The sequence below is a fragment of the Microtus pennsylvanicus genome, chromosome X, assembly GCF_037038515.1.
Source record: "Microtus pennsylvanicus isolate mMicPen1 chromosome X, mMicPen1.hap1, whole genome shotgun sequence".
NCBI lineage: Eukaryota > Metazoa > Chordata > Mammalia > Rodentia > Cricetidae > Microtus > Microtus pennsylvanicus.
Window position 1 is genome coordinate 131,440,109 of NC_134601.1, and position 72,089 is coordinate 131,512,197.

Genomic DNA, 72,089 nt, shown 5'->3' on the forward strand with positions numbered 1-72,089 from the left:
GATTTATACAATTAACTACTATAGACTTTAGCTATTCAATCATTCTGTGGGGTACTACAGCTACTTCCTCATAATTGTGTTTGGCACCCACTGTTCACCCTCTTACTTCCCATCTTCCATTTGCCTTTCTAATTTCTAGTTGCTTCTGGTCTTTTCTCTAGTCCTATGTAATCAACATTTATTGGCTTCCACAAATGAGAGAAATCATGCAATATTTATCTTTATGCTTGACTTATTTTATAGGACATGTTTTCCAGTTGTGTCCATTCTGTTGCATGTGACAAAAAGCCATCCTTTAAACCGCTAAATCATAGTTCATTGTTTATATGTACCACATTTTTGAGTAGTTGGAGTACAGCAAAGAGTGACCATGGCATTAATGTCAGGGTCTGGAAGCTTATCCTTTAAGCTTCCTGTTTTCCTTGTCTATTGCCAGGGTCTTCAAGGCCTTAGCAAGCCCTTCAGTCCCAGGCTGAATCATCTTTCCTGCTCCAAACACATTGCTATTCTGCCTTGAGGAACAAAACAAAGAGCCACTTCGGGGTTCATAAGGCTCTTCTCCATCTGGTATTGACTCTCAGCTGGATTCCATGACTGATTAGAGCCAGTGAGCAATTAAATTTACAAAAACAGTTTTATTAGAAACCTTGCATTTTTTCCAGATTTAGAACTTACAGAGGTGGGGAGAGAGAGGTAGCTAATCAGGAGGAAGTATCTTCATAGTGAAACATGAAAACCATGATCAGAAGAATGAAAAGTGTGATATTGAGGTTAGTCATGTGTGGTAGTTTCAATGTAATTGGCTCCCATAAGCTCATAGAGAGTGGCACTATTAGGAGGTATGGCTTTGTTAAACTAGGTGTGCCTTGTTGGAGGAAATGTGTCACTGTGGGGACAAGCTTTGAGGTCTTGTATATGCTCAAGTTTTGCTCGGTGTGACTCACAGTCTACTTCCTGTAGCTTTCTAATTGCGATGTAGCCAGCAGCATGCCTACCTGCATACTGCCATGTTCCACACCATGATGATTGATGTGGGATTCCCCTATGTATGCTGTGAATATCATTGGTTAATAAAGGAACTGCTTTGGGCCTATAGCAGAGCTATAAGGGAACAGAGCTAGGTGGGAAAAACTAAACTGAATGCTGGGAGAAAGAAGAGTGAAGTCAGGGAGAAGCCATGTAGCTCCACTGCTGGAGACAGATGCTGAAACTTTGCCAGTAAGCCACTGTCATGTGGTGATACACAGATGAATAGAAACGGGTTAAATTAATATGTAAGAGCTATCCAATAAGAAGCTAGAGCTAATGGGCCAAGCAGTGATTTAAATAATATAGTTTATGTGATTATTTCGGTTCCTGGCAGCTGGGACAAACAAGCAGCCTCCTCCAACAGATGATAGTCAACTAAACCTCTGAACTGAAAGCTGCCATCTCAATTAAATATTTTCCTTTATAAAAGTTACTGTGGTCATAATGTCTCTTCACAGCAATAAAAACCATAACCAATATGTCATGTAAATGAGGAGGGTGCAACTCACAGTATGTTTCCCAAGGAAGTACAGTCCAGCTTCTCTGCACAGCCCAGGGAACATTCTAAAATCTTTTCTCTGCACAGTTATAACACAAAACCTATTCCTTTGCTATTGCTAAATTAGCCTCATGGTCATGGTAATCTCATTCTCAAATCACCAAAATTCATTCCGACCTTGTTGAGACAACTGCTCTATTGCATGAAGAATGCGGATTTATGGAAAATTCAATTACTGGTTTTTTTTCCACTCCTGCATCTGCACTCCCTGCTCATTTCTATATTAAATCATGCCACTCAGAGAATGCCAGTCTGTAAATTCCCTGAGCACTTCTCTCAGCATTGAGAAGAAAGCCTACCAGAAATAAAGAGCGTGGCCCTAGGCTACGAGATCACAGAACAGTGGGGGGGGCAAGTACATTCCTGTGCTCCTCCATCTACAAAACACACTCCAGATCTCCTTGGTCACATCCACTCAGTCTCAAACACACATTCTTTTGGAATGTATGATAAAATATATGAAGCCAGAAGCATTTTCTGTGAGTACATAGAAGGAACCTGGAGGGCAGGTGATTGAAGTGTAGATGGCTTTATTCCCTTCCAGTTGTTCTTTAACCTGTGCCCCAGTCCTAGAAGGTGAAAGTTTCTAGAGAACCCAATCAGAAAGCAGAGGACAAACTAAGCCGTAGACAATTTGGGAGTTCAAAGGCCTGGGTATGTCCCTTGCTTCCTCAAAGAGAAATGGGTGACAGTGCTCACCTCAAGCATGTGGTGACAAATGTGTGAAATCTCTGAAGCACAATGATTTAGACACAGTCATGACATAAAGACTCAGCTCACACGCTTGCCATGCTCAGTTCTTTGTGGAGTCTGCCATGCCCACTGAGAAGGTACGGTAACAAGGTGACATTACCGCTCAGAGGTACAGTTCTCGTCTTCAAAGAGGAGGACAAAGATTTCTAGCGTATCCTCATTGGGCAAGTCTAGTAAATCAGCCTTTGTGGGAAAGAAGCGGTGACATCTCCAGGGAAGGTAGGTCATGATTTAGGAATACACGATGAGCAGAGGACTTCCTAACAGCTACCAACTGAGATCCCTCTATTTAGCATAGAAGCTAAAGAGCCACAAAGGCTTTTCTACATCTGCCTTTGTTAGACTACATAAAGAATCCTGACCAAAAGTTGGTGCAAGTCTTGGAGATGTGGCTCAGCTGTACCTTGTGTGCCTGGCATGTATGGGACCCTCGGTTCCATCCCCACCACTACAAAGAAAGGTTGCTCCATTATGGATGTGTGATGGAATCTCTGTTCCCACTTCTCTGAATTTCTCCTGATATTTCTTTTTTCTAGTGTTTCTTTTCTGATGGTCTTTCAGCTGTATCTGAAATGTCAAACTTGGGGTCATGGTTCAGTTTGCTGAGTGCTAGAGGAATAGTAAGAATAATGACAGTGACTCACCAAGCTGAAGAAATAGCATTGCAAATGCTTTCAGTTCATTTTACTGAGGTAAAGCTGACATTGGTGTACACACATACAGTAGCCCCCATGGTTTGAAGAAAACATCAAAGCAAACAATTTCATATGGCTGTTACAAGATGTTTACTGTACAATGTGAGTTTTCTATATACCTGCAACTTTGTATAAAATGTATATAATACATATGTATGTACATATATATGTATATATGTCAGGAAATAGCACCTCAGGTCCTTCTAGATGCTGCTTTTGTTCTCTTGTACTGGCTGTTCCATCCAATTTTAAGCCTTTGCTTTTAATTAAGATACAATTAAAAATGTATCAGTAATTTGTAATATAGGATAGAAAACACAGACATTTTTGTGTAGGTTGAGGCGGCATAGTAATGTGTGTGACCCCCACCCAGCACAGACTTGTGTAAGCAGCTCTTGTTTGATAGAACACTTTGTGTAACTTACACACCTTTCCTGTGTCGCTTTCCAAACACAGAGCATGCCATAAAATCCTTTATTGGTTTTTGTAAAAATCTATACATATGCTACCTTTATAACCCCTCTATGCTGCCGCTTTCCTTCTCCTTAAATGTGTCATAGGAGGCCATACTCGGTTCCTTTATGATATGCTACTTTAGCTCAAGCTAGTGAAAGTCATTCATCTTGGTGCGAACAGCAGTAATTTCTTTGATTCTATGGCTGCATAATTTCCATTTCATGAATATTTCAAAACAATTGCATTCTAATGACATGTATTATTGCACTCATTGTCACAGTACACTGACTGAACACTGACCCTAGTAACATCCTGAAGAAAGCTTAACATTTAAGGGTGAATTTGCACTTTGAATTTTCCTATACACAAATTACTGGATAAGTTTGACAAAAATAATTGAGAGTCACAGAATAATTATGAGTTCATCTCTATCATTCAGCTCTTTTGTATAGGTTGAGGTGTGTGTAGTAATGTGTGTGACCCTCCACCCAGTGCTAAGCAATGTGATGGCTGAGATATCCACAGTGCAATTCAAGGCTGGTTAGTACATATGATATAAGTACATTGGACAAGGGGATGGTTCGCATCTGGGTATGAGGAACCATAGTGCAAGTTTTCATTATGATACTGAGAATGGCACCCAATGTAACACTTAATGGCTTGTATTTTTTATAGGAAACTCCATTTATTATTTTCAGTTGACTGCAGGTTACTGAAACTATGAAAGGCAAAACTATGGATAGAAAAATTACTATATCATATTTAGAACCACTTTGTCAAAGGCTGCATTAGATGGATAGATTTTATCTTGAAGATAATTCATAGGTAAATGACTTTTTTATGGTATTGTTGCCTGAGGATAACTCTCTACTTATGGCAATAAACATTGGTGTCCATGTTAGCTTTCTAGGGGCTGGATGGTTTAAACAGAATTGTGTTACCTCATAGCTTTGGAGGCTACAAGTACAAGATCAAGGTGTGCCTGGGGTCAGTTTCGTCACAATGCTGTGGAAGGGAAACATCTTCTACCCTAGGCCTAAATTTTGTCACTCCTCACCTGTGTCCAAATGTCCCAAGCTGCATTGGGAGTTTGGCATACTTCTAGCTTTACCTAACCCGGAAGCTGCATCTATTTTTTAAGGCTTTGTGTTTTTTGTTGTTGGTTTGTTTGTTTTATCACCACCCAACTTTTAAGTACCAAATTTGGTTTTAGTTTGCTTGGTTTGCAGGAACAAAGCTCTGTCACTAGGTAGGAAAAAGATATGAACTGATTGTCTGGGAGGCCGCAAAGCTGAGATGGTAGCAGTGGTGGTTCCTTCCAGGTTGTGGATGAGAACCGGAAGTGGTTCTTGCCCTTTGCCTTGTGCATGGAAGGTGGTTTCTCCTTATGATCCTTCTTTCAAATGTGTTTGTCTCTGTGTCTAGATCCTCTCATTTATAAAGACACTAAGATCAGTTCTAATTAGACTCCCCTAAGTAATTATACCTGTAATAGTCTTATCTCAAAAAGGCTCCATTGTGAGGAAGTAAGACAGACCCTTGATATAAGCAGAAATGCTTATACTAGTTCAACCTATACTAGTAGAATCTGTGAACAGTTTTACCATCTTTTAGATGTAAGTCTTTATTATATTTATTTTGTGCTTTTGCATCAATTTTCAATTGCTTGCCTCCCATCTCTGACTGCATATTCTGTGAAAACACTATTAAATTGTTTCCCTTTTTATTGAAGCAAGATGTTAAACTGTCCCAGCAGAGGGCAGTGAAAGGACACAGAAAGAGGGTGAGATTTTTCTTCCATTTCTAGCAGTAATGAGGTGACTCCATGATGAAGATTTGCAGCCATTTGATCCCCCACAAGCACGGGTCCAGTACCCAGGATCCTTCATGGCAACACTGTGATGTCTTTAAAGGTAATCAGCATTCCTCTCAATAGAAAAGAGATTTCAAGGCATCCTCATTTCTGATACTATGGTTAGAATATGTTTCCACTGTCCATTACTTTATATAATTATTATATTGAGTGAAAAACACTGTGTTGAATCTTCAGTGTATGCCTGATTAGAGCCATCCTCCTTTCTGATACTATGGTTAGAATACATTTTCAATATTCAATAGTTTTAAAAATACAGATATGTAAATATTTATGTATTCATATATATTTATCTATTTGTTCATATTTATATATTCATATATATACATATAGATGTATATATATATATATATTCCAGGCACCATGTATTATTTTTATTACAATGCTTGGATTTGAACCCAGGACCTTGTACATAGTAGGCAAACACTGTACTACTGAGATACATTCCCAATTGAGTAAATGTACTTTAGTAACTTACATGTAGATTATCTTTTTTTACCATAATCAAGCCGTAATGACAGTATGAGTAATGATTTTTTTTTTCTTCCAATACAGTGGTTCTCAACCTTCCTAATGCTGTGACCCTTTAATACAGTTCCTCATGCTGTGGTGACCCCCAGCCATAAAATTATTTGGTTGATACTTCATAACTGTAATTGTTCTACTATTATGAATAACAATATAAATAATCTGTGTTTTCTGATGGTCTTAGGCAACCCTTGTGAGCCATTCACCTCCTCCAAATAACCCACATGTTCAAAACTGCTGTTTGATAACTATATAGTTCAATTATTATTCTCACTTAGTGAATTAAGCTGTATTCATATATACAAAAGAAATGTCAAAAGGAACTATTGCTCGGTTTCACAAGGAAAGCTCTTATTACTTCCTATTGTGGATGATGTCGCCATTTCTGCTTGTTGATTTGTTGTGATGTTGGTGTTGGGACCCAGAGCATGCAGGCAGAGCTCTCCTGCTGAGCTGCATGTCAGTCCTTTTATGGTTTTAACTATATATAGAGAAAAGAAAGTTCCTTTCCCCTTTCAGAGATAAGAAAGGCTTCATTGTGAAGGTAGCTTGAGATTTATTACCTTTATTATTTATTATTGATAGAGACAATTTCCATATTATATTTTGTTAAAACCATGAGTTGGCATACATTTTTGTTAATAGGACTTTGGTCCTGACATATCCTAGGATTTACATATTACTGAGTTTACCTAACAATGATTTCTCTTCTTCAGTTTTCATCTATTACCCTGAGTATGTTCAGCCTGGTTTCTTACTGTTCTTTATTTGTCTGGAATGATGCCTATAGACATGTTACTACATGCTACAAATGTAGAATGACTGTCCTTTCCTGTGTCCCTTTGGTTTTCTCTAAGAGTTGATGAGCTTGGGATTTAGTGCTCATTTTAGTATTGAATTCTTTGGGAAAATTCTTCTTATTGTTCATTTATTCTGATTGTTCTTGTTCAGTTTATAGTTCTGTATTTTCCTGAGTCATCTAAGCTGTATTTCTAAAATATTGGCCATTCCGATTAAATGTTTAAATACTTGGATAAATATTGCACACATTCTCATCTTTAGCACAGTGAAAGACTCAACATATAGAATGTAAATGAAATATAAGTATGCACATGAAAATAGACACAAATCGTCCTCTGTCACCTTTGAAAAGACACAGCTTTTTCTTTTAAAATCCAGGGTCACTCAGAATGGGGACTCACAGCAGGAACCCTGTTTTCCCTGACTACCTTTGGAAAGGCAGTTTCCCCTGGCCAGCAGGAGAACAATCATGACAAATTGAGTGTTTCACATGCAAATGTGCCTGCATCCACAGTGCACGTCAACTTCACAGCTTGCTTTTGCACTTTTTTCAAGTGAATAGTCCCTTGATTGGACAGTTGACTTTTCTTTAAAAATGTAGACCATGCATTAACTAAAAATAGACTTTTTAATGGATTGTGTTGATAATAGAGACCAACTCATGAGGAATGGCATTTAATCCTGTAGTCTTCCAGTTTGCAGATTTTTTCTTCTTATTTAATTTTATAACTTTCTACTTAAAGACAACTTTTATGTTTTATTGATTTAGAAAGAAATGTTCATTTTAACACTATATTAACTTGATTTGTTATTTTCCTTGAAGTGTAATTTTAAATCCATACATCTTACTCTTCTGCATACAGTGCCTGAGTGTATGTAACAGCAAGACCCCCACAATCAAGAAAGAACAGTTCTTCTACCTGCCCCCAAATTTCTCTGTATGGGGCCACATCAACTGACCTTGCTTTATCTCATTGTGTTTTGTTGTTTATTGGCTATGGTTTGATTTTTGCAGTGGCCTAACCTTAGTGACCTCATTCTCAGAAATCTCCATTTCATCTTGATTGTCCTGATGGAAAAGCTTAGGCAGAATGTAGAGTATGTGTTTCCTCTGCTGCGAAATCATCCCTGAGTGCTCAGCTTCTGTCCAAAGGATGAACAGAAAGCATTTCCGTATAGGAGGGTCTGTGATACTGCCCCAGCTCTGGGTTCCTAATGTGCAAAAGGCATTGCCAATGCCCCAGACCTGAGATCCTCCCGGGGTGTGTAGAGCAGTACTTGCCGTCTATTGCAGATTTGACTGGTCTGTGCACACCTTTCATTCACAGCTTGTTAATGACAATCAATACCCAGATCCTAAAGACAAAACTGCCAGAGTTCCTTGTGGAGCACGATGTGCCCACTGACATCTACAGAATTCACTACATGAGTCACTCTTCTCCTGATAGAAAGCAATCTCACGGTAACCATGGTGACAGCTCTGCAGGGGCCAGCATTCTGGCTACTGCTCAGAACAATAGCATGCATGATTTCCTTAATACCCTCTCCTTATACTGTGTCGGGGATCAGCAGCAAGCCTGTTCCAGTAAGAATGGGGGAGCCACTGAAGCCAGAAGGAGCTTGGGGGTGTGGTCTGCTGCCCCACAGTATCTGAAGAGACACCTGTCCCTCAGCACTTGCTTCTCAGTCACAGAGGAGGCTTGTCACATGCTGCTCCCTCTAGCTGTCTGCCTCAGGCAGCTTCTCTGCTGCCACTGCTCCCTGGAATTGTGGGCCTTCCTCAGGTGTCTGTGTCTCCTTAGTCACCAATCCCCTCCACATACCCTCAGCCTCAGAATCCAGAATGCTAGTAGTCGAGACACTTTTTGTTCCATGTAAAGGAGTATTATAATGTATTGGTGTTTTTTAAAGTTCAGAGTTGATTCCCAACTCACTGATGAGATGGCATTAAAAGGTACCCCCAAGTGTGTGGTATAGCTCACCTCTAATCCCCCAGCACTCCTGAGTCAAAGGTAAGAGGAGTTTATTAATTCAAGGCAGTCAGCTTTTTCTTTATAGTGAGGTCTAGGCCAGCAAGGCTTCATAATGAAATTCTGTCTTTATAATAAAATAAATGATGTAACAAACAAATAAATAAATTGTAGATCCTTCAGAGGTAATTAGGATTCTGTAGGCTTATAAATGTAATTTTTGTACTTCTTTTTCATATTATTTGCATATTTGGTCTAGACCCTCTATCTTTGAGTCCTTATAGTCTATATCTGCTGATTCAATATACTTGTAAAGCTTTTCTTTGAATTTTCTAGATCATCTATTGGGCTTTTCAATTCCATCTTCATTTCAGCTTGAGTCTTTATGCTTCTACATACTTATTGGATTCTGTTCTCTAGTCTTGGATTGTCCTTGTCATCCACAACTGTGTTATGTTTGTGTTTTCTTGGGCACCACTCAGGTGTTTAGTCTCCTTACTTTCATTGAGCTGTATCTTTGTGTTTTCCTTGAATTATTTAATGAAGATTATGGTTGTTCTTTAACTTCTGTGTTGGAGTTCATTTATGTAATTCTTGCTGCCATGCATTTCTGCAGGACTGGTATGATTTGGAGAGGAGATGCTGGCTTGATCCCTCATACTGTTGGTGTTTGTGAGAAGATGAGGGCTTGGAAATTTCTTTTATCTCGCTTAGGCACAGAAGAGTTTGGGGAAAAGAGATGATCGTCTGACCATGACCACATGTGTGTCAGATAAACTGTGGGATTCAGCCAGCATGACCCTCCCTTTAACTCCATTCATGGCTGTTTTGCATCATTTCCATCATTCTTTTGGTACCCTGACTTCACATATCTTCTTCCAGGTTCTAATGTAGTGAACAGTCCTAACTTCAACAATCCAAGCCTTTTTTCTAACCTGCAAGATCTTGCCTTGCTCAGAAAACCAGGGCCATGTATTAATCTTTAAAAGAACTAATGAACCAATGAACTAATCTTTTACATTAGTTCTTTCTGGGCAACTTGTGATCTTTAGGATTTGCATCGTCCACATACTTGCCCCTTGGTATTCTGACCAATACTGCCTGAGCTTGGCAAACCCTAGTCTTTTGACAGGAAGTTAGCAGGCACCTTATGCCATGCTTCCCTCATGCCACTCAGTAGCCAGATTTCCAACATCGCTTCCAGGATATAGCCTGATCATATCAATGTGGCCTTGCCAACCCAAACAGAACCCAAACTCTTCATTTCTCCCTTCAATGTCTAGCAAGAGTCCCACATCCTTTCCCTGCCTAGTCTGTTGCATGCACTACTATTCTGAAGTTTTATGCTTCTACCAGGACTGCAACCACCCACAAGCTGCATCTGAGCCGTATCCAACATGCTACTAGGTCCTCAGACTTCACAATTCCCCCTGTAGGGTCTAGCATAATCCCTTATATGTGACCTCCATCAGTATAAGTGGTAATCAAGTCACCATATCCTCCTCAGCTATGTAGAACTGATGCCATACCCTGTCACAGCCCAGGCCAATCACCTTTGTCTGTACTTCAGTCAAGTGCCATGTTTCTGCAAGGAAACCCTATCTGCAACCATCTATATGTATCCCTTCTGTGTGGCCTCTATCAAACCAGGTAGTTATCATGCTCACCACATTCGCCTCCAGGGACTAACATGAATCCCACATGCCCTTCCACAGCCGAGCTGAACATCCACCCCCAGTGCTACATTTATAATCTGGAATTCTACCTGAAGACCCTCATGTGCCTTCCTCACTGCTTCCACCAACCCATTACTTATACAGATTCCCCACGCCTTCCACCATGGTCCTTGCCTGGGCCTTGTCTGTTAAGACCGTATTACCAGCCCTTACTGCAACCATCCACAGGTCCCTTCTGGGATACTCCACTAAGTACTCAGAATTCCCAAGGCCTCCATAGTTGATCCTGATTGGTTCCCTTGACTTCCCCACTGAAGACTTTCTTTAACCTTCTAGGTCTAGCCTGGATCTGTAGATGGAAGATTCTCTGCTCCCACAGCCATTCAGTCCCAAAGAAACACACAAAGGCTTACATTAAGTATAAACTGGTGTAGGAGGTCCTTCTGTCTATGTATTGTTTTCATTGATTGAATAAAGAAACTACCTTGGCCTTTTAATAGGGCAACACTTAGGTAGGCAGAGTAGACAGAACTGAATGCTGGAAAAAGGGCAGATGGAGAGCTGCCATGGAGCTGCCACGTCAGACAAGCTGAATCTTTCCCAGTAAGCCATGACCTCGTGGTAACATACAGATTTTTTGAAATGGGTTGAATCAATTTGTGAGAGTTAGCCAATAAGAGGCTAGAACTAATGGGCCAGGCAGTGTTTAAATGAATACAGTTTCTGTGTAATTAGTTTGGGTATAAGCTAGCCAGGCGGGACAGAACAAAGGGCCCACTCTCCCTGTAACAATAAACGGATTGACCTATTTCTCAGGCTTATTACTAACTAGCTCTTACCCATAATTAATGTATGGGTTAACGAAAATTAACCCATAATTTTTTATCTATGTTTAGCCATGTGAGTTGGTACCTTTTCTCAGTAAGGCATTCTCATTTTGCCTTCTCTGTGTTTGACTGGTGATTGACTTTCTGCCTTTCCTCTTCCCAGAATTTTCCTAGTCTTGTTGCTCTGCCTATACTTCCTGCCTGGCTACTGGCCAATTAGGGTTTTATTAAATCAATATGAGTGACAAATCTTTATAGTGTACAAGAGCATTATCCTACAGAACTGATCCAATAACCAGTGCTCTGGCCATCTAGCTTGTGATGACAGCCAACATCTAGGCTTCCAGAGTGTCATACATCTTTTTCACTGGCCTAGTTCCGTTACCAATGCCTGCACCTCAGATAAACTCTAGGCTTTAGCCAGGATGGCCCTACTTGCAACCTATTTCAGGTTTGCTTTGCATTTGAACCCACCACTCCATTTTGTACCTGGACTTCCCAAGTTTTCTTCCAGGTTCTAGCCTGGTGAGTATCCCTGACTTCGACATTCAAGTCATTTCCCCTACCCCACACATCTAGCTTTGCTCCCTCAACCAGAGCTTTGGACTAGTCTGGCCATTCCTCTCTGGGCAGCAGCTGACATCTAAGCTTCTGCAGTGTCCACATACTTGACCCTGGGTACTCTGAACCAATAGTGCCTGTGCTGCAGCCAAGCCTTAGGCTTCTGCCAGGACCTGACCTTCCTGTAACCACCCACAGGTACATTCTGCCCTGTTTCTACCATGCCATTCTGACATCCTCCTCCATTGTCTAGCTTCATCATTTCTGTGTGGCTCTGAACTACCTACTCCATATTCAGACTGAGCACATTCTCTTCCATAGCCTTTGAGTCCCATATCCTACTATCCAGGCCTAGTTGGCCTTCTGTCTCTTGCTCTGTAGAGAAGCTCTATGTTTCCACCAGAACTTGACATATCTGCAAGCATCATAGATGCTTTCTTTGCTAGCACCAACATGCCACTTGGTACCCCTGTCTTGAATTAATCCCACATCTTCTGCCCCAGCCTAGTCTTACAACCCTCACCTATACTACAGCCAACCTTTGGGGTTTCAGCCAGGAGCTATTCCCTACCTACAAATAATCATAGCTACCTTCTGCATCACATTCACTAAGCCATTAGTACCAAGACTTTCATTATCCTTGTCAAGGGTATCCTGTCCCTGCTCTTTCACCAGCCTGCCAGATCTATCTTCAGCCCAACAACCAGTTTCTAAGAGTATTATTGCCATCTCTGCCTGTAAAGCATCAGAACTCTAGGATTCAACAGGGTTTCACATTCCTTGACCCAGTCTCATCTGGCCACCCCTGCCTGTGAGGCAGCCAAACTCTAGGCTGTAGACAGGACAGGCTCCCTTCCTGTAATCATCCACAGGACCCTTCTGCATTGCTTCTTCCATGCCACTCGGAACCCAGACTTTTCACAACCTTTGCAAGGCCGAGCCTGATCCCTTCTGCATGACCCCACTACCCCACTTGGTACTCAGACTCCACATATCTTTCTCTAGAGTCTTACTTGGGTCCCACATCCTTTTATACAGACTTGTTGGACCACACTTGCTTGTGCTACAGTGAAGCTCAAGGCTTCTTCTAGAACCAACTTACCTGTGAACATCCGCAGGACAGTTCTGGGCTTCCTCTACCACCCAACTAGGTACATAGACTTCCCATGTCATCCTCCAGGGTTGAGTTTAGAGATTCCATCACGAGCCCCAGGCTTGTCTGACCACCCCAACCAGTACTATAGCTCTGGACTTTCACCAGGACTCTTGTCCTACCCACAACTAGCCACATGTCCATTATGTGCCACCTAAACAGCCTCCCTTAATACCCAGACTCCCTGCGACCTTCATTGAGTAGCTTGGTTACTATCTCTGACCTCTCTATTTAAGACTTTTCCACAAGTTGTCAGATCTAGCATGGTTCCCTAAACCAGTGGCATGGCCTAGTCTGACCAGCATTGCCTGTACTGAAGCCAATTCCTAGGATTCTGTAGGACCCCAGGATTCCACATCCTTTGTCCCTGCCTTTTCTGACCAACACTAACTGTGCTGCAGTCAAGGTACAGGCTTCTACCATATCTCACCATACCTGCAACCATCCACAGCACCTTCTATGCTGACTCTACCAGGAAATTTAATATTCAAGCTTCCTATATCCTCCTCCAGGGTCTAACCCAGTGAGTACACATCACCTGCCCATCCACGCCTTTTCTAAAACTCACCTGATCTAGTCAGGGTTCCACAAGCAGTGTCTTGGCCTCGTCAGGACATCTGCACCTGCCCATCACACAACCTCTAGGTTTCCAAAGGGTCCTGCATTCTTTGCTCCAGTCTAGTCTAACCACCCCCAACTGTGCAAAACCAATCTGTAGGCTTCTACCAGGAATCACTCTATATAATCCAACCATAGGATCTATGTGCTGACTCTAAAACCCCAGCTGGAACAGAGATTCACATGGTCTAAGGTCTACTCTGGGTCTTACATCCCTTGCTTCAGCCTAGTTTGAGTGCACCCTAATATACATCAGCTAACCTGGAAACTTTGGCCAGGACCCTCCCTGTTGATAGAGATTTCTCTCCCGCCCAGTCCCACAGTCATTCAGTCCCAAAGAAACACACAGAGGTCTACATTAATTATAAACTGGTTGGCCTATTAGCTCAGGCTTCTTATTAACTCTTATTACTTACATTAACCCATAATTCTTTCTGTATCAGCCATGTGGCTTGGTACCTTTTATTAGTGAGGTATTCTCATCCATCTTCTTCTTCATATGGGTGACGACTGGAGACTGAGGCTTTCCTCTTCCCAGAATTCTCCTGCTCTCATCATCCTGCCTATACTTCCTGCCTGGTCACCCCACCTATACTTCCTGCCTGGCTACTGGCCAATCAGCATTTTATTAAAACAATAGAAGTCACAAATCTTTACAAAGTACAAGATCATTGTCCCACAGCATCTCCCTACATACAACACTCATAGTTACCTTCTGGGCTACCTTCCTATCCCACCAGGTACTCAGCCACACACCCCCATGTCCTCCCTCAGAATCTCTAGCGTGGTGAAGTTGCCTTTATGTCATCTTTCCTGATCTAGCCAGGGTCCCAAATCAGTGCCTTGACCTAGTCTGTCCCACCCCACCTATGCAGTAGCCAACATTCAGACTTCCCAAATTTTGACCCTGTCTAGTGTAGTCATTCCCAGTAGTGAAGCAGACAAAAGACATGCTTCAGACAGTACCTACCCTCCTTCAACCACACAGTTCTGGACTACCACCAATATCTCACTAAGTACTCAATCTTCACATATCTACTTCCATGGTCTAGCCTGATCTTTTTCTGTGTGGCCCCATGACCCCACTCAATAACCAGACTCCTTTATGCCTTCACTCAAGATCTAACTTGGGGTACCCTATCCCCTTATGAGGCCTAATCTGACCACCACAGCCTGTCACAGCCAAGCTCAAGACTTCTTCCAGGATCTGCCCTACCTTTCATTACCCATGGTTCCTTTTGTGATGACTCCACCACCCAACTCAGTATCTAGACTTCCCTGGCCCTCATTCAGAGTCTAGCCTGATGAGTCCTTAGCTCCCATTCAGACTTTTCCCACAACCTGCAAGAACTAGACAAGGTCTCACTTCCTTTGACCTAGTCTAGTCTGACCACCCCAGCCTGAAAAGTAGCTAAGCTCTAGACTTTAGATAGGGCCCACCCTACCTGCAACTAGCCATGGGTACCTTATTTACTGCCTCCACCACCCTGTTTAGAACCCAGACTTAGCATACCTTCTTCATGTGGCAAGTCTGACCTCTTCAGTGTGACCTCCACCACTCCACTCAGTACCCACACTCCCAACATCTTACTCCAGAGTCTAACTTGGGTATCACATCCCCTTGCCCAAGCTGGTCTGACCATCCCAGCCTGTGCCTGCACAGTCAAAAACTTTATCCATGACCTGCAATCACAGGTCTCTTCTGTGCTGCCTCTACTACTCAACTCAATACCCAGACTTCAAGGTACTCCTCCATGGTCTATCTTAGTTTGCACCCCAGACTTCCTATCCATGCCTTTTCCTGCAATCTACCAGATCTAAGTTGGGTCCCACAACCAGTGCTCTGACCTAATCTGGCCACCCCATCCCGCCCAGCATCCAACCTCTAAGCTTCTGCTGGTTACCATATCCTTTGTATTAGCCTAGTCTGACTACTTCTGCATGGGCTGCAGTCAAGTTCTAGGCTTCAGCAAGGACCTGCCCAACCTTCAATCAACAAAAGGTCCCTTCTATACTGCTTCCACTATTTTACTTGGCACCTAGACTTCCTGAACCCTCATCCAGGGTCTAACCTGATGCCTTCAACACTCAAATTGGTTCGCATACTTCTCTAGGGTCTAGCATAGAGCACACATCCTGTGCCCTGGCCTCACCTGCACACACCACCTGTGTTGTAACAACCTATAGCCTCCCATGGGGTCTCTCATTTCATTTTCCCAGTCCACTCTTCCCACTCCTACCTACACATCAGTCAAGTTCTAGGCTTCATCAAAGCCCAACGTGACCTGTAGCCAGCCACACGCCCCTTTTGGCCCAATTCTACCACCATACTCCTAACACATATTTCCCATGTTCCTCTCTAAGTTATAGCCTACTCAGTACCCTGCCCTCCCTATTCACCCCTATTCTTCAATGTACAAGATCAAGCATGGGCCTGGTCTACAGAGCTAGTTCCAGGATAGGCTCCAAAGCCACAGAAAAACCCTGTCTCGAAAAACCAAAAAAAAAAAAAAAAGATCAAGCATGGTCCTACAGAGCAGTGCTCTTACCTACTCTAGTCACCCAAGCCTGCACAGCAGCTCGCCTCTAGGTTTCAGCAAAACCCAACATCCTTTGCCCTGGCCTAATTTAACTACCCATGACTACGAGCAGTGATCGTCCATTCTGAGCCACCTCCACCATGCCACCAAGTACTCAGATTTCTCAAATTCTCCTCTAGAGTCTAGATGATCCTTACTGTGGCCAAAACTGTACTTAGTAACCAGATTCCTGACATTTTTCAGGGTTTAACTTGGGTCCCACATCTCCTTACCCAGCCTTGTCCAGCTTGTGCCATAGCAAGCTTGAGGCTTCATCTAGGACACGCCCTACATGAAACCAACTACAGGTTCCTTCTGCACCTCATCTATCTATCTATTTATCACCCCATTTGTATTCAGACTTCCCATATCCTCTTCCAGTGTCCAGCCTGGTCAGTACCCCCTGACCACCTCATTCCAGCCTTTTTTGCAACATGCCAAATCTATGAGAGGTCCCACAAGTAGTACCTTGTTCTTCACTCCTGCTTTCGCAGCACCAAGCTCCAGGGTTTAAGCAGGACCCACCCTACCTGCAACCAACTACAGTTCTCTTCTGCACCACCTCCACCATCCCACTGGGACTCAAGCTTCATGTGTCCTCTTCCAGTGGCTAGCCTGGCACGTTTGCTCAACACCCACCCTTTCCACAACTAGTATATTACCTTAGATTGGCCTTCCCTGAAGAGACACTAGCCCTCTTAAGCACATGGCTCTGGCAGACCTTGACCTTCTCCCCATTCCCTCTGCCTTGCTAAAACCCATTAGATGATAGTCTAAAGCTAGCCACCAAGGTCTATTCCATTATTTGGCCACTTCTTCTTCTTGAGACTGACTACCAAAGTCCAGCAATCAAAATTCCTCTTTGGCTCACCTAATTAACACTCGCAATTAAAATTAAATACCTCATCCTAACGTGTTGTTTCCCCCTTCAACTTTATAAACCACCATTTGCCTATGTACCTTATCTGTCTCCCCTCCCCTCTGTCCAGAGGCAGTCCTTTGTCCCTCTGCCTTTCCCTTTTCCACTTCCCCTTCTCCTTTATCCCCTATCTCCTTTACACTGTGTGGTAACCATTTCTAACACAGACCTCCCTTTGTCTCCTCTTAAAATTTCTACATGTAAGGTCATTTGCTACTCTTTTCTGCCTGAGTCAGAAAGCAGCAAATTTAACTTTTCATCCTGCTTAATAAGGGATCTCTCTGTGAAAACAGGTGTTTGAGTGTAGTTTGTGCCTAATCTGTGGTCCAGGTAAAAGCGTGGGTCCCCTTTAATACCTGCCTACACAACAAAGAAACTCTAGGCTTGAGCCTGGATCCTTTCTACCTGTCCCAAAATTACAGCATTCTCAAATGCCATATCCAAAATTTTCCATCAGCCAATACCTCCCCCATATTCTAGACTTGGAACAAGAAGCACCTTGTGTAGCCCAATGGAGCCAAACTTGCCTGTGTGATATACCCCACAAAAGTAATTTCTAACCTCTATATACAACCTGCCAACAGATCTTCTCTTTTCCCCAAACTCTTCCATCTATAACCAAGATAAAATAAAAGAAATTTCCAAGCTCTCATCTCCTCACAAACACCAACAGTATGAGGGATCAAGCCAGCATCTCCTCTCCAAATCATACCAGTCCTGCAGAAATGCATGGCAGCAAGAATTACATAAATGAACTCCAACACAGAAGTTAAAGAACAACCATAATCTTCATTAAATAATTCAAGGAAAACACAAAGATACAGCTCAATGAAAGTAAGGAGACTAAACACCTGAGTGGTGCCCAAGAAAACACAAACATAACACAGTTGTGGATGACAAGGACAATCCAAGACTAGAGAACAGAATCCAATAAGTATGTAGAAGCATAAAGACTCAAGCTGAAATGAAGATGGAATTGAAAAGCCCAATAGATGATCTAGAAAATTCAAAGAAAAGCTTTACAAGTATATTGAATCAGCAGATATAGACTATAAGGACTCAAAGATAGAGGGTCTAGACCAAATATGCAAATAATATGAAAAAGAAGTACAAAAATTACATTTATAAGCCTACAGAATCCTAATTACCTCTGAAGGATCTACAATTTATTTATTTGTTTGTTACATCATTTATTTTATTATAAAGACAGAATTTCATTATGAAGCCTTGCTGGCCTAGACCTCACTATAAAGAAAAAGCTGACTGCCTTGAATTAATAAACTCCTCTTACCTTTGACTCAGGAGTGCTGGGGGATTAGAGGTGAGCTATACCACACACTTGGGGGTACCTTTTAATGCCATCTCATCAGTGAGTTGGGAATCAACTCTGAACTTTAAAAAACACCAATACATTATAATACTCCTTTACATGGAACAAAAAGTGTCTCGACTACTAGCATTCTGGATTCTGAGGCTGAGGGTATGTGGAGGGGATTGGTGACTAAGGAGACACAGACACCTGAGGAAGGCCCACAATTCCAGGGAGCAGTGGCAGCAGAGAAGCTGCCTGAGGCAGACAGCTAGAGGGAGCAGCATGTGACAAGCCTCCTCTGTGACTGAGAAGCAAGTGCTGAGGGACAGGTGTCTCTTCAGATACTGTGGGGCAGCAGACCACACCCCCAAGCTCCTTCTGGCTTCAGTGGCTCCCCCATTCTTACTGAAACAGGCTTGCTGCTGATCCCCGACACAGTATAAGGAGAGGGTATTAAGGAAATCATACATGCTATTGTTCTGAGCAGTAGCCAGAATGCTGGCCCCTGCAGAGCTGTCACCATGGCTACCGTGAGATTGCTTTCTATCAGGAGAAGAGTGACTCATGTAGTGAATTCTGTAGATGTCAGTGGGCACATCGTGCTCCACAAGGAACTCTGGCAGTTTTGTCTTTAGGATCTGGGTATTGATTGTCATTAACAAGCTGTGAATGACAGCTGTGCACAGACCAGTCAAATCTGCAGTAGACGGCAAGTACTGCTCTACACACCCCGGGAGGATCTCAGGTCTGGGGCATTGGCAATGCCTTTTGCACATTAGGAACCCAAAGCCGGGACAGTATCACAGACCCTCCTATACGGAAATGCTTTCTGTTCATCCTTTGGACAGAAGCTGAGCACTCAGGGATGATTTCGCAGCAGAGGAAACACATACTCTACATTCTGCCTAAGCTTTTCCATCAGGACAATCAAGATGAAATGGAGATTTCTGAGAATGAGGTCACTAAGGTTAGGCCACTGCCAAAATCAAACCAAAGCCAATAAACAACAAAAGACAATGAGATAAAGCAAGGTCAGTTGTCGCGGCCCAATATCTGAATTGTGGTTGTATCTGTGTTAGGACATGTGAAGGTACGGCTGGTGTGTGCCAAGACTTTTCCTGGGAGACACAACACTCCTCTACTCAGTCCAGATTGAAAGCCCACCACAGGACAAAGTAGGGATTGCACCAATGTCCATGTTAGTGAACCAATGTGTTTTACTGGGGTTCCTTATAGGAATATTGGTGAGGGGATATTTACAGGAGCAGAAATGCCTCAAAAACACAGCTGCATCCACATAGCCTACTCCAGCATCAGTGAATGACTACTCACAAAGGGGTGGAAGACATCTGCAGCACACTGCACAGACTGCCATCAGCTCAATGGCATGAAAAGAGCCCTTTCCAAGGAACTCTGCTGGCCTAAGCATCTTTGAAGTATTTTGGCCAATCTCTCCATTTCCCAGGTCTTGTCTCAAAATGTTCTCGGCTGGGTGTAGACTTCTCTGAGAGTGACTCAGGGAATTCTTTATCATTACTCTTGGGAGGGAGGTGCCTAATGAATCTGATTAGTTTCAGGGACTTTCTGCAGCTATTTGGGGTTGTTTACTTCGGGTTTAAGGAATTTCTCTGAAGGATTAAATGTTTCAATTCCTAAGGAACTGCTACATAAAAAGTGCCAGAGTTGTGTTTGGATTGAGACATGAACCAACCAAAGATCAGGACCATACAGAAGAAAAAACGGCATATTCTAGGGTTTATGACTTGGGAGACTGGCTGGAAGACTCTCTGGAGAGGTGTTTTAAATCCCAGGCAGGAGAGGGAAAGGGAAATTGGGAATAGGACGTGAACCAGGAATGAGGTCGGTGAAGAGCTCAGAAGTCTTTGGTAGATTTTATTAGAGTTCTGAGAGGAGGTTCCAAGGACAGTGAAAGACATGGATCCAGAGACTAAGAGAAGGGAAGGGATACTGGGCAAATGGCTGGTGATGAACCAGTGTTTGTCTCTAAGGGTGTGATTTCCTAAACTGAAGAAGAGAAATCATTGTTAGGAAAATTCAGTAATATGTAAATCATAGGATATGTCAGGACCAACGTCCTATTAACAAAAAATGTATCCCAATGCACATGTTAACAAAATATAATATGGAAATTGTCTCTATCAGTAATAAGTAAAAGTGATAAATCTCAAGCTACGTCAATAATGAAGCTTTTCATATCTATAATAAAGGAAAAGAACTTTCTTTTCTCCATAAATAGTTAAAATCATAACAGGGCTGAGATGCTGCACTTTGGAAAGTTTTGCCTGCATGCTCTGGGCACTGGCTTCCCAGCACCAACATTGTGAAAGGACGCTTGAAAGAAATCTCACACTAGCTCAGAAGTGAAAAATAGATGGTTATTTATTTAGGGGTAAAATCACAAATCAGAATCCTCTGCTTGAACGGAGAACAGAAACTGAATCCAGCAACCAGAAAGAGAGCAGATGCATGCTCCACATTGACTTATATAGTGTAAGAGGCCACACCCCAGTGGCCAGGTAACCACTGGCTGTAAGACTTCCTACAGCACAACATCACAACAAATCAACAAACAGCTGAAAACATCATCCACAATATGAAGTAGTAAGAGGTTTCCTTATGAAACTGAGCAACACATTATTTTGATGATTATTTTGTACATCTTAATTCATTCAATGAGATGAATAATTGAACTGTGTGGTTGTAGAGATAGAAATAAATTTGCCATTACTCATACTGTCGTTAGTTATATGATTATAGTATAAGAAATACAATCTATTTATAAGTTATCTAATATATTTATAAGTTACTTAAGTATATTTACAGTGTTTCCCTACTATGTATAAAAGTCCTGGGGTTCAAATCCCAGCATTGCAATAAAAATTAAATAGGGAAAATTCATGCAGGCCTTTCCTGCAACATACTATGTCTATCCTGAGTCCCACAACTAGTACACCAGCCTAGTCTCAACTTCCTGACTTCACTGCAGAAGAGTTCTTGCTTGGGCCAGTATCCTGTCTACCTACTCACCACATCATAGTACTCTCATATTATATCCAATATTTCCACTCTGACCTGTCTACTCCTATACCCCCATCTTGGAACAGGAAGAACAACCAACCTATGTGCTGGTTCAGTAGCCTCTGTCCATCTGAATTCATTATTAGCCCCAAGCCGTTTCCAATTCAAGACCTAACACACCCACTCATCTTCTCTGTACATCCTGCTCTATCCATCACAGACTCAGAACTAACAAAAAAGGTGCACATGCCCAGAGCTTGTCTTCAGAATATAAACAATATAAAAGATCAAGCTGTTATCTTCTCTCCAGAACCTAATAGTCTTGAAAATGCTTACCAATGAGATTTACATAAGCAACTCCAGGATACAGAATTTAAAAGAAGTTTTCTCAAAAAATTCAAGGAATTGATAAGACACAGAGAAAAACTACAATGAAATCAAGGAAAATGAGCTTAAAATAAATTTTAAAAAACCTAGACCGAATAAGCTAGAAGCATGGAAAATCTAAAAATAAATAAATAAATAAAAATAAAAAATGGGGCACTATGAAAAAAATCTTTGACTTACAAGCACAAATGAGAGTTAAAAATGGTAAGCCAATGGCATAGACCAGGTCTTCAACAAGTGCTGTGCAACAATGGCTTGTTCCCTGAAACTTGTATTGTTTTCATAAAAGTCTGATTGGGCGGTAGCCATCCAGGAAGAATAGGCAGGGTGATCAGACAGGAAGTAGAGGCAAGGTGATGAGAACAGGAGAATTCTGCGAAGAGGAAAGACTCAGTTTGCAGTTGTCACCCAGACACAGAAGAAGCAAGATGAGAATGCCTCACTGATAAAAGATATCAAGCCATGTGGCTAACATAGACAAGAATTATGGGTTAATATAGGATATAGTATTAATAAGAAGCCTGAGATAATAGGCAAGCCAGTTTATAATTAATGTAGACCTCTGTGTGTTTCTTTGGGAATGAATGGCTTTAGGACCAGGCAGGACAGAATCCTCTGTCAACAAACACACTCATAAAAAATCATACTAAAAAAGGCACACCCATCTAAACACAGTGAAAGCACAGAACATCAAATAGAAAAGAGCAGAAAAGAAAATCTCAAATCCCCACAATATATCATAGTTAAAACTCTAAGTATCCATAACAAAGAATGTGTTTTGTGATTTGTAGGAGAAAAGTGCAAATCCCGTATAAAGGAAACCTATCAGAATGACAGCTGATTTCTCAATGGAAACTTCTGAAGTGCCTGGAGCAATGCACTTTACATCCTAAAAGACTGACATCCAACATACAATAATATACACCTCAATACTATATGCCATGATTGAAAGAGAAAGAAAACTTGCCACCAGATAAACAGCCTAAAATATTTACCTCCAACAAACAAAACATTTTATAAGAGCACACAGTGCATTATCCTGATGCCCAACTGCATAAAGATCCAATAAAGAGAATTATAAACCATTGTCTCTTAAGAACATAGATGCCAAAATATTTAATAAAATCCTTGTAAACCAAAAACACATCAAAATGATCACCTACCATGATGAAATTTCTTCATCCCAGAGATTCAAGAAGATTCAACATATGTAAATCTATAAACATATTCTACCATATAAATAATCTAAAAGTAAAAACCATGTGATGTCATCATTAGATGCATAAAAATGTCTTTGACTAAATCCAACACCTCTTCATGATGAATGTACTCAAGAGATTAAGAATACAAGGGACACATGTCAACATAATAAAGGCAGTTTATAGTAAGTTCATACCCAACACAAACTTAAACGTAGAAAAACCTAAAGTCAGGAATGAGACAAGTCTGTTTACTCTCCAATCATATTCTACATAGTATTTGAATTCTTAGAGAAAGACAACTCAAGGAGATGGGCGGATACAAAGTATTAAGGAAGAAGTCACAATATCTTTCTTTGCAAATGGTATGATAGAATACATACATGACCCTAAAAATTCCACCGAGAAACTCTTCACAGCTGAAAAACACATTCTACATGGGATCTGTATTCAAAATTAACTCACAAAAATTAGTAACCCTCCTATTTACAAATGACAAACAATCTGCGAAAGAAAACAGGTAAACAACATCTTTCACAATATCCTCAAATAACCTGAAATATCTTGGTGGTAACTCTAACCATGCAAGTAAAAGAGTTGCATTGACAAAAACATAGGATGCTAAAGAAAGATATTGAAGATTTCAGAAGATGGAATGATCTCCCATGCTTATAAATGAGTAGAATAAACATAGCAAAGATGGTCATCCTATCAAAAATCTACAGATTGAATGCAATTTCCATCAAAATTCCAACCCAAATCTTAACAGATCTTCAAAAGACAATTCTCAGCTTCATATGGAAACACCAAAACAACAGAATAGTTAAAACAATGCTGATCAATAAAGAAACTACTGGAGGTGACTCTCCTTGATTTCAAGATGGCAGAGGTAGTATTTCTTGGATGCAGCAGAAGGATGGATCCTGTTTTTGAATCTAGAGTAATAAAATCAGTGTTGTTTTGACACCACAACAGGCTTACTTAATAATGGAACTGAACTGTAGTCCCAGACATATATCCTTACCTAAGAAAACTAGATGGCAGGAAATAATCATATTGAGAACTGAAGTCAACAAAATAGAAGCAAAGAAAACAATATAAAAAAATCAAAGAGACAAAGAGTTGGTTCTTAGAGAAAATCAACAAAATAGACAAAAAAGGCAGAGAGAGAGAATAACCAAATTAACAAAATCAGAAATGAAAAGGGGGACATAACAACAGACATGGAGGAAATACTGAGAATCATCAGGTCATATTTAGAAACCTGTACTTCACAAAATTGGAAAACTTAAAGGAAATGGACAACTTTCTGGACAAATGTCACTTACCAAGATTAATTGAAGACCAGATAAGCAAATTAAACAGACCTATAACTGCTGAAGAAATAGAAACAGTCATCAAAAGTCTCCCAACCCCCTCCCCCCCAAAAAAATCCCAGGACCAGATGGTTTCAGCTCAGAATTCTACAAGACTTTCAAAGAACTAATACCAATACTCCTCCAATTATTCCACACATAAAAACAGAAGGAACAATGCCAAACTCTTTTTATGAGGCTACAATTACCCTAATACCCAAACTACAGAAAGACATTATTAAAAGGAGAATTACAGACCGATCTCACTCATGAACATTGATGCAAAAATACTAAATAAAATTCTGGCAGATCAAATCCAAGAACACATTAGAACATCATCCACCATGATCAAGTCGGCTTCATTACAGAGATGCAGGGATGGCTCAATATATGCAAATCTTTCAACGTAATCTACCATATAAACAAACTGAAACATCAAAACCACATGATCAGATGCTGAAAAAGCTTTTGACAAAATACAACATCCCTTTCATGATAAAAGTCTTGGAGAGAACAAGGATACAAGGAACATACCTAAACATAATAGAGGAAGTATACAGCAAGCCAACAGCCAACATCAAACTAAATGGAGAGAAACTCCCAGCAATTCCACAGATATCACAAACAAGACAAGGTTGTATAGTATGAGAGCAACAGGCTATGTCCCGCTCCCTGGCTAGCTTAGCCCCGAAATAACCATACAGGAATTGTATGAATTAAATCACTGCCTGGCCATTAGCTCTAGCCTCTTATTAGCTAATTCTTACATCTTGCTTTAACCCATTTCTGTTAATCTGTGTGTTACCATGAGGTTGTGGCTTACAGGGAAAGATTCAGCATGTCTGACTCTGGTGACTCCATGGTGACTCTCTCTGCCTTCTTCCTCCCAGAATTCTGTTCTGTCTACTCAACCCACCTAAGGGCTGCCCTATCAAAAGACCAAGGCAGCTTCTTTATTCAACCAATGAAAGCAACACAGATATAGAAGGACCTCCTACACCAAGGTTGTCCACTCTCTCCATATCTATTCAGTATAGTTCTTGAGGTCCTGGCTAGAGCAATAAGACACCAAAAGGAGATCAAGAGGATACAAATCAGAAAAGAAGTTAAACTCTGTTTCCTGATGATATGATAGTTTACATAAGTGATCTCAAAGATTCTACCAAGGAACTTCTACAGCTCATAAACACTTTTAGTAATGTAGCTATGTTATGCCCAGATCTGGGGTTCTCCACAAAATCCAACAAAGGAGACTGAGTCCCATATGTAAAAGCAAAGAGCCTTTATTTTAATCAAGTTTGCAAACTCGGTCTCTCTGCATGTTCACCATATTGGAATATCCGGAGAGCCCCGAGCTTAATTATAATTGGGTTTTGATAGTAGTAAAGGTGAGGGTGAAGGGTCTCTGGGGTTCAGGACCCCCGATTGGCTGAAATTTGTCTAGGGGTGTCCTGGTGAAGTGCTGGCAGGTGTTTTTATCTACAGTACTTGGAATGCCAGGAATTTCCTTTGAATGTTCTGCTCCTGAGTGAGTTAATCTAGGCCTGTCAGACATTGTCTCAGGGTAAACTATTGAGACTCTTGACTCTATTTAAATTTATAGATGGCCAGAGTCCCAGGTGATAATGGTTAGAAGTAAAGAACTTCCTTTGGATGACATGCTCAGACTTAGCTTTCATGGCTGCCCCCCCCACAGCAGGATACAAGATTAACTCAAAAAATCAGTAGCCCTCCTGTACACTGATGAAAGAAATCAGAATAACAATAACCTTCACAATAGCCACAAATAGCATAAAAGGTCTCGTAGTAATCCTAACCAAACAAGTGGAAGACTAGTAGGACAAGAAATTTAAATCATTGAAGAAAGAAATTGAAGAAGAGGGGGCTGGAGAGATGGCTCAGTGGTTAAGAGCATTGCCTGCTCTTCCAAAGGTCCTGAGTTCAATTCCCAGCAACCACATGGTGGCTTACAACCATCTGGAATGAGGTCTGGTGCCCTCTTCTGGCCTGCAGACATACACACAGACAGAATATTGTATACATAATAAATAAATAAATAAATAAATAAATATTAAAAAAAACAGAAAAAAAAATTAGGTTAAAAAAAAAAGAAATTGAAGAAGACACCAGAAAGTGAAAAGATCTCCCATGCTCTTGGTTAAGCAGAATTTACAGTAAAAATGGCAATCTTACCAAAAGCAATCTAAAGATTCAATGTACTGCCTAGCAAAATTCTTCACAGACCTCCAAAGAATGGTACTCAACTTTGTATGGAAAAGCAAAAACCCCAGGATAGCCAAAACAATCCTGTACATTAAAAGAACTTCTGGAGGCATCACAATCCCTGACTGCAAACTCTACTACAGGGCTACAGTACTGAAAACAGAGTGGTATTGGCATAAGAACAGACAGGTGGGCCAATGGAACTGAATAGAAGACCCAGATATTAATCTACACACCTTCAAACACCTGATCTTTGACAAAGCAGCAAAATTTATCAAATGGAAAAAAAAGAAAGCATATTTAACAGATGGTGCTGGCATAACTAGATATCAACATGTAGAAAGAAGATTGAAAATAAAACCATATCTATCACTATGTACTAAATTCAAGTCCAAATGGATCAAAGACCTCAACATAAAACCAGTCACACTAAACCGTATAGAAGGGAAAATGGGAAGTACACTTGAACACATTGACACAGGGAACCACTTCCTAAATAGAACCCCAGCAGCACAGACACTAAGAGAAACAATGAATAAATAGGACCTCCTGAAACTGAAAAGCTTCTGTAAAGCAAAGGACACAGTCAACAAGATAAAACAACAATCTACAGAATGGGAAAAGATCTTCACTAACCCCACATCAGACAGAAGTCTAATCTCCAAAATATACAAAGAACTCAAGAAATTGGACACCAAAAGATCACATAATCCAATTTAAAAAAAAAAGGAGTACAGACCTAAACAGAGAATTCTCAACAGAGGAATCTAAAATGGCTTAAAGACAATTAAGGAAATGTTCAACATCCTTAGTCATCAGAGAAATGCAAATCAAAAAAACTCTGTGATTCCATCTTACACTTGTAAGAATAGTCAAGATCAAAAACACTATGACAACTTATGCTGGAGAGGCTGTAGAGAAAAAAAGAACACTTTTACATTGCTGGTGGGAATGCAAGCTGGTACAACCCCTTTGGATGTCAGTGTGGTGATTTCTCAGAAAATTAGAAAACAACCTTCCTCAAGACCCAGTAATACCACTTTTTAGTATATATCCAAATGATCCTCAATCATGCCACAAGGACATGAGGACATGTGTTCAACTATGTTCATAGCAGCTTTGTTTGTCATAGCCAGAACCTGGAAACAACCTAAATGCCCCTCGACCAAAGAATGGATAAGGAAAATGTGGTACATTTACACAATGGAGTACTACACAGCAGAAAAAATAACGACATATTGAATTTTGCAGGAAAATGGGTGGAGCTTGAAAAATCATGTTGAGTGAGGTAACCCAGACACAGAAAGACAATTATCACATGTACTCACTCATAGGTGGGTTTTAAACATAAGCAAAGAAAGCCAGCCTACAAACGACAATCCCAGAGAAATTAGACAACAATGAGGACACTAAGAGAGACTTACATAGATCTAATCAACATGGGAAGTAGAAAAAGACAAGATCTCCTGTGTAAATTGGGAGCATGGGGACTTTGGGGGAGGGTTGAAATGGGGATGGGAGACACAGGGAGTAGAGGAGAGAAAAATGTAGAACTCAATTTAAAAAAAAGAAACTACATGTCAAAAAAACCAAATAACCCAATCAAAATATGGTATATAGATCTAAATATATATTGAGAGTATTCTCAATAGAGGAAACCCAAATGTCTGAGAAATACTTTAAAAAATGTACAACATCCTTAGTCATCACAGAACTGCCAATCAAGATTACTTTGAGATTCTATCTTACAACACCGAGAATGACTAAGAACAACACAGGTGACAGCTCATGTAGCTGAGGATATGGAGTAAGGGAAACTCTCACACACTGCTGGTGGGACTGCCAACTTGTACATCTACTATGGAAATCTGTGTCATGCTTCCTCAGCCAGATGGGAATCGATCTATCCCCAAATACAGGTACCCCACTCTTGGGCACATACCAAAATGAAATTTCATCCTACTGCAGAGACACTTGCTCAACCATGTCCATTGCTGCTCTATTCATAATAACCAGAAATTGGAAACAACCTAACCTAGATGGCTGTCACAGAAGAATGGATAAAGAAAATGTGGAACATTTATACCATGGAGCATTAGTTAACCGTTTTGAAAAATGACATCATTAAATTTGCAGGTAAATGGATGGAACCAGAAAAAAATCATCCTGAGTGAGGGATCACAGATCTAGAAAGACAAATATGGTATATATTCCCTTTTATGTGGATATTAGCCTTTAAGTCAATGATAAACAAGCTACAATCCATAGAACAAGTGAGGTTAGTTACATTTTAAGTGAGTTGGGGTACAGACAGATGTCATTAGGAAAGGAAAATAGAGTAGACAGCTATGCATAGGTAGGGTCGATCTGGAAACAGAGGATCAAGTGGGGATGTGTAGGGGAGAAGGGGACAGTGAAAAGAATATGGAGAGAAACCACTAAAATTCAGGGCCATTGGAGAGGTAGTATGGAAACCTAAAACAGTAGGAGCTTCCTAATTAGTATGTACATATATGATGTGGGAGTGTCATATATCAATCTGTTGATTTCATTGGTTAAGCAATAAAGAAACTGCTTGGCCCTCATAGGTTAAAACATAGGTGGGAGGAATAAACAGAACAGAATGCTGGGAGGAAGAGGAAGTGAGCTCAGACTTGACAGCTCTGCTCTCTGGAGCAGAGACGCCATGCCCCGCTCGCCCGGCCAGACACATGCGATGAAACTCCGACCCAGGATGGATGTAGGCTAGAATCTTCCCGGTAAGACCGGTGCTACAAAGACATTAATACCATCCAATCATCACTTATTATCAAGTACTTTGAGCAGTTACGTATATCTTTGTTCATCAGTGTTTATCGCCAAAAGACTTTCTCTGATTGAGTCTTGGAGTAGCTTTTCTCTATGGATATACAAATAGACACTTAGAAGGGAGCTTGGCACCATGACAGTTTACATGTCATGTTTACATGTTGTAAGTTCTCCCCTAGGGCCAAAGACCTTTTCAGCCATGTTTTTTTTCCACATTGAAAGTAGCAGGTATGAATTCCCTCTTGCAGAATGGGCCTCAGATCCAATCAGAGATACATTGATTACCCCTATCCACTAGTTGTGCAGATGGTCACATTTTAGCTGGCAGGTTGGTATTGTAGATCGTGGGTTTCATGTCTGGGTAAGAACGTAAATTCCGTTACTCTGCCAGCATCCTGCATAGCAATTCCACTCCTGTGTGACTTAACTGACAGGAAGGAAGTTTGATTCCAGCCTGATTTCTCGACATTTTGTGACCAAGTGTGTTTTGTCTTTAAAAGCAGAACTAGTTATGGTGGGCAAGGAAAAAGAGTGGCATTAACCTGGATTGCTTTGGAGACTTCTGGGAACTTCCTGACCAACAATTTATGTGGAAGTATCTCATATCTGGCACTGAATTTTTTGATGTGTTTTGCTTGGCTTTCAGAAGCAGCATTATGTAGACATATAGGATGTCTGCCTTCTAAATCTCTCTTTTGTAACTTACATGTTCTGAATGAGATTATAAAGCAATAAGTTTACATACAACTTTTTAAAATGTATTCCTTAGCTTTAGTTAACACTTTAATTACCCTAATGTCACCCATTTTTCTACCCATCTCTGATCAAACTTTCCTCATGGATGGATTATTTTTATATTTGTGACTGTATAAAGAGTCAATAAGAGTGTCAGTATTTTCACAACTTAAGCCTTTTCTGGGAACATATTAGAGAAGAAAGAACCAACACAAAAATCAATAAATGAAGAATAAAAGAGGTGACCCTTGGATGGGGTAAAAGGCCTATGGTGCCTCTATAAGCCAAACCTGATATTAACATTGTTGGGAGCACAGTCCCTAAGGACGTTTAGTGGGGTGGGATCTTCAGTATCCTCGCGAATTATTCCTGTTAAACTAACAGTAGAAATAAAAAGGCCATTGTGATCTATGAAAAGTATATAAATAAAACCAAAATCAGAGTTATAAGAAGAGATGACAAAGAGCAAGCAGGATAGTTAACAAAACATCTTATTACATCTGAAACCCATCATATGGATAGAGCATTAACAAGTTTAGGTGGAGAGCTTATAAACAAATCTAGGAAAGGTGGCATGTCCTAGATCAAAGCAAATGTCTTCAAAGCAGTTTTGAAAATGCATGCAGACTAAAAGAATTAAGTTCTTTATGCTTTTTAAAATTATCAACCCTTTCTTCTTCTCAGCTTCTAGGAAGCAGGGTATAAAACTATCCTTGCACTTGTACAAGAAAATGTCAATAAAATACACTGTATTTCTTACAAGTAACAGACAGCATATATTTTGAGTATATTATCACAAAAATGTTAAGATGGTCAATATGGTAAATTGACTTTATTTAACTATTCCATCTTGTATCCACATTTTAATCCATCTATGCAAACAATTTTGAGTTGTCAACTGTAAGCAATACCAAAACAAGTAAGAGAATAGTTTGATATTTGAAAATGGGGTGAAATGTGAGTTACTGATTCCACAAATAACATCTGACAAACACTGCATTCATTGCTCGTTTTGTGATAGTTAGTAAATAGACAAAAACTATTGTGTAAAAATAACTTGGGCATTTAATTGTCATTGCACATGCCTATCACTATGAGATTGGTGGGCTTTGAAAAGTCACGACAGACACGACACTAGATAAGAAAGCCCAACTCACACAATCTGCAAGTAAAAGGATGAAAAATGTGACAGAGTCTATCCTGTATGTGTGTGGGCCTGACATGGCCCATACCGCCAACTTTCAAAGACAGTCTCTGGTAAATTTTATTGTATTAATGTCTGCATTTACTCTATGTGTACATAAACATAGTTAAACCTTTTTCTGTTTGAAAAAATAAACTGGCTTACAGTAAATACACTCTTTTGTAAAATGCCCTGTGATTTTAAAATATGAGAATCCACTAAATGGTAAAGTGTTAATATTTAGTTATAGAAAATAAGTTCAATTTTACTACTAAAATTGAGCAAGAAATCATGAGAGATATTTGTCTTATTTCAGTTGAGGGGGAATTCTTCTCTGAAACATAAAACCAAATAATTAAAAATTTGCTTGGTTTTGAAAGAATTGAAGTTTATTTAAAAGAGTACCATAGTCACTTAATAGGCAAAGGCAAATCTGTCAAAGAAAAACATAAAAAAATGCATACATATACACATTAATAAAATAACTGGATGTATAAAGAACCTTAAGTAAACAAAATATCTTTATATTGATATAGACAAGGCAAAGCATACACAGAAATTTTGGGCATATGTATATATACTGTTACATACATGAAAGCAATACTCTTCTTTTAGAATAATCAAAACTGACTAATAAAATAAGCAATAGCAGTGTCTACCATTTGAATTGCTAAGAGCTGTTGGTAAATATTACATCAATACTACTGACAGAGAAACCCTGTCTCGAAAAACCAAAAAAAAAATACTACTGACAGGAAGTGATCTATCGCACCCCAGGGGTGGAAGTTGGAATATGTACAATCTTTAACACTCATCATGATAGCTTTGACATGGTCATTATCTTTATGGAAAAGAAGATTCGACTTAAAAGACTGAGGCGGGTGGTTTTGACTATTTGAGTGAGGTCATCGTCAACACCATAGTGTGACCCGTTTAGAAACCATGGAGGAAAAGGAGGGGGCAGAGGAAAGGAGGAGAATGGGGAAAGGAAAAGAAGAAAGGAAAGAAAGAAGGAAATTAGGTAGAAGGGAAGGGAGAGGAGGAGGGAAGGAGAGAGGAAGGAGAAGGAGGGAAGTTGAAGTAGGGAGAAGCTAGATCACACTTCATAGTTTTAAAGGGGCCTGTTGCCAGGGGGCGGGGCCACTGCTCCAGAAGGGCAATAGTAGACAATGACGAATGAGTGCCTGTCTGCTCTGTGACGTTTGAGCCTGAGCTAGAGAAATTCAGCTAGCCTAGGCAGTACTGGCTGACACGGACCTGTCAGCAATGCCATGGCAGAGAAGCTTCTGCGAGTCTCTTTGAGAGGTGCTGGGTGACTTCATCCATGGGGCTTCTAAACAGCCACAGCAGTTTGAGAAGCAGTGATTCTGGCTTGGCAGAGTCAGCTCAGCCAGAAGACAACGCAGTTCCAGGTCCCAGTTACATCTCTGGCAGTCGCAAGCGCAAATGGGGTATTTGGGACTCTGTGGCACCAACCCCTAACATCAACGAATCTCGGAACCAGGCAGTCAACCTACAGCAACTTTTTGACACCGTCTACAGGAAAAAACCGAAGCTATCATCTAAGTATGCATACGAAAATTTATTTTTGGACGGGAAGGATACCGACATTCGAATCCGTGCACTTGAAGTAGAATGGCCTCTACACAAAGCGTTTTTATGTCAGTCACCCTTCTTTGCTAAGATGCTAAAAGATACTTGGAAAGAACCCCACAGTGGTGTTGTTGACCTGCAGATTAAGAACAAGGATATAGATGTCGGCTCCTTGCACTTTATGTTTGGGTCATTTTACAGGGACGAGGACTTGCCAATACCACCCCGGCGAGCGCCTCACATTTTGGCAGCAGCATACCTGCTTCAGGTGGAGCATGTCATCCGGCAATGTAAAGAGATCATGAACAGCAACATCACTAGGGAAACCGTGTGCTCATACTACACAGCAGCAGAAACATATGGACTGAAATCTATAAAGACACGCTGCTTTGACTGGCTTCTCAGCAACTTGATGACTCATCCAACTGTTGAACTTTACAGGGAAATTGATACAAAGCTCATGTATCTTCTTATTTCTTCACCTGATTTACTAGTTATGCGAAAGGAAATGGACATCTACACCACCCTGAAACAGTGGATATTCCTTTATTTTAATCCATCCTGGAAAGGCACAGTGAGGCAGATGTTAACTAAGTCCGACACCTGGCTTTACAGGCGCATGAAACGCATTGATAACATCAGTTTTCTTGAAAGTGAAGAAGGACTAATATTTCAGCCAATTTTTAAAAAACTGAGGTTTCAACATATCATCTGTGATCTGAATGACACAGCTACTCTTGAACAAGATCATCTAATACCTTTAGAATGGCTGACACCCATTTATAAACAGCAATGGCTGGCTTTGCTTCAAGAACAAGAAGAGAGGGAAATAGGGCCACGAATCATCAGTGAAGAACTCGAAGACTGCGGCATGAGATGTGGTACAATGATTAGGAGAGATGGTAGATACTCCTGGAAGTGGTCAGATTTTAGGTTTAGTTTCCCTATAAGCGTCACCTTTATCAACCGTCACATCATTTTTACGGAAAGTCGTCAGCGGTATGATGGATGTTGTTTAGAACATGTACGAAACATAGTGTTCAAAATAACGGTGGTGTGTTTTGATTCCAATGGGAAAGTAGCATTCAGTAAAACAACTGGTCACAAAATTATTACCTTAGAATATAATGAGGAACAAATTGTAATGAAGTTAGATGATACAATTTTAAGTTTCCCCTTATATATATTCTTCAATTTTCTGTTTGTACCGTCAGAAAATACCGAACATGTGTGATCTTGTCAATTATTAGACCATAGAAGCAGCTTACAAACATTGATTGATTCATTAACTTGAAGGCTGTGCTGTAAATGTAGTTAAGATGACCAACAACAAAATGAAAATTCTTAGGAGTCTAGCACCACCACAGAGGACTCAATTCCATCTGCACTTTATTTTAATACATTTCTGAAGAAAAATTCCACATCCAACAATGAATTTGTCAAAGCAAATCAGAAGAAACTGCTATTTTGATTTTTATTTACCATCAACGATCAAGCTTCGAACGGCAATAAGAGACGTATTTGCAAGGAAAATCAGCAAAATGAACTTGTTGAGTAGATTTGACGACAGCCAAGGTTGAGACAGAATAAAAAAAATTTCTTCATTGTCCAAACTGTTGTGAATTGTAGCTTATTTATATGTGTATAAGATATAAGTCGTTGGTTAAGAAAATAATTGAGATTACTCACTATTGATTATGCTTTCAAATAACCAAATAGTGTCAGGGTTTTCCAGATAGTGTAACATATAACATGTTGGTATTTTAAAATTGGTTTTCAGATCATTTTACATGATTTGGATAACTTTTACTGCCGATTATCTTTAACTATTCATGCACAAAATGGATATTTATCTTATAATCGAACATGCCATCTGCTATGTAAACAAGTATATTATATATTCAGTGTGTTTACATAGAAGTATCTATGTTTACATACATATGTGTATATATTTATGTCACTGTAAGTAGCAAAGAATGCAAGTTTTGAAAGGGATAAACAAGCCAGGAAATGGAACATGGATCTTCATGATTCCAGTCTTCTGGCTATCAAGAAAGAGTTATTTCACTTTCCCTGCCTTAGTTTCTTTCCCGATTGCTGTGATAGAACTCCCTTAGGAGAACAACTTAAGGGAGAGGGTTTATTTTATCTCAAGCTTCAAGAGGATGCTCCATCACCGCAGGACTTTGCCGCAGCTCGTCACATAACATCCTCAATAATAAAAAGACATGAGTGCAGTGCAAGTCCTCAGCTTTCTCCAATGCCAAGCTGACAGCTCTAGCAGTCACAACTCTGCCCCTTGTCCACATGACGCCCAATCACACCACTGTTCAGCCACAACCTTCAATCCCTTCCTCTTCATAGGCTCACCACCATGTCGTGGTATAAAATGCGTTCATGTATTCACTCATAGGTGGTTTTTAAACATAAAGCAAAGAAAACCAGCCTACAAACCACAATCCCAGAGAACCTAGACAACAATGAGGACACTAATAAGACTTACATGGATCTAATCTACATGGGAAATAGAAAAAGACAAGATCTCCTGAGTAAATTGGGAGCTTGGGGACCTTGATGGACGATTGAAGGGGGAAGTGGAGAGGCAGGGAGGGGAGCAGAAAAAAAACGTAGAGCTCAAAAAAAAGAAGAGAAAAGAAAAATGCATTTAGTCCAACTTTAAAGGTCCCCATAAACATTTCCAACAAAGTCTTTGTATGAATTATCTTTACTGGTTTTCTTTCATACATGAACATATTTTGTTTCTATACTCACTAACTCCCAGCAACTACTGGGTCTATCTTCTCACACCCCCTCCCAGCTTTATTTGTTCTTATACTACTTATACTACTGAGTTCAACTTGCCATTCATATGGACATGGCTGTAGGTCTGAGATCAACTTGTTGTCCATATTTCCATGGCTGTATGGCTGTCCACTGTATATGGATAACTTACCAGGGATCCTATCTCTGAAGAAAACTGACTTTCTCTCCCCTGGCAGTTCTCAACTGTCCGGAGCTTATCAACCAACTGTAGTAAGCTTCTCCACCAACTATACTGGAATAGTGATGAGACAGGTCGTGTGCAAGACCTGTATATTGTGTATGCAATTATGGCTGTGGAAAATTGAGTGTCATTTCCTGTCATGTGTAAAGACATAGTTTTGTGACTGTCTTCCCTGACTTCTGAATCTTAATAAGCTTTCTGCCACCCTATTCTTCAGTATTCCCTGAACCTTGGGAGGAAGAGTTGTAATGTGTGGGGTGACCATCCCCAAACAGTTTCAAATATTTAAAACTCGGAAGTTTCTTAATTGTGAACACACAAAATAAAAAATAAGTTATATACTTCTAGGGAAAACACTCTTGGGCAGTTCCCTTTTAAAGAAAATAAGGTCTTTCACTTAGATATTCTCTCTTTAAATGGAGTAGGCTCACCACATGATGGAGGCTCCAAGGACTTGTGCTTTGCCCTCAGAACACCTTCCCTAAGGCCCCAGGGAAACATAGCTTTCCCTTCAGTAGTGCTGATCTCTGTACCAGTTCCAATTGCTTCCTCAGAACTAGCCTGAATACTCACCTGTTTTTAAATTTATCTTACTTATGCATGTGGGTATTTTACCTGCACGTATGCCTGTATATTACTTGTGTGCTTGGTGTCCAAAAAGGCCAGAAACGAGCATTGGACCCCCTGGGATTGAAGTTGCAGAGGTTGTGAGCAACTATGTGAGGGCTGGGAATTGAATTTAGATACCCTGGAAGAGCAGTCAGTACTCTTAACCACTGAGCCATCTCTCCAGCCTATGCTTACCTGTCTTGAAATTTCCTCTGCAAAACAAACCAGCCCATTATCTTTAAATGGAACTTTATTCGGGATCTCAGAATATGGAGAGAATGAAGACAGATTCTTGGGCAAAATATCAGGATAGAGTTCCTTTTGAAACCTCATGTGTTGGCCGCTAGTGTCCACATGTCTCTCAGAGTTCTTGTCTTTGAGCTTCTACCGGAATTGTACATTACCGTCTCCTTCCAGCTTGTTAAAGCTTCTCTAGTCCAGAGTACCAAACTCCTGCACACTTCAGCCCAAAACAGGTAAGCAGAGGGAGGCCAAAGAATCACTTATGGTCTACAAAGCAACAGCCCCACTTCTCTACCAATTTGTGTCTTAATTTCTTTTTCTGTTGCTGTGCTAGAAGTCGTCTCCTAAAGCAACTTAAGTGGGAAAACTTAAGGGTTCACAGGAGCAATAGGAGCTTGAAGTAGCTAGTCACATTGTCGCCACAACCATCCCACGATAAATGCTCTCTTAGCTCCCAGCTTGCTTCCTCTATTTTATACAGTCTAGGAGTGTCCAAACAGGAAACTACACCACCTATAGTGGGCAGAGCTTCCTATCTCAATGAACGTAATAACATACCCCACACAGGCATGCCACCATTCCTGCGTGATTATAGATTGAGGATGACAAGACTAAGAACCACACTCTACTTGTGCTATTGGGTCTTTTATATTTATTTAAATCTTGAATTTTAATTTCCAAAATTTATTTTCTTTAAACCAATTACAGGAGTGATTTTGAATACACTACAAATGGAGAGGGCAGATCACTTTCTTAGTTTAGAAAAAAGACACTTAGATTTTACCCAGTAGTATACAACGCAATCAACTATTACAAAAGTCATCTTTTTAAAAAATTTTCCATTCAAAAATTTACACTTTCTCCCCTCCTCCCATTCCCCTCCAGTTCCCCCACTCACCCTCCTCCCTCTCCCTCCTTAAGAGAGGACAGGGTTCCCTGCCCTGTGGGAAGTCCAAGGCCCTCCCTCCTACATCCAGGCCTAGGAAACTGTGCATCCAAATAGACTAAGGTCCCAAAAAGCCAGTACATGCAGTAGAAACAAGTCCCAGTGCCTTTATCAATGGCTTCTCAGTCAGCTCCCATTGTTGTTCAGAGAGTCTGGTTTGATCACATGCTCGTTCAGTCCCGGTCCAGCTGGATTTGTTCCCAACTTTTACCCGGCGATCTTGTTTCCTTCCAATTTCTAGGAGGATGTCTTTATGTTTTTTTTTTAATCTTCAATTTTTCAATTTTTCATTTTTCATTGGTCAATGTCTATTGCAAATATTGTTAGGTGTCATGAAGACAGGTTAAGTATTAGGACATTACCATATCCACTATCCAAACCCTTCCTTCTTTCAGTTTCTTCATTCTTCTTCCTGCTAATCTCTTCCCTGCTTCCTTTTTCTGCTTTCATGTCATATTTTTGTCACATAAAATGTTTAATATTTTATACAAAACAGAGGTTCCATAAATAAAAGAAAATATAATCTTTGTTTTTCTGAGTCTCAGTTTTCTTAATATGGTGATCCCAACTTGCATCCATTTTCCCAGAAACAATCTTATTTCATTCATTTTTTAAAATTTCCTTGTTATTATTATTTTTTCCAACAATATATTGTTGGAAAATCCTTTCCTCTTCCCTGAGTCCTCCCAGATCCTCCCCACTTCTCTTCCCACATAGATTCATGTTCGCTCCCTCTCTATCTCTTTCTCTCTCAAACACACACACACACACACACAGCAAAAAAAAAATAAACTAACAACCACCCCCATAAAGGATATATTTTAGGAAACTTCTACAGTAGAAGGCTTCCATATGGCTTTGCAAAAGCCCGTTGCCTTAGTTGTCCCTCACCACAGCCCCCTTTCCTTGCCTTCCCATGCCTCTCCCTATTTAATCCTATTTAGTCCAGTTTCCCTAAGTCTTTTTATCACATTTTCTCTCCCTTCCTGGGAAGATCCCCTCCTCCATTCCGATACTTCCTTAGTTACCCGACCTCTATTGTTATTTTAACAGAAAGACACATATCTAACCATAAAAGCTAACATCCACATAGAAGAGAAAATGTGCAATATTTATCTCTCCGTGTCTGGGTTATCTCACTCGGGATGGTTGTTTCAGCCTCCATCCATTTACCTGAAAATTTCATAGTTTCAGCCTTCTTAACAGCTGACTAATATTGCATAGCATAGTTTTACCATATTTTCCTTTCCTGTTCATTACCTGCTGATCACCTAAGCTGTTTCCAATTTCTGGATATTCTGAATAGAGTAAGAAAGAACATGGATGAGCACATGTCTCTGTAGTAGAAGGTAGAATTGATTGTGTTCAAGAGGGTATGGTTGGATCTTATGGTAGATCAGTTTTCGGCTTTCTGAGAAACCTCAGTGATTTCCATACGGGTTGTACCAGTTTGCACTCCCACCAGCAATGAAAAAATGTTCCTCTTTCCCTATTCTCAACAGCATGTGCTGTCCTTTGATGTATTGATCTGGGCCAATCTGACTGGAGTAGGATGGAGTCTTAAAGTAGTTTTAATTTTCATTTCCCTGATGGCTAGAGATGGTGAGTGATTTTTAAATGTTTCTCAGCCATTTTTGCTTCATCTTTTGAGAACTCTCTGTTTAGTTTTATTCTCCCTCGTTTTTAACTAGGTTATTTGCTTTCTTGACTTCTTTTGGTTCTGTATATATTCTAGACACTAACCCTCTCTCAGATGTATAACTAATGTTTTCCCATTCTGTAGGCTGCCTATATCTGAATGATTGTGTCCTTTGCCATGCAGAAGCTTTTCAGTTTCATGAGGTCCCATTTATTAATTGTTGTTATTAGTGCCTATGTGTCCTATTCAGAAAGTCTTTTCCTGTGCCAATGATCTCATGGCTACGCCCCACTTCTCTTTTATCAAATTCAGTGTATGTGGCCTTATACTGAGGTCCTTGATCCATTTGGAGCTGAATCTGTTGGGTTTTTTTTTTTGCAGGGTGATAAATATAACTAAACTTGCAATTCTCTACATGTAGACATCTACTGTGATCAGTATTATTTGGTGAAGATGTCTTTTTATCTCCAGTGTTAAATTTTGGCTTCTTTGTCAAATATTAGGTGTCTGAATTATTTCTGTTTCTTCTATTGGATTCCATTGATCACAGAGTCTTTTTTTCCTTCAAATACCACGCTGTTTTTATTACTGTAGCTTTGTGTATAACATGAAATTGGGAATGGCAAGACCTCCAGCAGTTCTTCTTCTTTTTCTGCTTTAAAATTCAGGATTGTTTTAGCTCTCCTTGACTTTTTTGTTTTGTTTCCATATGAAACTGAAAATTTTCCTTTCAAGATCTGTGATAAAATATATAGAAAGTTTTATGGAGATTACATTGAATCAGTAGATTTATTTTGTTAAGTTGGACATTTTTATTATATTAATACTAACAATGCATGGGAAATCTCTCCATCTTCTGGTGTTTTCTTCAATTTCTTTCTTCACTGTCTTAAAGAGATTTTATTATGTTAGTCTTTCACCTAATTGGATAATGTTGCCCCAAGATATTTCTTGAGATTGTTGTGAAAAGTACAGTTTTCTGGAGGCTACCTCTCTCTCTCTTTCTGTGTGTGTGTGTGTGTGTGTGTGTGTGTGTGTGTGTGTGCTAATTTTATATACTGCAGCTTTGCTATAGGTGCTAATCAACTGAAGAAATTTCTTGATGGAATCTTGCTGTCTTTTATGTATAAAATCATAAGAACTGCAAATAAGTCTGCTTTGCGTTTTTATTTCCTCTTTGAATCTCCTTGGTCTCCTTCAGTTGTCTTTTTTCTCTAGTTAAGACTTCAGGTAGAGACCAGGGGGTGATGGTGTATGTCTTTAACCCCATTACTGTGAGCTTGAGGCCAGCCTGGGCTACAAGCAAGTTCCAGGACAGGCTTCAGAACAAGCTTGTTCCTCATTTTAGTGGAGTACCTGTGTTTTTCTCTCTGTTTAGGATGGTGTTGACTGTGGGTTGTTTTTTTCCTTCTAGTACCTTTTGTAGAGCTGGATTGGTGCACGGAATCTTCTAATATTTGCTTTCAATTATGAAATATTTTTTCTTTCTCTAGTGATTTTGATTTATAATTCTGTTGAGTTAAATAGTGTGATGTGACTTGGAGAATTTCCATCTAGACTGTTCTGGCTTTAAGAGTCTCCATCGAGAAGCAGGTGTTTATTGTAATAGGTCTGCCTTTATGTCTTGTTTTTTTCCCCTTGCAGCTTTTAATTTACTTTTTTCTGTTTGGTTATTACCTGTCATGGAAAGATTCTCTTGTGATTTTGTCTATTTGGTGTTCTGTATGCCTCTTGGACCTTTATAGGAATTTCTCTCTTTAGAATAGAGAAATTTTCTTCTATGATTTTATTAAAAATATTTCCTCTGCCTTTGACCTGTGTTTATTCTTATTTCTCCATAACTATCATTCATAAGTTAGGTCTTTTCACAGTATCCCAGATTTCCTTGATGTCTTGTGATTGTATTTTTTTTTTAGATTTCACATTTTCTTTGACTGGTTTATGTATTTTATCTACTGTCTTACGACAAAGTAGATATTTTCTTTCATGCTTTTTAATCTATTAGTGAGATGTTCCTCTGAGGTTTTAGTTTGACATACTGAATTTTTCATCTTCATTTTATACATTTTATTTCAGTTTGGGTTTTCTTTAGTGATTCTATTTCTTTGGTAAAGTCTATTTTTTCATTACTTAAGTAGGTTTTATTACTTAATTCAGTTGTTACTTTGTGCTCTCATGGTCTTATTTTGAGGCATTTATTCATATCCTCTTACTGTGTAGATGGAAGTTTCTGTCTTGCCCTGCCCCACAGTCATTCAGTCCCCACAAAACAAACAGAGGTTTATATTAATTACAAACTGATTGGCCTATTTGCTCAGGCTTATTATTAATTAGCTCTTACAACTTAAATTAGTCCATAATTCTTATCTATGTTTAGACCTAAGCCAGGGAAAAGAATACTTTAGCCTTGAACCCAGAACCAAAGAATCATGCCCTGACTCTGAAACTATTGCCAATGAAACACATGTGGTCCCTAGAATCAGAGTCAGTGAAAGAAATATGCCCTGGCCCCAAAACTAGAGTCAAAAGCATAAAAATGACAGTGAAAGAAACACAGTTTTGCTCTGAAATGAGTCATCACCAGCCTTGACCAACTAAACTAGCCAATCCCTGAGCAGGGAAAACTAACCAATCCGTCTTCTCCCTGGACAAACTTCATTCCTAAGAAGCCCTATGTAAGGCCTGTGCCCATTCAGTTTGGGGCTGTTCTTCTTCCACCCTGGAAGAGGCAGTCACTCTTCTGGATTTTTCCCTCTCAATAAATCTCTTGAACAAGGTTTGTTTGCTGGAGCAGAGCAGAGAAGAGCAGGACTGCAACACTATTCCTGGGGGTTCCTTCCCCTAGCAGAGATGGAGGAGCAGAGTGGTACAGGGTAGGGCTGTAACACTTTTGCTGTGGAAACCTTCTCTTAGCAGCAGAGTTGCTACACTCTGGAGCACCACACTCGCTATAACAACTGTAACAACTTTGTTAGGGAAACCCTTTCCTGCTGGGGCAGAGCTATGACATTGGGGAAACCTTTCCCTAGAGCAGGGATGTAAACTGCTAAGCTAACTGTGATCTGTGCTATTCCCTGGCTCTTGACTACCAGAATACACTTTCCACCGAGCTGTAACACTCAGTATTCCTTGGATCCCAACTGTCAGGATTCCTATCCATCCAAGCTGCAATGCTTACATTTGGTGGATCCCTTTCCATCTGAGATATGACACTTTAACTTCATACCTCTTTTTTCAGGGAATATCCCTTTGCTTTGAGAGTTAAATTTTTTAAAAAGGAATTGTAGAGCAGGTACTTGCAGGAAATAGACTTTTATTGGTGTTGAAAATAGAGGAATGGTGTTTAATCCTGGAGTATTCCATTCTGCTGACATGGTCCATCTCTCCATCCACACAGCCCTTATCCTGGAATCTTCCACTCTGTGGACATGAACCATCTCTCCATCCACACAGCCCTTATCCTGGAGTCTTCCATTCTGTGGACATGGACCATCTCTCCATCCACACAGCCCTTATCCTAGAGTCTTCCACTCTGCTGGCATTGACCATCTCTCCATCCACACAGCCTGTATCCTGGAGTCTTCCACTCTGCTGACATGGACTGTCTCTCCATTAACACAGACCATTTTCCCTCTCATTTCATTTCATAACTTTCTACTTGAAGACAAATTTTATATTTTATTGATTTTGGAAAAAATGTGTGTGTTTTGAGACTATGTTGAGTTAATTGATTATTTTCGTTGAAGTGTAGTTTTAAATCTGAGAGTCTCAGGCACCAGCAGATCTGTAGCCATAGTACAATCACTGAGCACCCTGACTCTGAACCCAGAGCCAGTGAAAAAAACACACCCAGGGTCTAGAACGTGAACCAGCAAAAGAAACACCTTATCCCTGAACCTAGAACCAGAGAAAAACACCCTGACCCTGAAACCGGAGCCAAAGAACCACACTTGCCCTCTAGAATCAGAACCAGTTAAAGAAATAAACATTGACTCTAAAATTAGAGCCAAAATGCTAAAAAGGACGAGTGGAAGAAACACAGTTTGGCACCAAAACAGTTTGGCACAGAAATCAGAACCATCACTACCCCTGACCAACTGAAAATCAAAAGCAATCAATCCCTGAGCAGGAAAACTCAACCAATCCCTGAGTAGGGAAGTAGCTGCTTCTAGTCTAGAAATGTGAACTCCTCCTGACCTTAGCGGGAGACAGCCTCTTCCAGTTAGTGAGGCAAGACTGCCCCAATCTTCACCTGACCTTAGCGCACAGGGAGGGGTCAATAAGAAACAGGCAGCGTCACACCCGACTGAGAGAGGCCACTCAGGAAAGGGCAACACCTTATCCCACAGAAGAGGCCAATCAGAAACGTGTAAAAAAAACTCCAGGTGTTCTCCTGCTAAGACAACACTATTGCAATACCCCTAGACCCAAGGCAGCCAATCAGCTCAATCCAGATACCTCTAGTCAGGGTTTGAGCCAATCCCGAGTTGAGCTATAAAGGTCTGGAATTCACCAGGTCCGCCCCCGTTTTCATGGCCACTATAACAACCTCCCCCTCCCCGTGTCCGACTGGCCCCAAACTGCTCAGGGTCTCTCCAGCTCTGCTGTTGCTGTTTCAGATGGACAGAGATGCCAGAGTTAACTTGCAGTAAAGAGTCTTTGCTTTTGCACTGGATTCTGTCTCATGGTGGTATTTTGGAGATCCGGACTTTAGGCATTACAAATCCATACAGTCTTTCTGCATAAAATGCCTGTGACTGCATGTAACAACACGAGCCCCAAAATCAAGAAAGAACAGTTCTCCCACCCACCAAATTTTTCTGTAGGATATCACCCCCTTAGAGACAAACACTGGTCCATCACCAGCCATTTGCCCAGTATCCCTTCCCTTCTCTTAGTCTCTGGATCCATGTCTTTCACTGTCCTTGGAACCTCCTCTGGGAACTCTAATAAAATCTACCAAAGACTTCTGAGCTCTTTACCGACCTCACTCCTGGTTCACATCCTGCTCCAAATTTCCGTTTCCCTCTTGTGTCTGAAAGGTAAAACACGTCTCCAGCCAGCGGAACCCTGGGATCACGTTAGCACTGCCCACTTTCTTCTGTATGGTCCTGACCTTTGGTTCATGCCTCAATCCAAACACAACTTGGCAACATATGTGTGTAGCAGTCCTCAGGGATTGAAACATTTAATCCTTCAGGGAGACTCTTTTTAAAAAAAAAAACATTATTTATTTTTACTTTACGTGCATTGGTGTTTTGCCTGCATGTACGTATAAGGGAATCAGATCCACCGGAACTGGAGTTACAAACAGCTGTGAGAGGCTCCTTAAACCAGAAGTAAACAACCTCAAAGAGCTTCAGAAAGTCCCTGAAAGTGATCAGTTTCACTAGGCCCCTCCCTCCCAAGAGTAAACAACAAAGATTGCTGTGAGTCACACTCAGACAAACCTACCCCCTGCCAATAAGACTCTGAGACAAGGCCAGCTACCTTGAAGAAGCAGAGATCAGCTAAGCTACTTGGAAGAGGTTTTTAGACCAACTGAGTATCCTGGAAGGACACTTCCTGAGCATTTGATAAGCCTGCAGGCTCTGCAGTGTACTCCTGATTCCCCGGTTTTGTGAGCAGTCATCACCAATGCTGGACTGGAATATGTGGAAACAGCTGTGTCTTTGAGTCATTTCTGTTCCTGTAAGAAACCTGAATAAAACTCCTTGGTCACTAACTTGGACATTGGTGCTATCCGTACTTTGTCCTGTGGTGGGCTTTCTATCTGGGATGAGTAGAAAAGTGTTGTGACTCCCAGGAAAAGTCTTGGCACACACCAGCTCTCGCTTCACATGTCCAAACACAGATAAGTTCTGGTCTATGACCGCATCAACTGACCTTGCTTTATCTCATTGTGTTTTGTTTGGTTCTATGATTGACATTGTTCAGTGCGCCTAACCAGTTACCTCATTCTCAGAAATCTCCATTTCATCTTGTTTGTCCTGATGGAAAAGCTTAGGCAGAACGTAGAGTATGTGTTTCCTCTGCTGCAAAATCATCCCTGAGTGCTCAGCTTCTGTCCAAAGGATGAACAGAAAGCATTTCCATATTGGAGGATCTGTGATACTGTCCCAGCTTTGGGTTCCTAATGTGCGAAAGGCATTGCGAATGTCCCAGACCTGAGATCCTCCTGGGGTGTGTACAGCAATACTTGCAGTCTACTGCAGATTTGACTGGTCTGTGCACAGCTTGTTAATGACAATCAATACCCAGATCCTAAAGACAAATCTGCCAGAGTGCCTTATGGAGCACGATGTGCCCACTGACATCTACAGAATTCACTACATGAGTCACTCTTCTCCTGATAGAAAGCAATCTCACGGTAACCATGGTGACAGCTCTGCAGGGGCCAGCATTCTGGCTACTGCTCAGAACAATAGCATGCATGATTTCCTTAATACCCTCTCCTTATACTGTGTCGGGGATCAGCAGCAAGCCTGTTCCAGTAAGAATGGGGGAGCCACTGAAGCCAGAAGGAGCTTGGGGGTGTGATCAGCTGCCCCGCAGTATCTGAAGAGACACCTGTCCCTCAGCACTTGCTTCTCAGTCACAGAGGAGGCTTGTCACATGCTGCTCCCTCTAGCTGTCTGCCTCAGGCAGCTTCTCTGCTGCCACTGCTCCCTGGAATTGTGGGCCTTCCTCAGGTGTCTGTGTCTCATTCATCACCATCCTCCCTCCACATATGGCCAGCGGCAGGGCAGAGGCAAGGAGGGTGAACTAAATGTCAATACCGCGCTCTTGACAGCAGCAAGCACCTTCAAATATGGGTATGCCAGAGGACACAAAAGCAATGCTATCCCCAGAATCCAGAATGCTAACAGCTGAGACAGACGCTATTCCGTGTAAGGAGCGTTATGCAGTATTTGTGCTTTCTCCAAATCCAGAGTTGATGCCCAACTCACTGATGACATTACTCTAACAGCTTGTGGTGTGCAGGTGCTTGTCTTTGAACCCAGTTCTCCAGAGGCAGAGGCAAGTGGATCTCTGAATTGGAGGCCCACCTGATCTATGTAGTGATTTCCAGGTGGCCACCTAGCGCTCATAAATAGGATTCATGCCTTTATAAAGGTCATAAGTGAGAGGGAACCCACGTTCCTCCCTGTGTGTTCTGTCATGCAATGATACAGTAAGACTAACAGGAAAAAGCTAAAGGAGAACCTTCACTAGAACTTGACCATGCTTTACTCTGAGCCTGGACTCATACTTCCCCAAACTGTAGAATCAGCTTGTTGTTTCTAACCACCTGACCTGTGACATTGTTATAGTGGCCCAAGGGAAACTATGTGCTTTTGAGAAGAGGTGAGCTGCCTGGCTTTCCCAGGCTGGTCCTTTCAGCCAGCAGATCTGCTACTCACTTTGTAGCCTCTAGCAAGGCCTGCTGAGTCGGAGACATCCCGAGTCTATTCAGGTAACTTCTGGTCTCTTGTTAAAATGCTAGCAGTGCAGTACTCCACTGTGTAAATGGACCACGTTTTCCTTATCCACTCCTCTGTTGAGGGGCATCTAGGTTGTTTCCAGGTTCTGGCTATGACAAACAAAGCTGCTCTGAACATAGTTGAGCACATGTCCTCATGTCCTTGTGGCACAATTGAGCATCCTTTGGATATATACCGAAAAGTGGCATTACTGGGTCTTTAGGAAGGTTGTTTCCTAATTTTCTGAGAAATCACCGCATTGATATCCCAAGGGGTTGTACCAGCTTGCATTCCCACCAGCAATGCAGAAGTGTTCCCTATTCCCCACAACCTCTCCAGCATAAGTTATCATCAGTGTTTTTGATCTTGGCCATTCTTACAGGTATAAGATGAAATCTCAGAGATGTTTTGATTTGCATTTCTCTGATGAATAAGGATGTTGAGCATTTCCTTAAGTGTCTTTCAGCTATTTTAGATTCCTCTGTTGAGAGTTCTCTGTTTAGGTCTGTACTCCATTTTTTAATTGAATTATTTGTTCTTTTGATGACCAATTTCTTGAGTTCTTTGTATATTTTGGAGATCAGACCTCTGTCTGATGTGAGGTTAGTGAAGATCTTTTCCCATTCTGTAGGCTGTCATTTTGTCTTGTTGACCATGTCCTTTGCTTTACATAAGCTTTTCAGTTTCCGGAGGTCTCATTTATTAATTGTTTCTCTCAGTGTCTGTGCTGCTGGGGTTATATTTAGGAAGTGGTCTCCTGTGCCAATGCGTTCAAGTGTACTTCCCACTTTCTCTTCTATAAGGTTCAGTGTGGCTGGCCTTTATGTTGAGGTCTTTGATCCCTTTAGACTTGAGTTTAGTGCATGGTGATAGATATGGGTCTATTTTTAAATCTTCTACATGTTGATATCCAGTTATGCCAGCACCATTTGTTAAATATGCTTTCTTTTTTTCCATCTGATGTTTTTTTGCTTCTTTGTCAAAAATCAGGTGTTCGTAGGTGTGTGGATTGATATCCAGGTCAGTGGAGTACTACACAGAAGGAAAAAAATAATGACATCTTGAAATTTGCAAGCAAATGGATGGAGCTAGAAAATATCATATTGAGTAGACCCAGAAACACAATTATCATATGTACTCATAAATGGTTTTTAAATATAATGCATAGAAAACCAGCCTACATATCACAATCCCAGAGAGCCTAGACAACAATGAGGACCCTAAAAGAAGCATACATCGATCTAATGTACTTGGGAAGTAAAAAAAGACAAGATCTCCTGAATAAATTGGGAGCATGGGACCATGGGAGAGGGTTGAAGGGGAGGAGAGAGGCAGGGAGGGGAGCAGAGAAAAATGTACAGCTCAATAAAATCAATTTAAAAAAGAAAAAAAGAAAGCCAATAATCTCAAAAAAGAAAGAAAACATTACAATTCATAGCAGTAGAAAAATTATAATTTTGAAACAACAATGAAATAATTTATGTTGGGGGTCACCACAGCATGAGAAACTGTAGTAAAGGGTTGCAGCATTTGGAAGGTTGAGAACCCCTGCTCTAAATAAGTATTAGTTAGGTATCTTTAAAAAAAATAAAAACCTAGAAATGAAAAAAAAAATAAAATGCTAGCAATTTATTTTTGTTCTGGTACCATGGTGCACCGATCTGTCCCTGGCCTTTTTGTCTTTGATAATTGAGACTTCGTATTTATAGAGTAATAGGGCCCATTGCTCTTGGAATTAATGTGCGTGCTTTGCCGTTTGTAGTTCTCTAGCCCAGGTGGAATCATTTGAAACCTGACAGGTCGATGTATCAAGAAACAAAGGTGGTTTATTTGATGGGAAATGTGTGTTTCTTTCCAAAAAGTTCATATGAACTTGAGTCACCGTTATCTGAAAAGTGGGTGCAACACAAGCTTTCCATTGAAAATATAGACCCTCTTCCAGTGATAGAGGCAACAGGCTCTGTGGCTTGAGATAAGTTGAGTGGGATAAACTAGGCCACAGATAAAGGTCTCCATGGACTCTCTTAAGCATGCATGGCCTCTCTTCCCATCAGCATGCCATCTGCTGCGTGTGCTTGCCCTGTGAGGATTATAACTGCCTGACCTGGAGCACCTCTTCACCCCCAAGAAAGGGAAGTGGACCAGAGGCATTGCACCAGGGGACATAGGGGGATCCAGTGTTTACCATCAGACAAGAACATCCTGAAGAAGGGGTTTGCAAGAATGTTATTTGCTATGGCTGGAGTCTGAGCCATTCTCCAAAGGCACCTGTGGTAAAGGCTTAGTCTAGGCCTGTGGTACCACTGGAAGGTGACAGAATATGTAGGAGAAGGGACCTTTTAAGAGAAGATATGTCCTTGGGAAATTGGCTGTTGGTGGGGACAGAGAAGTACCTGCCTCTTCCACTCTTTTTGTTTCGTAATTGTCAGGAGAGAGCACCTTTGTTTCACTGTGTGCTCTCTGCCACAGTGTCGCCTGCCACAGTGCCACCACATGCTCCTAAACCAAGAGGCCAACTGACCATTGCCTAGAATTTCTGAAAGTAGGAGGTAGAACCAGTCTTCCTTGTAAGTTTCCTCCACCCTCAGGTATTTTAATACAGTGAAGGAAAGAACAAAACAGGGCTACGAATAACAGGTCCACGGGATATGGAAGACCTACCTCTGACAGGAGGAATCACTGGGTAAACAAGCTAAGGCACAAAGAGAGGCTGAAAAAGAATGGTACAAATTTTCAGCGTTATCCTCACTCCCAGCTCACATTTGTGTGAGAGACCCAGAAATATTTTGAGTAATAAGTAGAGTTATATGAATGGTTGAAATACACTTACAGTGCTCAGGAGTGGGGGGAAGATGTGCAAAGCAAGAAAACCAAAACACAGACTTGGAATTTGTCTCAGCAGACACACCACAATGCAGTTCATCTTGGCCCATCCTACACAGCTCAGGGATTAACCTATGCGGGGCAAGGAGGGAATGAAGAACTAACATACACACACACAGAAAAGCTGAGATCCTTGAGGGGTAGCTTGGGATCCCTCTGCTGGAGGGCACTGACTGCAACAGCAACCTGGAGGGACACTCAGCTCTAAATTGCAGAAACAGATTTACAGGGAAACAGGGAGTGTTTGTGCACTCACTAGGCGGTCTCTGTAAGGGAGTCCTCTCAGGCTACGGTTATCTTGGTGGAGGAAGCTGAGGTTGATACTTTCTGAACACAGTATCAACATTCGCACTCTGACCAGAGGAAGGTTTTGCCAATTATCATGGTTCTAAGGCATTTGGGTCCTTGACATGGCCGTGCTCATGTCAACAACACATTCACCCAGGGCTTCCTCCACTCACCGCACACCTTACCGGACAGTTCGGGCTATGCTGCAGGCATACACATTATTCCAACGCTGCCCAGAGGAAATACGAGCAGTTGGAAGCACTTCTTCAAGAGACTATATCTGGCATGGTCAAAAACTAACACACAGGAAAGGACACGGGGTTTAAGATATCCAGAACCAAAACTTTTTCCTTATTTCCAAGGGGCAAGGAGGATCCCATACTGAAGATGACTTTTCATCTTTATCCTAAGGCCCAGGGTCTGGTCCCTACCACTACCTAAACAAAGAAAAGGAAACGCTTAAAATGTGTTATTTCCTGGCATCTCCTAAGCATAGCCACCAGGTGGCAGCACAACTTTAGACATTGTGTATCCTAGCGCCCTCAGCCCTTTCCATCTTTAGTGAATCTCTCATGGACCAGGTTTGGGAAACCAGACTATCGACACAGGATATAACTACAGCTATGTGATGTCTTTGGAGGACTGTGGGGCGGGGGCCGGGCAGATAAGATCTTTGGCATCTACTCTAGGTCCCTAGGCCGGGAGTCTCTACAGAATCCCCATAGTTCCAGTAGAAGTCTGAAGTGAAGTCAGAGATGAATCTGTCCTGGGAGTCAAAGTCCTCTGAGGATGTGAAGCAGTGAGTGACCGTGGAGGAAGTAGCACCCCGCAGCTGAACTGCTTCAAGGACATTCACTCTACTTAGGATATGTGGGTGGCACAAGTGGCAGAAATCCAAAGCCTCCTCTAGTCTTGGAGTCATGGGATGTGAGATCTGGACAAGGTCTCATAGATCCAAGTCCAGTCTTTCTGCCGTGCGTGGTCCAAATACTCCCTTGAGAAGAGAATGACTGGTTCCCCTGGCTACTAGAAGTGCTGCCAAAAGCCAGCCCTTTGGAAATTTCCATTCACTGAAAAGAGCCGTTGTGTACAAGTTTGAATTCCCACAGCTTCGTGTCTTCAATGACTGTCATATTAGAAAGTATGCAAACCTTATCCCTGACTGCATTTCAGGAGGGCCATCTCAATTACAGAGTTGTTTTTGAGGTCACCTGGAGCCAGTACTGCGCTTTGTGCTAGCTAGTTTTGTGTCACTTCGACACAAGCTAATATCATTTTAGAAGAAAGAACATCAATTGAGAAAATTCCCCCATAATATTGCCTGTGAGGAAGCCTTTAGGGCATTTTCTTGATTTGATAATTGATTATAGGAGGGCCCAGCCTAACGTGGGTGGTTGTCATTCCTGGGCTGGAGTTCCTGGGTTCTATAAGAAAACAAGCTGACCAGGCTATGAGGAGCAAGTCAGTAAGCAGCATCCCCCAGGACCACTGTATCAGCTCCTGCCTCCAGGATCCTGCCCTGTTTGAGTTCCTGTCCTGACTGCCTTCAGTGACAGACAGCATATGGAAGTGTAAGGCAAATAAACCTTTTCTTCCCCAACATGCTTTTTGGTCACGATGTTTCACCACAGCAATAGAAATCCCAATTGAGACAGGGTTGTTTTGCATCTTCTATCTGTCCTGCATCTTTCCTTCTCTCACAAGTCTTGATAGAGGGAGCACTCCCAATAGATAAGTTCTGGTTCAGAGTCAGCTGGGAAAGCTAATGTCATCGTTGTTTTACTTGCGGATAATTGTGGGGAGTGGGGCAAGTCATGAATACATGAAGTCCTGAGTGAGTTTGAGCTGTTGACATGGGTATGCCATGTCAAGCATTCCATAGCCCCAGGCTCAGAGGGATGGCACAAACTTCCTAGGAGGACCAGGACCAAATGCAAGTATTGACAATGTGTGCTGAAAATGTTCATAATAGCTTCCTCCCTTGGGTATTTATGGCCCGAAGACTGCCTCCCCAACCTACCCCCTGGATATTTGTGGCATGAAGTCTGCTTCCCTACGGAGACTGCTCCTGCAGAGATTAGCTACACCTGTCCCCTTGATCCAACGGTATAATAGGAACCCAGCCTCTTTCTTTATCGGTCTGTAATAACCCTGCTTCCTTGTCCAGATGTATGCAATAACCCTGCCTCCCTGTTCAACTCTATATAATAAACACACTGAACTTCCAGGGTGCTTGGGTTTCTCCCGCTGAGAGCACACAGCCCAATCCCAGATTCCTGTCCTTGTATCTATTTGTCTGTCTTTTCTTCATTCGCTGAATGCCTCAGTCAAGTCTGTCCTTGGAACCATGCTGGATGCTGTGGATAAGGCTATTTGGAGTCTCAGATTTTAAGTGAAAATATATATATAATTCTAAATACAGCAGTACCCAACGTCACACTGTGCATTAAATGAACAAGCCCTTCTTAGGCAGACATGTTTTTGTCTTCTTCCTTACTATCTCACTAGGGCCCCTATGTTAGGTCCCATAAGCATGCATTCACTAATCAAAGAAATGAGCACTCACTCTTGGGTGGCAGATATAAGCAGAAATTCCCTTAGATGTCTCACAAGAGGCTACTGAGGTTAAGACATGGTCCTCTGCAAGGAATCATGAAGTTGGTCTGGTCTAGCTGTGTTTTTTCAGATTAGAATCCATAGCTTCTGGGGTATTGTGAGCCTTTCACTTCTTGAGAAACTGAGGTAATCCCTCAGTCATTGAAGCATTCCGGCCACCTGTGTGTATCTGTGCTCCCTAGACCTCAGCAAAGCATGTAGAAGCTTGACTGCATAACTAGTCTTAGACATTAGTCTTGAGCACCCATCTAGCTTGCAACTGCTATTATATCCTGGCAACCATCATTATATTCTGTTTGGGTAAATGTATAAAATGTCTGATTGCTTAAAATAAACTTGTCTTAGCCTCAGTCTTGCTGAGAACCCCTCCCACCCAGCCTGGTTTTCATTGCCACCAACTATATCAGGAGATCCTGGTTTGGCAAATAAGCATTGGCACTTACAATCCTTTGATTGCTGTGACTAGGAGTTTTCAGCATGAAATCCCATAGTTGTTTTCAGAGAAAAGACTTCCAAATCATCACTGAGAATGACAGGAAGACTTGGAGCATTATAAGCAAACCTGCTAACTACTGAGCCCAGAATCTGTATTGATTTCTTAAGGCTTAAACTGAGAATAGACACCCAAATTACCTTTCGGGATCTGGGATAAAAGAATGCAAGGATTAGACAGACTTAACATCAGTGACTTTTCTAGCGATGATGAAAACACCATGTAAAAGAGTGACATAGAAGAAAGAGTTTATTTTGGCTTATGGTTCCAACTCTTTGGAGTCTATGATGGAGGAACAACAGGAACAGCAGGCAGCTGGAGCAGTAAACTGAGAGATTATATCTTCAATTGCAAGCACAAAACAGAACAACAACAAAAAGTGGGGTGAGGCTATGGACTCTGAACTCTTCTATGATTTAGTTCCTCCATCAAAGCTGTAACCTCCCCCCAGAGCCTCCGCCAACAGTGCCACCAACTGGGAAACAAGTACTCAAAAGCAAAAACCTATAGGAGACATTTCTCTTTCAAATTACTGCAGGCACTGTTGCTGCTGCTGAGACCTTGAAACAAAGCTGGCAGCAATTAGTCCTAATTACACTCCTTCCTCAAAAGCCCTATTGACGATAACTGGAAAATGCCTATTTTTTGTACACTGACTTCTAAACATGTCAAATTAGAATCTATGAGAATTTGATTCAATCTGAATTTAATAACACATTTTCTAAAATTTGAGAATCACTGGTTTGTGATTTCAATAGCATAATATAGAATCTTGTAGGGTTTTTTCTCTTTGCTCTTTGGATTAGCTCCCAAATAAATACACAAGAGGCTTATTCTTACTTATGAATGCCTACTTAGCTTGGCTTGTTTCTAGCAAGCTTTTCTAACTAAAATTAACCCATTTCTCTTCTATATTTTGCCTCTGGGCTCTTTACCTTTATGTATTCTATATGTCTTTCTTCCCTTCTTATTCTGTGACTAGCTGTGTGGCTGGGTGGCTGGCCCCAGGCATCCTCCTCTACTTCTTTCTCCTTTGCTCACTCCTCCTCTTCTCTTGAGCCTAGGTTTCTCCTCCTATTTATTCTCTCTGCCTGGCAGTCCTGCCTATTCCTTTCCTGTCTAGCTATTGGCCATTCATCTCTTTATTAGGCCAAATAACATGGTTTTACAGAGTTAAACAAATGCAGTATAAAAGAATCTTTGCATCATTAAATATTTCATAAAATAAACAAATATAACACGTCTTAAACTAATATCCCACAATGAATCCTTCTAATAAAAATCTTGAATAATTTTATTTTTACTAAAGTCAAACAGATTTGGACAGGGATTGCATACAAATTTATCATTGCCTGTGTGTCAGTAACGCACGTATTGAGATTATAATGCAGAAATTATTGCTTCCTAGAACTTTGCAATTCAATTAACCTCTCCTCACCCACTTTTTCTATATCTCTTTTGTAGCAGTATTTTAATAACAATGACTAAGCTTTCTTGTTCTAGGAAAATACAGAAGTTATACTGTTGGACATTCTATGTGCAGTCCACTGGTTTCATTGTTCAAGTGATCTACATTTTGTTCTTAAATTTCAACATTAAGACTTTGGATGAGATGTTAATCTTTTTAGGTAGTACAAAAAGCCAAGCAAACTTGGGGACATTTAAAAATTGAAGTGATATTATCTTGGTGCCACTATCAAAAGCAAATTTATCCAAATCTGTCATTGAATTGAAGCTGTCTTTGTCTGTTCAAGGTTTATCTTAACCCTGTATATTGCTTAAAGTCAAATATGTGCTTCTTGATGAGCATCCTTCTTATGGTATTGCTGATCATTAAACTCAGGGATGTTCACAACCATGTCTAGAATAGATGTTGTACTCTTTGAAGGACAGACAGTCTCAGGAGAGCTTGTCCTTTTCTCCTTCCTATGTAGATTCATGTATGTGTCTCTTAGGGTACTCTTGTTGTCTAGATTCTCTGGGGTTGTGGACCCTAGGCTGGTTTCTCTTTGCTTCATGTCCAAAAGTCACTTATGAGTGAGTACATACCATGTTTACCTATGTGGGTTTGGGTTACCTCACTCAGTACGGTTTGTTCTAGATCCACCCATTTGCCTGCAGATTTTAAGATGTCATTGTTCTTTACTCCTGAGTAGTACTCAATTGTGTAAATGTACCACATTTTCCTTATCCATTCTTTGGTTGAGGGGCATCTAGGTTGTGTCCAGATTCTGGCTATTATGAATAATACTGCTTGTGGTATGATTGAACATCCTTCGGGTATATACCAAAAAGTGGTATTGCTGGGTCTTGAGGTAGATTGTTTCCTAATTTTCTGAGGAAAGTACCATACTGATTTCCAAAGGGGCTGTACAAGTTTGCACCCCCATCAGCATTAGAGGAGTGTTCCCCTTACCCTACAACATCTCCAGCATAAGTTGTCATCAGTGTTTTTGATCTTGGCCATTCTTACAGGTATAACTGGGTATCAACATGTAGAAGAATGAAAATAGATTCATATCTATCACCATGCACAAAACTCAAGTACAAATGGATCAAAGACTTCAACGTAAAACCAACCACGCTGAACCTCATAGACGAGAAAGTACACTTGAACACACTGGCATAGGAGACCACTTCCTAAATATCACCCCAGTAGCATAGATACTGAGAACAACAATAAAATCTTGATGAAGGTCTTCCTGCCAATCTTTTATCTCAAGACATTTGCCTAGGCCCATCTTAATAAATCTTTCAGTTCTTTTCACTATTAGTGTGAGAGAGAATACTTAAGCAGACCTTACTTGGACTGACTTGATTTTAATAGAATTTTAGAAGGGGCAGGTAAGTTTGATGGCTGAAGCTGATGCCAGCAGAGGAGCAGTAGTGTTCATGGCAGGAACTCAAATGGAACACAGGAATGACCACCATGCTAGCTTCTTTCTTTGTGGAAATTCAACAGTTGCATGGAACTCTCCCCCATAGAAATCCATCCATGATTCCATAGTGGAAGTCATCAGGGGTCATGGAATTAACCTTAAACCCTTTTCACCTTTCATGTTTGGTGTGGAAATTTATGAGAGCAAACCTGTCTCACAGGGCAAAGTATTAGTGCTTTTTTCTATTAAGGTTATTGAGAGAAAGTAATGTTGGCTCCATAGCTGATCGTCCACACCTACCAGTAGAGAAATGAGATTGATTAAGGTTTACCTTTCGCTCACTCATGAATATGATTTAGTGAGGTTATCCTCTTCATAGATATCTGTATGGCTCAAGCCATGTTTATTTTATTGGCAGTTTTATCCAACACCAACACTAGAGCTGGATGCACAAGGACTCAGTCTAGCCTTTACTCACTATGTTCTCAAACAGAGTCAGTTTTTCTATATCCACACAGAATTGGGTTCAAATCACATGCGATTTGGGAAGTGGGTACTCAAAAAAATTGTTCCTTTGTGATACAAAACAGAATTAAGGAATTTTAATTTCAAAAACTAATTCCAATTCTGATGCCATTCTCCATAGTTCCAAGGTCCTTAGAGAAAGACACTTAACTCTGTAATTTTTTTTGTCAATTAGTTTCTATACTGTATTATTGGTTAAAGCACACTGAGATCCAGGAGTCATTTAGAGCAGGTCTCAGTTCTCCAGGCCTGCTTGGGAGCTATCTGAAGTCCAGAGTACCTCAGTAACAAACACATTTATAACAATCTCCAGGCTTCCACAATTCAATTGGATGCCCATCTCACACATTTTAAGACTTTCAGGATATTGCCTCTGTATGCTTTTATTCATCCATTTATTTATTTATTTTGCTGTAAAGCTAACATTAAAAACCTTTTCATCATTTCTGTATGAGGAATATACTCTGCTATCTAGCTGCACATTGACATATCCTACCTAATTATTATACAAGAATAATTTCAGGGATTAGGGTAAAACTTGGTGGTAAACTGCTTGTCTGGTATTTCCAAGGAATCCTAGAACTAGAAATCATCGCCACCACTACCACCAGCACTCTCCTCCTCTTTGGGGAACAATGACTAGGAATGGAAAGGGAAATATAAATTAATATTTTGCTGCTTAATATGGCTCAGCAACTCCCAATTCATTTATTATTTCATCTAAAAAATTCTCAACAACTCTGAGACAATGTGATCTTCAGTTTTAAAGAGATAAGAATATGGCTTAACAACAATGAGTAATCTTCCCTAGGTCATAGAACCAAGATATAACAAAAAAAATCTTGCTTTAATCAGGATACAGTTGTATTCATGGAATAAACATGTCAACATATTGTTGTACATCATATGGGCCTGATAAATACTGGATTTTCCACAATTCTGTCTTCTGAAAGTTCAAAAGTTCAATTAAAAGTTCAGGACTTGGTCCTTTCCAGCTTGGGCCCGGCAGAATGGCTCCCACAAAGAAGGGTGGCGAGAAGAAGAAGGGCCGTTCTGCCATCAACGAGGTGGTGACCCGAGAATACACCATCAACATTCACAAGCGCATCCATGGCGTGGGCTTTAAGAAGCGTGCTCCTAGGGCACTTAAAGAAATCTGGAAATTTGCCATGAAGGAGATGGGGACTCCAGATGTGCGGATTGATACCAGGCTCAATAAAGCCATCTGGGCCACAGGAATAAGGAATGTTCCATATCGTATCCGGGTACGTTTGTCCAGAAAACGTAATGAGGATGAGGACTCACCAAACAAACTCTACACATTGGTAACTTACGTGCCTGTTACCACATTCAAAAATCTACAGACAGTCAATGTGGATGAGAACTAACCTACTGAATCTCAAATAAAGTTGGAGAACAGCAAAAAAAAAAAAAAAAGTTCAGGACTTATGTACCCCAAGCTACAAAACTATTGAGAGACAAAATAAGGAATAAGTCCTAAAATATATGCACATATGCAAATGAGTTTAAATTGAAATTCAATATAATGAGAACATAATATCCCAACTAGGCATCATATGCTGTCAAATAAAACTGCCTGTATTTGGAATGGGTTACATCTTTTCAAATCACTGACCAAAGGGGCCCCAGAGACCCCTCAATCACAAACATTAAAGACTATCGCCAGTGCTATTCATAATCTTTCACAATCTGACTGTAAGGCCCTGTTGATGAAGACATCATGTACTTATGTCATCAAACACGGAGAAATCTAGCTGGTACTCAGCTGGAAGCTTCACCTCTCCTTGCTCAGGTTAAAAGTGGTAGAAGGTACTACGCACCTTAATGGAGGGGAAATATTCATTAGTCTCACCCAACAAACCTATGACATACCTACAACAGTGACCTGCCTACAAATATGCCTACTGGTGCAATGGTGGTATGAAAGTTATAGGAGTAGCCAACCACTTTTTGATTGGTTTTAAGGCCTCGCTCATGAGATGGAACCTATACATAAGGCTGTTAATGAGGCCAAGAACCTGAACATGTTATGAGCCCTAGGGAAAAACCTATTGCTATTATTCTGCTAAGTTGACATATCCGTGAATGACCCCCTACTAACATATTGCTGTAGATTAGTGCCTCACTCAACCCTCATCAGAGAAGCTATTTTCTGCACAAGGTGATAATTAACACAAAGACCCAGAAGTGCACAGTATGAAGAGAGTGAGAGACTTTGGGGTGCTTGGCCCTAAATGGTATGTTTATAGCACACCCCCTTCTCTCAAGGTCCAGAGGTGAGAGATAACTTCAAGGAAACAGTGTTTTCCAGATATAATAAGATCTATGCATGTATGAGCTCCCAGAGACTACATAAATAAGCCAGCATCAATAAGATTGCCATGAGCTCAAGTTTGACAAAACCCTAGCACAGGGGAGGGCAACTGGGCACAAAGTCCCAGACATAACCAAGAAGCTATTTGCAATTAGTACCTTCTGGGAGAGGGAAAAAACAGTTTTCTTCAGTGGAATGACACTAAGTATATCAACCACACTCCAGGGTAAGCCTCGTGCTCATGAGTAGCTCGTCAACACAAATAGTACTCCATGTTTGTTTGTTTTCTTAAAGAGAAATTACATAAATACATAAATTTGGGTGGGCAGGAAAGTGGAAGGGGATCTGAGAGGAGTTGGGAAAGGAGAAAGAATATGATTAAAATATACTATATAAAATTCTCAAAGAAAAAATAAAAATACTTTATTTAAATTTATTTATTTATTTTACATACCCACTGCAGTTTTCCCTTCCTCCTCTCTTCCCATTCCCTCCCCCACCTCCCTCCAAACCCCCTAATCCACTCCCTCTCTGTTTCTGTTCAGAAAGGGGCAGACCTCCCATGGGTATCAACAAAGCATGGCATATCTATTTGTCCTAAGACTAAGCACCTCTCCTTGTATTAAGCCTGGACAAAGTATGAGGAATAGGTTCCCAAAGCCATCCAAAGTGTTAAGGGCAGCCCCTGTTCTTGCTGTTAGGAGTCACAAAAGTAAACCAAACTATACAAGTGTCACATGTTTGTAGAGGGCATAGGTCAGTCCCTGGTGTCCAGACTCTATGAGCTCCTATGAACCCAGGTTAGTTGTTTCTATGGGTTTCCTTGTGATGTCCTTTATCCTTCTGGCGCTTACAAGACTTCCTCCCTCTCTTCAGCAGGATTCCCTGAGCTTGGCCTAATGTTTGACTGTGGGTCTCTGCATCTGTTTCCATCAGTTACTGGATGAAGCCTCTCTGATGACAATTGGGGTAGGCACCAATCTATAGGTATAGCAGAATATTGTTAGGCATCATTAAATTGGCCTTTTTTCTCCATCTGTGTTTGGCTCTATCCTGGGTCTCTGTGCCGTGCAGCAGCCTCTGGGTCCTAGCATTCCATGCAGTGTCAGTGGTGGGCTCACTCTGATGCCATGGGTCTCAGGCTGCACCAGTCATTGGTTAGCCACTCCCACAACCTCTGCACCACCTTTATCCCAGCACATTCCATAGGCAGGGCAGATTGTAGATCAAAAGTTATATAGATGGTTGGTGTCCCAATCCCACCACTGAAAGTCTTGCCTGGTCACAGGAGATGTCCAGTTCAGACTACGTATCTACTGTTGCTAGGAGTCTTAGCTGGGGTCACCCTTGTGGATTTTGTAGGACTTTCCCTTGCACCGGCTTTCTATCTGGTGCTGAATTGGACCCCCTTTCTAGTCATCTGTTTTCACTCCTCTCCCCTTCCATCCACCTCCCAACCTGATCCCCTGTAGTAATAAGGGCAGCGGGGCTGCGTCCCCAGCACCCCGGCTGCCTGCTCGGCTAGCTTTACCCGAAATAACAACACACAAACTGTATTCATTTAATCACTGCTTGGCCCATTAGCTCTAGCCCTTACTGGCTAATTATGATATCCCAATCAACCCATTTCTAATAAACTATAGCACCGGTCTTACCGGGACGATTCTAGCCTAAGTCCATCCTGGTCGGAGCTTCATGCATGCATCTTCCCTGGAGCGGGGAGCATGGCATCTCTCTGAGGCGTCTGCTCCCGAGAGGAGAGCTGTCGAGTCTGACCTCACTTCCTCTTCCTCCCAGCGTTCTGTTCTGTTTACTCCTCCCACCTATCTTCTAACCAATGAGGACCAAGCAGTTTCTTTTTATTTAACCAATGACCTTCCTCCATCAATCCCCCATGTTCCCATCCCCACCGACCCCAAGTTCACCCACAAGATCTCTTCTATTCCCCCTTCGCAGGGCCTTCCTTGCTACCCAGCCTCTCTGACCTGTAGATTATAGAATGGCTATATTTTACTTTACACCTAATATCCACAAATAAAAACATTTTAAAAAGAGAATTTGACTTGGTGAAAAAATGTAAAGTTGTTTAGAAGTTAGTACTCTCCAACGTGATTTAAGGTTTAAACAGAACTGGTATAAAAGCACTAACTCCTTTCTTTGCAGAAATTAACAAGGGGATCATTAAATTATAAGAAAATTCAAGGGACCCAGCACATCTAAAATAAAGTTGATCAAGAGGCTGATTGAGAGGGTTTATACTCTGTGACATCAAAGCTACAATAACGAGAATTCCATGATACCAGGTTAATGGTAGACATACAAATCCCTTAAATAAAAGTGATCTTACAAAAATTAATTTTAGCCAGGAGCTTGTCTTACTTATTTTTCACTACTGTGATGAGATACCATGACCAAGGCAACTCACCAAAGAAAGAATTATTTGGTGCTTGCATCCTTAGCAGCAACTGGGAGGCCGTGTAGGCTAACTGGGAATGAAAGGGGATTTCAAAATCTCAATGCCCACCCCCAGTGATACACCTCCTCCAACAAGGCCACACTCCTAATAGTTCCCAAACAGTTCCATCAACTGGGCACCAAGCATTCAAGTATATGAACCTATGGGGCCCATTCTCATTCAAAGCACCTCAGAGCTATTGGCAATTCATTCATACTAGTAGAGGCAAAATCAGTTTTCTTTAAGAGTGCTGCCCCCAGTAAGTACACCAAGCTCTTGTGTAGTGGTTCTCAACCGATGGGTCGCAACTCCCACGTACATCACATATCAGATAGCCCATATGTCATATACTTACACTACAATTCATAACAGTAGCAAAATTACAGTTATGAAGTAGAAAACAAAGGAATTTTATGGCTGGGGTCACCACAACATGAGAAACTATATAAATGGTCACAGCATTAGGAAGGTTGAGAGTAATTGCTCTAGTGGAAGGCCACGCTTCCTAAGAGAACGTGAATTTCCTCTCTTCTTCCCTTCTTCTCCATCCCTTTTATAATAAGGCCACACTTCCTAAGAGAACGTGAATTTCCTCTCTTCTTCCCTTCTTCTCCATCCCTTTTATAATAAGGCCACACTTCCTAAGAGAACGTGAATTTCCTCTCTTCTTCCCTTCTTCTCCATCCCTTTTATAATAAGGCCACACTTCCTAAGAGAACATGAATTTCCTCTCTTCTTCCCTTCTTCTCCATCCCTTTTATAATAAGGCCACACTTCCTAAGAGAACATGAATTTCCTCTCTTCTTCCCTTCTTCTCCATCCCTTTTATAATAAGGCCACACTTCCTAAGAGAACATGAATTTCCTCTCTTCTTCCCTTCTTCTCCATCCCTTTTATAATAAGGCCACACTTCCTAAGAGAACATGAATTTCCTCTCTTCTTCCCTTCTTCTCCATCCCTTTTATAATAAGGCCACACTTCCTAAGAGAACATGAATTTCCTCTCTTCTTCCCTTCTTCTCCATCCCTTTTATAATAAGGCCACACTTCCTAAGAGAACATGAATTTCCTCTCTTCTTCCCTTCTTCTCCATCCCTTTTATAATAAGGCCACACTTCCTAAGAGAACATGAATTTCCTCTCTTCTTCCCTTCTTCTCCATCCCTTTTATAATAAGGCCACACTTCCTAAGAGAACATGAATTTCCTCTCTTCTTCCCTTCTTCTCCATCCCTTTTATAATAAGGCCACACTTCCTAAGAGAACATGAATTTCCTCTCTTCTTCCCTTCTTCTCCATCCCTTTTATAATAAGGCCACACTTCCTAAGAGAACATGAATTTCCTCTCTTCTTCCCTTCTTCTCCATCCCTTTTATAATAAGGCCACACTTCCTAAGAGAACATGAATTTCCTCTCTTCTTCCCTTCTTCTCCATCCCTTTTATAATAAGGCCACACTTCCTAAGAGAACATGAATTTCCTCTCTTCTTCCCTTCTTCTCCATCCCTTTTATAATAAGGCCACACTTCCTAAGAGAACATGAATTTCCTCTCTTCTTCCCTTCTTCTCCATCCCTTTTATAATAAGGCCACACTTCCTAAGAGAACATGAATTTCCTCTCTTCTTCCCTTCTTCTCCATCCCTTTTATAATAAGGCCACACTTCCTAAGAGAACGTGAATTTCCTCTCTTCTTCCCTTCTTCTCCATCCCTTTTATAATAAGGCCACACTTCCTAAGAGAACGTGAATTTCCTCTCTTCTTCCCTTCTTCTCCATCCCTTTTATAATAAGGCCACACTTCCTAAGAGAACGTGAATTTCCTCTCTTCTTCCCTTCTTCTCCATCCCTTTTATAATGAGGCCACACTTCCTAAGAGAACATGAATTTCCTCTCTTCTTCCCTTCTTCTCCATCCCTTTTATAATAAGGCCACACTTCCTAAGAGAACATGAATTTCCTCTCTTCTTCCCTTCTTCTCCATCCCTTTTATAATAAGGCCACACTTCCTAAGAGAACATGAATTTCCTCTCTTCTTCCCTTCTTCTCCATCCCTTTTATAATAAGGCCACACTTCCTAAGAGAACGTGAATTTCCTCTCTTCTTCCCTTCTTCTCCATCCCTTTTATAATAAGGCCACACTTCCTAAGAGAACGTGAATTTCCTCTCTTCTTCCCTTCTTCTCCATCCCTTTTATAATAAGGCCACACTTCCTAAGAGAACATGAATTTCCTCTCTTCTTCCCTTCTTCTCCATCCCTTTTATAATAAGGCCACACTTCCTAAGAGAACATGAATTTCCTCTCTTCTTCCCTTCTTCTCCATCCCTTTTATAATAAGGCCACACTTCCTAAGAGAACATGAATTTCCTCTCTTCTTCCCTTCTTCTCCATCCCTTTTATAATAAGGCCACACTTCCTAAGAGAACATGAATTTCCTCTCTTCTTCCCTTCTTCTCCATCCCTTTTATAATAAGGCCACACTTCCTAAGAGAACATGAATTTCCTCTCTTCTTCCCTTCTTCTCCATCCCTTTTATAATAAGGCCACACTTCCTAAGAGAACGTGAATTTCCTCTCTTCTTCCCTTCTTCTCCATCCCTTTTATAATAAGGCCACACTTCCTAAGAGAACATGAATTTCCTCTCTTCTTCCCTTCTTCTCCATCCCTTTTATAATAAGGCCACACTTCCTAAGAGAACATGAATTTCCTCTCTTCTTCCCTTCTTCTCCATCCCTTTTATAATAAGGCCACACTTCCTAAGAGAACATGAATTTCCTCTCTTCTTCCCTTCTTCTCCATCCCTTTTATAATAAGGCCACAAATGCCACTCTGAGCTCTCTACCGTCGTGACCTGACCTGTTTCTTATCACCGCACAAAGTCTCCATCTGCAAACCCTGTCACAATATGGGAAGTAGGGAGCTTTGACATATGCATTTTGAACTGGACAAAATATTCAGTCCATTAACAGTTCATTTTCTACTTCCATAACCAAATTCCCCAGCAAAAAATAGTGGTCTTTTTATAGGAGTAACAGACTACTCAATTTTTAAATTGTATTTAAGAACTACTCCATGAGACAGAGCCTACCTGACACTCTGTAAAGGGCCAAGAATATGAGACTAGATAGGCCATGGCTCTAGGGGAACACAAAATACTATTATTCTGCTAAAGCAATAAAATGAATCCTAATGACATACTGCTATACCCATAAATCAGTGCCTAGCTCAACCAACCTCAGAGAAGCTTCTTCTTGTAGTAGATGGCAATTAACTTGGAGACCCACAACTGGAAAAATGTGCAGTGAGGAAGGGACTTTGGAACACTCAGTCCTAAATGGGATGTCTTTATCAAACCTGTCCTCTCAGGGGTCAGGAATCTATGCCGAAGAGGAGGAGGAAAGATATAAGGGTCAGAGCTGATAGATGATTCCAGGGAAACTATGTCTTTTAGACATAACAGGATGCACACACACACATACAGAGAGAGAGAAAGAGAGAGGGAGAGAGAGAGAGAGAGAGAGAGAGAGAGAGAGAGAGAGAGAGAGAGAGAGAGAGAGAATGTGTAAGCATGTACTAAACCTGCACAGCCGTAGCCACAAAGCTTTTTGTACTTGATACATGCTGGGAAATGGAAATCAGTTTTCTCCAATGCAAGGTCACTGGTATAGAAACCACAGTTCAGGGAAGTCCCTATACCCAGGTCAATACAAAATGAATTCTATGTACATTTGTGGAAATTATTGTTTAATTTTGTTTTTGTTGGGCCTTATTTTTAAAATTTTATTAGTGTTTTGCTTGTTTTGACTTTTCTTTTGTGTTTTTTTTAAAGAGAGAGAAATTGGACGAGGAGAGAGGTGGGGAAGATCTGAGAGGAGTTGGAGGAAAGGGAAAAACATGATCGAAATATATTGTATGAAAAAAATTAAATAAAAAATATTAAAAATTGCAGAGCCGTAATTAGCATATTCAGGGAGTCAGCAATAAAACAAGCAATAACAATGACCACGAACAGGTGACAAAAACACACCCACATACAAATCCCAGTTTTTTCATATTATTCTACCTATCCATTTAAAATTGCTCCCTTTCTCTACAAAGTGACACCTAAGTTCTCAAACCCCCAAACATCAATAATGACATCTTTATGAGCTAGTGTTGCTCTTCAATTTAAAAACCTGCTATTTAAAAACATCTTTGAGGGGATTCATTATCTTCCCACGGTGCTGAAATTTGTCACTTTTAGATTTCCCTTTTGTAGTTTGAATATGTAAGGGGATTGGCATGTTTAGCTTTATGGTACATTTCAAGTTTTGCTGGAAGGCTGACTGAATTAGTGTCACTGGGATGCTGTACCTAGACTCTGCTGCTGAGGGTCTCTAATTCGCTCCCTAGCATTCACACCATAACGGGTCTACTGTTCTCCCCCAAATGACCTAACTATTAAATACTGTCTCTGCATTACATATGAGGCAACCAAAGAAATGAAATATCATGCATTTGCTTAGCAAACATTCTATGAGTACCCATTCTAGCAATTGGAAATACAACAATAAACAAAATAGCTATTCTGGAGTTCATATTCTTGATGGGAAAGCATGAAATAATCAAGTAATATAAATATTATGACTTCAGTGAAGAAGTGCTTTTTAAAAAATAGTACATAAAACCCCTAAGAAAACAGAATGAAGCAATGACAAAATAAATATGCACAAAACTATAACTTCAGCACAAAGAGAACAGATGCTAGAGGGATGGATGAATGCAAATTGTTCTGCTTTACACAAAAATAACAGTGCAATGAAGTGTCTCCTGAGGTGATGTTATTGAATCACTTTTAATAAAAAAATTTATAGATCCATCTTAAACATAGACATAAGATAGAACATAGTCATTCACCGAAAACTTTTGGTTTTGAATGTACTGTGTATAAAGTGATAATGTTTTTTTTTTAATTTTTTGAGACAGTGTTTCCCTGTGTAACAACACTGGCTGTCCTGTTGAACTCACTCTGTCGAACAGGCTGGCCTCGAACTCAAAGATTCACCTGCCTCTGCCTCCCAAATGCTAGGATTAAAGATGTGTGCCACCGGACTGAAATCTCAAGGTCCAAATCAGGAGCAGAAGGAGAGAGAGCACGAGCAAGGAACTCAGGACCGCGAGGGGTGCACCCACACACTGAGACAATGGGGATGTTCTATCAGGAACTCACCAAGGCCAGCTGGCCTGGGTCTGAAAAAGCATGGGATAAAACCGGACTCGCTGAACATAGCAGACAATGAGGACTACTGAGAAGTCAAGAACAATAGCACTGGGTTTTGATCCTACTGCATGTACTGGCTTTGTGGGAGCCTAGGCAGTTTGGATGCTCACCTTCCTAGACCTGGATGGAGGTGGGTGGTCCTTGAACTTCCCACAGGGCAGGGAACCCTGATTGCTCTTTGGGCTGACGAGGGAGTGGGACTTGATTGGGGGAGGGGAAGGGAAATGGGAGGTGGTGGTGGGGAGGAGGCAGAAATCTTTAATAAATAAATAAATAAATAAATAAATAAATAAATAAATAAATAATAGCCAGGCGGTGGTGGCGCACGCCTTTAATCCCAGCACTCGGGAGGCAGAGGCAGGTGGATCTCTGTGAGTTCGAGACCAGCCTGGTCTACAAGAGCTAGTTCCAGGACAGGCTCCAAAACCACAGAGAAAGCCTGTCTCGAAAAACAAAACAAAACAAAATAAATAATAAATAAATAAATATAAATAAAGATGTGTGCCATCACTGCCTGGAAATATTGTATTTTTATTTAGACAAGGTACTGTTATAGTGCCCACGGTAGCCACAACCCTTTTGGCTCAAGCCATTAACCTACTTCAGCATCTCAAGTAGTTGAAAGTATTTGATCTAAAATCAGTGCTAATCGGCACTAAGAATGACTATAACAGTGAACAAGAAAGACCTCATTCTTGCTTCCAGAGAATTACAGTTTTAGTGATACAGGGAAAATAAACATGTGAACAATTATGTGGAGGAGATGACTTTAGAAATTAGTCGATGCTCTGAAGATAGTAGAACAAAAGCGATAGAAACTGTTTGAGTGTTTAGTGGTCCAGAAAGATGACATTTGAGCTGAGACATAAATAAAATGAATGTGATCAACTATGTACAGATCTTGGGGGAAAGAAGCCCGGAGCCATAGTCCAACAAATACATACCTCTATAGGGAAATCAAGTTTGCCAAAGATTGAAAACTGAAAGAAGATGGGCTTCGGATGAGTGATGGGTGCTTGTATATTAGTTGGGAAAGAAAGACAGAGATTATATTATATGGGGGTGGGGGTTAATACTAAACCAGCTAAAGAGTTGGTTTTATTTTAGGTAAAACAGGATGTTCTCAGACTGAGTACCTCAGTTGCTACATATTGCTTTGTAAGAAGAGCTCGTAGTACTAGACTGGAAGGTTCGGAAGGATCATGCTTTTGATCAGAGGGACCAAAGACTGTTTCTTCCCTTCGACATTTCCTCCCCTCACATGCTTCAGACCCAGGAAATTTTGTGGAAGAAAAGGCAAATCTTCAATAACCAAAATTCAGAGGGAAGGAGCCAATCTTACCCAATTGATAGAGCGATAGTTCCCAGAGGGTGAAGTAAATCTCTGTCAATCCCTTTTCTCTGCACACCCGTGTCAGGAAATTAAAGTCTATGATACGTAATACTGGCTTATTCACTGAAGGGCCAAAAGTGCAAGACCCAGGGGAGCAAGAAGCATCTGAAAGATGTAAAGAGCAAATATTACAGAAATGGCCTATAAAGATTTTTTTTAAAAAAAAGAACTCTATTTATTTTTTTAATTTATTTATTTATTAAGGATTTCTGCCTCCTCCCCGCAACCGCCTCCCATTTCCCTCCCCCTCCCCCGATCAAGTCACCCTCCCTCATCTGCTCGAAGAGCAATCAGGGTTCCCTGACCTGTGGGAAGCCCAAGGACCGCCCACCTCTATCCAGGTCTCCTAAGGTGAGCATCCAAACTGCCTAGGCTCCCACAAAGCCAGTACGTGCAGTAGGATCAAAAACCCACTGCGATTGTTCTTGAGTTCTCAGTATTCCTCATTGTCCTCTATGTTCAGCTAGTCCGGATTTATCCCATGCTTTTTCAGACCCAGGCCAGCTGGCCTTGGTGAGTTCCCGATAGAACATCCCCTTTGTCTCAGTGTGTGGGTGCGCCCCTCGCGGTCCTGAGTTCCTTGCTCGTGCTCCGTCTCCTTCTGCTCCTGATTTGGACCTTGAGATTTCTGTCCCATGCTCCTCTGTCTCTGTCTCCTTTCATCGCCTGATGAAGGTTAATATTCATGAGGATGCCTATGTGTTTGTCTTTGGGTTCACCTTCTTACTTAGCTTCTCTAGGAACATGCATTATAAGCCCAATGTCCTTTATTTATGGCTAGAAACCAAATATGAGTGAGTACATCCCATGTTCCTCTTTTTGGGTCTGGCTTACCTCACTCAGGATAGTGTTTTCTATTTCCATCCATTTGTATGCAAAATTCAAGAAGTCCTTGTTTTTTACTGCTGAGTAATACTCTAATATGTATATAATCCATACTTTCTTCATCCATTCTTCCATTGAAGGGCATCTAGGTTGTTTCCAGGTTCCGGCTATTACAGACAATGCTGCCATGAACATAGTTGAAGGAACTCTATTTAAATTTGAGCTATACTTGCCTGAATCTGATTCTGAGGTTTGAGAACTGAAGTAACTGATAGACCACTTCTTAAGTCTCAGAATTGCCTCTGAATTGTGATACACTTAAATGGCATCTTTGAATGGTACTAACAAGTCTTTGAAAATTTAATTGACTTTGTAAGGAACAGAAGGTATGCTGAAACACAGTACGAGAATTTACCCAGGCAGATTGCCTACTATAAAAAATATTGACATTCTCTGGTATAACACTGACATGCCAAGTAAGATATGGCCAGTTGTGCAATAGTGGCATGAAGGTTACAGAGGTAACCAATTACTTTTAGCTTAGATGTGAGGCCTATTTCACAGGAAGGTCTTCATGCCTAATATTGTAAATCTGGTTTTAAGAAATGGCTCAGGAGTCCTATACATGGAAGGACATACTACTACTACTGTTTGCTAAATTGACATGTGGTCACACTACCTTCTAAATATTTGTGATTACACCCATTGACAAATATTACTCGCAGCCTCAATCAGAGAAGCTTCTCTTTTCAATGAATGGTGGTAAATACAGAGACTCATTGACTGTTCAAGTTGCTATGACTACATTACTGTTAAGTGCTCAGTCCTAGGCAGTACATTTACACCACCACCTCTAAGGCTCAAAGAATAGTGTGTAAAGGGGCCATAAATGATATAAGAGCTAGAAGATAGGGAGAAAAGCTATTTTTTATTGATTTTTATTGAGCTATACATTTTTCTCTGCTCCCCTCCCTGCCTCTCCTCTTCCCTTCAATCCTCTTCCATGGTCCCCATGCTCCCAATTTACTCAGGAGATCTTGTCCCTTTTTTCTACTTCCCATGTAGATTAGATCTATGTAAGTCTCTATTAGTGTCCTCATTGTTGTCTAGGTTCTCTGGGATTGTGGTTTGTATGATGTTTTCTTTGCTTTATGTTTAAAAACCACTTGTGAGTGAGCACATGTGATAACTGTCTTTCTGGATCTGGGTTCACTCACTTAAAAGAGTGTTTTCTAGCTCCATCCATTTTTCTGCAAATTTCAAGATGTCATTTTTCTTCATGCTGTGTAGTACTCCATTGTGGAAATGTACCACATTTTCCTCATCCATTCTTCAGTAAAGGGGCATTTAGGTTGTTCCCAGGTTCTGGCTATTACAAACAATGCTGCTATGAACATAATTGAGCACATGTCCTTGTGGCACAATTGAGTATACTTTAGATATATACCCAAAAGTGGTATTGCTGGGTATTGAGGAAGGTTGTTTGCTGATTTTCTGAGATATCACCATACTGATATCCAAAGGGGCTTTACCAGTTTTCACTCCCACAAGCAATGCGGAAGTGTTCCCTTTACCCCATAAACTCTCCAGCATAAGTTATCATCAGTGTTATTGATCTTGGCCATTTTTACAGGTATAAGATGAAATCTCAGAGTTGTTTTGATTTGCATTTCTCTGATGGCTAAGCATGTTGAGCTTTTCCTTCAGTGTCTTTCAGCCATTTTAGATTCCTCTGTTGAGAGTTTAGGTCTGTACTCCATTTTTATTGGATTATTTGTTCTTTTAATTACCAATGTCTTGAGTTCTTTATATATTTTGGAGATCAGACATCTGTCTGATGTGGGGTTGGTAAAGATCTTTTCCCATTCTCTAGGCTGCTATTCTGTCTTGTTGACCATGTCCTTTGCTTTACAGAAGCTTTTCAGTTTCAGGAGGTCCCATTTATTCATTGTTTCTCTCCCTGTCTGTGCTACTGGGGTTATACTTAGAAAGTGGTCACCTGTACGAATGTACTTTCAAGTGTACTTTCTCTTCTACGAGGTTTAGTGTGGCTGGCTTTATGTTGAGGTCTTGATGCATTGGGACTTGAGTTTTGTGACTGTGATAGGTATTAATCTATTATTAATTCTTCTCCATGTTGATAGCCAGCTATGCCAGCACCATTTGTTAAATATGCTTTCTTTTTTCCATTTGATATTTTTTGCTTCTTTGTCAAAAATAAGGTGTTCATAGGTGTGTGGATTAATATCCAGGTCTTTGATTTGGTTCCATTGGTCCTCCTGTCTGTTTTTATGCCAATAGCAGGCTGTTTTCAGTACTATAGCTCTGAAATTGAGTTTGAAGTCAGGGATTGTGATGCCTCCAGAAGTTCTTTTTTTTAAATTTATTTATTTATTAAGGATTTCTGCCTCCTCCCCGCCACCGCCTCCCATTTCCCTTCCCCTCCCCCGATCAAGTCCCCGTCCCTCATCTGCTCGAAGAGCAATCAGGGTTCCCTGACCTGTGGGAAGCCCAAGGACCGCCCACCTCTATCCAGGTCTAGTAAGGTGAGCATCCAAACTGCCTAGGTTCCCCCAAAGCCAGTACGTGCAGTAGCGTGATCTTCACCAACCCCGCAACTGACAAAGGTCTGATCTCCAAAATATATAAAGAACTCAAGAAACTAGACCGTAAAAGGCTAATCAACCCAATTATAAAATGGGGCACTGAGCTGAACAGAGAATTCTCAACAGAAGAACTTCAAATGGCCAAAAGACACTTAAGGTCATGCTCAACTTCCTTAGCGATCAGAAGTTCTTTCATTGTACAGGATTGTTTGCGCTATCCTGGGTTTTTTTATTTTTCCATATGAAGTTGAGTACCATTCTTTCAAGGTCTGTGAAAAATTTTGCTTGGATTTTGATGGGCATTGCATTGAATCTGTAGATTATTTTAGGTAAGACTGACACTTTTACTGTTCTACCTACCCAAGAGTATGGGAGATCTTTCCACTTTCTGGTGTCAAGAAAGGCTATCTTTTAGACATGACACAACCATTACAATCATGAACACGCAGCAACTGTAGTTTCATGTGCTGGCCTTCATAAGTCTGACCTTGTCAAGAAGTCATGGATAAAGAAGTTCTGGGGGCAGACTCCTCCCTTGAAACTGTTGGCGACTGAAGGAGAGTTGGTGAGTGCAAGTCATTGTCTTCAGCTGTGAACACATTGGTGAGCCCACCAGGCGTCAATGGACAGACCTACACCCATGGGCACATGGACTTTCTAACTAAACTCAGTACGTCATGAAACAAAATAAAAGACAGCAACATAGGAAAAACCTTGTAGGGAAGAGTAGGAGTTGAGAGGAATGGGAGAGATAAGAAAGAATGGGTGATGAGGGTAATTAGTAAGCATGCATGTGAAATTAA

At 40.9% G+C, this 72,089-nt stretch overlaps 2 protein-coding genes across 2 annotated transcripts; both read left to right on the plus strand.

Annotated features, from left to right (window-relative positions):
- Positions 1 to 32,562: 32,562 nt before the first annotated feature.
- On the plus strand, positions 32,563 to 34,065 carry LOC142840971 (germ cell-less protein-like 2). Its single transcript, XM_075957651.1, has one exon. It carries the CDS (start codon positions 32,563 to 32,565, stop codon positions 34,063 to 34,065), a length of 1,503 nt encoding a protein of 500 aa, XP_075813766.1.
- A 23,343-nt stretch (positions 34,066 to 57,408) lies between these two features.
- Positions 57,409 to 57,845, plus strand: LOC142840767 (large ribosomal subunit protein eL31-like). Its single transcript, XM_075957354.1, has one exon. It carries the CDS (start codon positions 57,430 to 57,432, stop codon positions 57,805 to 57,807), a length of 378 nt encoding a protein of 125 aa, XP_075813469.1. The 5' UTR covers positions 57,409 to 57,429; the 3' UTR covers positions 57,808 to 57,845.
- The last annotated feature ends 14,244 nt before the right edge of the window (positions 57,846 to 72,089 follow it).

Excerpts from the sequence above, each read along its gene's own strand:
- LOC142840971 (XM_075957651.1), top strand. The coding sequence starts at position 32,563 with ATGGGGCTTCTAAACAGCCACAGCAGTTTGAGAAGCAGTGATTCTGGC.
- LOC142840767 (XM_075957354.1), top strand. The coding sequence starts at position 57,430 with ATGGCTCCCACAAAGAAGGGTGGCGAGAAGAAGAAGGGCCGTTCTGCC.